Source organism: Rattus norvegicus, chromosome X, assembly GCF_036323735.1.
Source record: "Rattus norvegicus strain BN/NHsdMcwi chromosome X, GRCr8, whole genome shotgun sequence".
Classification (NCBI taxonomy): Eukaryota; Metazoa; Chordata; class Mammalia; order Rodentia; family Muridae; genus Rattus; species Rattus norvegicus.
Window position 1 is genome coordinate 96460860 of NC_086039.1, and position 72089 is coordinate 96532948.

Consider the following 72089-nt stretch of genomic DNA (forward strand, 5'->3'; position numbering starts at 1 on the left):
ACAGATTAGTAAGTAAAATTATCTTCAATAAATTAGGCATTCTGAATCTTTGTCTCTTCATCTGTAGTGTGAGGTTATGATAAATTTATCTATGGAATATTCCCAAAAACTTTCTCCTGGAAAGCTAAAATGATATTGGTAGTGATTATTTTCCAAAAGAAAGACCTAAAACTATATTCTTATATACCCAATATTAATTTATCCCAAAATTACATGTGCTATGCAAGTTATAAAAGAGAATTCAAAAATTTTGTTGGTAAGTTAGCAACTTATAGGCCTTCATTTAGTGCTCTATAGAAGCAATCCCAAACTGAAGGTATTAAGGTGTCCTATTTGAGAAGGTGATAAAATGAGAGACAGGTCCTTACCCTCAGGAAGCAGTGTGGAGAACATCTTTTGTGCTAGATAGTTTTATGTCAACTTTTCATTGGAAAGGAGAGAATCTCAACTAAGAAAATATTTTGGGCTGTATGCAAGCCTAAGGGACATATTTTTGTCCCAACCTACTCTGGGTGGTGCTATCCTAGGCTGGTGGACCTATCAGATTTGATTCTCTTAGAAAGCAGACTGAACAAGCAATAATAGGCAAGCTAATAAGCAGCACCCCTCTATGGCCTCTGCATCAGCTCCTTCCTTTAGGTCCCTGCCCTGTCTGAGTTTCTGTTCTGACTTCTTTTGGTGATAAACCGGGATGTGGAAGCATACACTTTATAAATTATTTCTTCCCCAAGTTGCTTTGGTCATGGATTTTTATCACAGCAATAGAAACCCTATGACACCTGTAAAGCCCAACTACAATTCCACAGCAGGGAAGAGTACAAAAAAGAAATGACCAAAAAAATGTCTGATCATTTCTAATATCTTCTGTTTGTAATTAAGAGACACTGCCACTATATATTATGTAATCAAATGATATATATATATATATATATATATATATATATATATATATATATATATTCTCTACATAACCCCTGCTGTTCTGGAACTCACAATATAGTTCAAGTTTGCCTCTAACTCACAGAGATCTGCCTGCCTCTACCTCCCATGTGCTGGAATTAAATGAATGTGCTTTTGATTTCCATAAACATGTTCTCTGTATGTATTGTTAGTTGAAAAAATTAGCATATTTTACATGTAGTTGTCCATTTCATGCTATAAAAAGCAAAGGTTTATTAAAAATAGATTCTGTGTGGATTCATTCACTTAAGAATTAAAGAGATGATCATTGGTGGCATTGTTATTTAGGGGTAAAGTTTCCTTTAAAATTGTGTATATGTATATGGTGTTGAGGGGTCATCCATGACAGTGTACTTATGAAAGGTAGAGCACAGGTTTCAGGAGCTGATTCTCTCCTTCCATCCTTTTTGGGTCCTGAGTATCAGACTCAGGTCATAATCCTCAACCCTCTGGGTTATTCCTGTAAACCAGAGTCACAAGTTTCTAAAATGACTTAAAATGCTTTTAGCTCTTAGGTACAATTTATCTTTCTCAGTACTGATTAACAAGCAGTGCTCAGAGCAAATAAAACATGTTTTACATTTAGAGTTTGGTATGAGAAAAAGTGTTAATTGTTGGATAAATATGCCAGTGTAAATTGCTCATATTATTTAGTCAGACAGGATGGTATATGCTTGTGCACCTAGCAGTCAGGAGGTTGAGTTATAGGATTGTAAATGTGAAGGCCTGCCCAGGGAACATAGTGATATCCTGTGTCAATTCTTTTTTTAGTTAATATCACTTGAAATATTCAAGCAAATTCAATTTAGAAGTTTAACAAAAACAAAGAGTGGCCTAAGGAAACTCTTTTCTACTCCAAACATTCAACTCATATGAGCTATTGTGAGCCGAAGTTCTTTTTGTTTTGTTTTTAATAAAATATCAAGTTTTCCCAGGACAATATCCCACAGGAGAAGAATATTTATTTCTAAAGGAGATGATTTACAATATATATATATATATATATATATATATATATATATATATATATATATATGCTGTAATTCTAGGACAGCTGTCTCTCTGAAATTAAAGAAAAGAAAAGAAAGAAAAAAGAAAAAGCCAAGCAAGTGGATGCCATCTGTATAGGCCCATTCCTAATGGTATGAACAAGTTGGATCTGGGGCTGAATGACAAATATGAATTTTGAACAAATCTAAACCTGTCATTGTTTTCATCTTTGATGCTCAAGAAATCATTGAAAACATTTGATAACCGTGTCATTGTGCACCTTGAGAGGTAGTTTGATTTCAGGGAGTACAATTACCTGGGAAACACAGAACCATTTGCCTTGCAGAAGCTATTTAGATTCTGAAACCTCTTCATCACTGCCCTGAAACTTCAACTTCCATCATCTCCTGACATGAGCTGGCTGTATTAGGCTTGAAGCTGTGCTGAAAGCTGCATCACTACCATCACTGCAGGCTGATTTTATGAACAAGCCATGCAGACAACATTAGTCTGATGGGCTGTGGCAAATACAAGAACTTTGGACAAGGTTAAATTCTAGAGGGAATAGGGTATGGGAAGAAATGATTTAGCAACAGGAAGGAATCATTTAGGTAGCCAAGCAGAGGGTCTGAACAGGTATTTAGCTCTTTAGGGACACAGTCAGCTATGTATCAAGGTCAAGGAAATGCATGAGATCAATTAGAGTAGATATTTACAGGCACTTAATATTTGATGATGCTGATATTTAAAGAGAAAGGACAAGGAATTCATCTTCCCATATGCCATTAATTTATAAATATTCTGCATTTTAAACAAAAGCTTCCCACTGAACTGATGTCCTTTTATCATCTTTCATTTTTGAAATGTACTTCTTGTTTGGTTTGTTTTCAATAATTGAACTATATTAAAGCATATCATTTAAAATGCTTCTTCGTTTAACCCCAAAGTAATTAAATCAGCAATAGGCATGTATTATGAATAACTGTATCAATCAATGTCAGATTTCAAATGTTGGAAAATTGTACAGTAATATCCAAGATAATGATTTTAGAAATAAAGAAAAGGCATCATGATTCTTAATGTGTATTATGACATTTATGAAATGCTAAGGTGAAAAATCTGAAATAAAGAAAAGAAAAATGAGCTATTAAAGGCATGCATGTCAATTTCATGAAGTGGTTTACGATTAGCACTTTACTCAGAATGAGCTAATTTTATGATTATTTTATAATCTTCAAACCAATAGACCAGTCTCTACTTCAAAAACGTTCAGGTGACATTTTTCTAATTTAACATTTCTTTTTGTGTAATGTTTACCTATCTGGAAAATACTATTTGTAACAATTATGTTTCATCTGTTCTTTGCCTCACTTGCTGGTAATAACCTCAAAAGATTTCTTGCCTTTAATGGCTCACTTGCTTCTTCGAAGCTTTTTGTTATCAAGATTTTAAATTGTTCCCTGGGATACATAGGAATAATTATAGCAGTACCCTCAATATCTGTATTCAATGGCAGTAATTTCATTTCAGGTTTTTAAAGAAACAAAAACGGCAGTCAACTTATTAAAAGTTCACTGGCTATGACTCTATGAAAAGGGACTTTCTTCTGGGGTCATTTTATTCTTTAATAGGAGCCCAGTGGAGACATTCTTAATTTTCAAATGCATAAATTGTCTTCCAACTTTGCAAATATTTCTACAACTGAATAGGTTTTCTATGTCAAATTTGTTTTATCTTTCAATGCTTTCTCTAAAACGTTATCTATCTTGTCTAATGTGTGTGTGTGTGTGTGTGTGTGTGTGTGTGTGTGCATGCTGTGATGATGCTACTACCCTCAGTTATATATTGTCTTAAAATATATAAGATATATTCTATCCCCAAGTTCCTTTGTTCATATCTTTTCTAATATACTGAGACTATGGTTGATGTTACTATAATTATCATTTCATCGTACTGTCTTTTCTTCTATTTCTACATTCACCATGAATCATTTATCCAAAAAAAAAAACATTTTTGTTAAGCATTGTGGGCTATGTAAAAGAATTGTAATGTATATTATTGCTTTAAGAAAGGAGAAAGATAATCAAGTACAAACATGCATGGTAGATATAGTAGGGGTTAGAAGAGCAATTTTATTTTTTCAGTATTTTTGGGTTTTCATATATGTACATAGTGAAATATGATCGTGTCTATGCTCCCAGTCATCACTGTAAATCTTTCTATGTATCTCCAACACATCCCTTCTCAATTCAGTGTCTTTTTTGGTTTTTGATAACTGACTAAGTCCACTTAGGGTTGCCTATATGTGCATCCTTTGGAACATAGAAAACCTACCTGTAGCCACATACTCAAAAAAAAAAAAGAATGAATTCTCCCTTTCCCAGAAATTATTCACTATTAATAGTGCCTTGAGTAACAAGTATAATCTAGACAGAACTCCCCAACTACAGCAGAATTTTGACAGGACTGAACTCGCACAGGTTTTGTGCAGGTGACTACAGTTGCTGTGATTTCATGGTTGCAATAGAAAGGTCATGTTGTGGAGAAGTCAACACTGCAGCCCATCATACTGTTCTTACAGTCTTTCTTCTTTTTACCACAATGTTGCCTGAGCCTTTGTGGTAGTGGTGTTAGCATTCTGTCTCTTACTTTAAGCACTTTGGCCAAATATATCTCTCCAGTGATGTTTCCCAATGCAAACAAACATACAAAATATATATTAAAAAATAAGCAAATAAACAAAAAAAAACCAAAACCCCAAAACTTCTCTGATCAAAGTTGAGCAGCTCTAGTATATGGTATTCACTATATTTATAAGCATAAATATTTACAGGACAATATGAAAACATGACTACTTAGCAAACCAACAACAGCAAGATCTACTACACTAAGGCCTATCACCTCCTGTCCTGGACACAGGCTAAAGGTATCTAGGAAATGGAAAGAGAACCTTATTGAGAAAATACTTCCATCAGATTAATCTGTAGGCAAGCCTAGGGGGGCATTTTCTGGATGAATGATTGATGTAAAAGGGTCCAGTACACTGTGAGTGTTGCTACCTCTTGGCAGGTGGTCTTGCACTGTACAGAAAACAGGCTGAGCAATCCATGGGGAGCAAGCCAGTAAGCTGCGTTCCTCTGTGATCTATGGTTCAGTTTCTGACTTCCTTTCAGGTTGTACTGTAACCTGTGATTCAAATAAGCCCTTTTCTTCCCAAATTCCTATGCATAAGTGTTTTAATGCAGCAATAGAAAACAAACCAAGATACCTCCAGAATCCTTCACCTCCTGATTTCTCCCACACTCCCATGTGCCTCCTTGTTTAAGCCTTTGCACCTCTAGTTTGCAATAACACTACTTTGAATTTATCTATAATCTACTACACCTTATCGCTTAACTTAGCCCTGCCAATGGTCCCTTTCTAGTTCCCTGGCTTCCATTTTATTCAAAATTTATCATATTAAACAAAAGAGTTGCAGCTAGCATCCATATATAAGAGAGTGCATACAGAGTTTGTCTTTCTGATATTGAGTTTCTTCAATTTTCCCCAATATCCATACATTTCCCCCAATTCCATACATTTATCTGTAAATTTCATGATGTAATTTTTTGTTAGAACTGAGCAATATTCCCTTCTGTCTATGTACCACATATTTCTTAGCCATTCATCTGATGATGGGCATCTAGTTTGATTTCACTTCTTAGGGATTTCTCGTAGCACAGGAATTAAGACCAACAATCAGCATATTATATCCCATTTACAGCAAAGGAAACTATAAAGCAAATTGGTACACAGGCCAAAGAATGACAAAAAAAAAATTCCTACGCCAATGTAACTACTAACTATATCCTAAATACTTATCCTGATTGAGTGAAGTGTTCCCTGTTAATCAAAGAGGCTTTTTTCAACAGATGGAAACTATTACAGAGATCCACAATTGGTCAAACTGCAGAGAACAAGCAACTACGCAGCCATTGTTTAGTCCCACAGATGCATCTACAATGCAACCTCTACACCCAAGGCTCAAGGAACATCACAGAAGAGGGGCTAGAAAGACAATAAAAGCTAGAGAACTAGGACACCTGCTGAGAGCTATTGCCTTCTAAACATGAAAGGGACGCTGAAACCAAGAAAGAACATGGAAACTGCTTCAGGTAAGTAGATACTCTGATGAGGAACAGAAAAAATAAACTTGAAAATAAACTTGGATCTGTCTTTTCTGGATCAGAAATCCTACAGTGAAAATTTGGATATAGTATTTCTTGGCTTGAGCTACACTGACAGTGACAATATGGTAGAGAGATTGAGGATCAAGGAGCAAGATCATCAATAGGGCTTTTGTCTACCCAAAGCAGCATGTGTTTTTATGTATTATATACCTGGAGGAATATTGTGAAGAATTAAAATTCTAGCTAGCTTTTAGATTTTAATATTTTAAAACACAAAATGTTTTTAAGTGAGAAATTTTATTATACCTTCTGTTCACATCAAAACTGAGATGTTACCCACTGACAATAATGGCAGAACTGTTTAGGACCAGAGTTTCTTTTTGTAATTTTATTTTTCTTTGATATTTTATGGACTTACATTTCAAATATTATCCCCTTTTCCCCTGGTCCCATACCCCTCCCCCTCCTCCTGTTTCTGTGAGAATGCTCCCACTCCCATCCACCCACTCCCAACTCAACGCTATGAGTTTCTTATTGGGCATGAGGCCGGGTTCACAATATAGAATTAATTCATCTCTGATACTGTGAACATAATCAAAAGCCTACACCTCTGGATGACATGGTCTTTGTACTGTAATTTTTCAAAGGCATGGTATTAAACTACCTTTTAAATATTTGCAATAGTAGCAATATATTAGCATTTTTACCAATAAACCAACCCCTCTGGCTTTCCACCGTGGATAGATAAGGTATTCATAAGGTTCCACCCAACTCTGAGGACCTATACACAGTTAATGGCTGCTGAAGGAGGGCAAATCATATTCCTCATTGGTGTAGCCACTGGAAGATTGCCCTTGCTCAAGTAAATAACCCCACAGATGCTCATGCAAGTAACCCTAATTATATACAGTAGGACACACACACACACACACACACACACACACACACACACACACACACACACACGACATGCAAGTAGAAACAGACCTTTTGCTACCGAGAGGTTCAGTGGGAGAAGAAGAATATGAGAGAAGCTGACAAAGTATATTGTTATAACACATTAAAATGAAAAAGAATAAATTAAAAGTTAAAGTGCTAGCACACAAATGTTTGATCTACTTAATAGGGATGTATCATAGATGAACCAAAACTGTTCCTGAGCCAGTCATCAATTCAACTCTTCTTTTTTTCTATTCTATTCTGTTTCCAAAACTTAGATCCCCTCTTCTTTTTCTTTCTCATGTCTTCAACATTCCAAACTTCAGTTAGTTATTCTCTTTCTAAATGTTGCTATTTCTTACAGGTTCAGATTTTGTCAAAGTAGAAGACTTTCACTACTCATTTCTGGTTTGCATTATTTGGGGAGGGAATCTGTACTGGAAAATAACTGGGATGCTTGGAAGGGAAAATAACGGATGTGGACAGAGGGTTACTAACTTGACTGCAATTCTATGATTTTGTTTTGATTTGTAATGATAGTGCTAGGAATGGAAGCTAGGTATTTCACATGCTAAGCAAATGCTTAGTCACTTCAGAACATCCCCAGTAATTGTCTGAGAGAGTGGTTGGTGTGTGTGTGTGTGTGTGTGTGTGTGTGTGTGTGTGTGTGTGTGTGTGTGTGTGTGAAGTATGTAACTTCTGCAACTTAGAACCTTGCTACAAAAGTATTCTATGACTGAACAATTTCCCTAAACTTTTGATTCTACAATGACAATTGGTTTTACTATATGATTCTATTTCTCTATTTTTCTTTTATTGAAAACAGATTTTTTTCATACAATGTATTCTGAACCAGTTTCTCCTTCTACAACTCCTCTGAGAAAATTCCCATTTCTTTTCCCATATGAACCCAAACACTTTCTGTCCCTCCTTAGAAAGTAAACAAACTTCTAAAGAATAATAAATAAAATAAAATAAAACAAAACAAAAGGAAGCAAACTGGAATAGGACAAAACAAGCATAAGAAAAAAGAAAAAGCACAAAAACACATACAGATGTGGAGACATACATGCTCATACACATAAGAATCCCATAAATGACAAAACTGGAAGCCTTGATGTATATACAAAAGAACGATAACGTCAGAAAAATATATCATGACAAGACATTATTTGACAAAAAAAACTCCAAAGACACATTGCATTCATTTTTATTTTGGCCATTTATTGCTAAGGATGGAGCCTGTCCTTAATTGTAGTTTATCCTCAGAGAGAGTCATTTGAAGAAAATGAATTTTTCATTTGAAAGAATTTGTCCATTGGAGATAGCTTCTGACTTAGGAATGGGGTCTTGTGTCCACTTCTCCTCTCAGGTTCTTTTCTTGATATCTAATTTATTAAATTCTTTATATGTTTTAGATATTAACCTCTATCAGATATGTAGTTGGCAAAACTTTGCCCATTCTGTAAGTTGCCACTTTATCCAAATGATGGTGTTCTTTGCTCTGTAGAGGCTTTTCAGTGTCTTGAAGTCCCATTTAGTAGTTGTTGTTCTTAGCGCTTTTGCTAATGTGTTCTATTCAGAAAGACTGTTCTTGTGCCAATTAGTTCAAGACTACTCCTTATTGTCTCTTGGATCAGGTTCATTGTATCTGTTGAATTTTTTGGTGGATTGAAAGTTGTTTTGTGGTAAGTATTGATCTCTTTGTGTTCTTCTACTTGCAAACATCTGGATTGAAGAGCACCACTTTTTAAACATACTGTCTCTTCTCCAGTGTCTATTTCTGGCTTCTGTATCAAAACTCATGTTGTTCATAGGTGTGTAGACGCATCTTTGTTTCTTCAATTTCACTTTATTGATCAATATGTCAGTTTTCATGTCAATCCATGCTGTTTTTATTACTATAGCTGTGTAGTATAATTTAAGATGAGGAATCATGATATCTCCAACAGTTCTGTAATTTTTCAGGATTATTTTCGCTATCCTGTGTTATTTTGTGTGTGTGTGTGTGTGTGTGTGTGTGTGTGTGTGTGTGTGTGTGCGCATGCACGCTTCAATAAGAAGCTTAATATTGCCCTTTTAAGTTTTATGAATGAATATGTTGACATTTTGGTTTTTTGCTTTTTGTTTTTGTATTTTTTAATTTTTTATTATATATTTCTTTACTTACATTTCAAAGGTTATTCCCCTTCCTGGTTTCCTGTCCATAAGCCCTCATTCCCTCACCTCCCCCTCCCCCATACGGGTATTCCCCATGTACATTCCCCTTATTGCCCTCCCCCATATTTCCCTGCACTGGGGGTCCAACCCTGGCAAGACCAAGGAATTTCCCTTACACTGGTGCCCCAACAAAGCTATTCTCTGTTACATATGCAGTTGGAGCCCTGGGTCTGTCCATGTATAGTCTTTCGGTAGTGGCTTAGTCCCTGGAAGCTCTGGTTGGTTGGCATTGTTGTTTTCATGGGGTTGCAAGCTCCTTCAACTCTTCAATACTTCCTCTAATTCCCCCCAAGGGAATCCTACCCTCAGTTCAGTGGTTTGCTGCTAGCATTGACTTCTGTATTATACATGCTCTGGATGTGCCTCTCAGGAGAGATCTATATCCAGTCCATTTCCACATGCATTTTTTAGCTTCATCAATCTTATCTAGTTTTGGTGGCTGTATATATGTTGGCCACATGTGTGTCAGGCTCTGAATGGCCATTCCTTCAGTCGCTGCTCTAAACTTTGCTTCCATATCCCCTCCTATGAATATTTTTCACCCTTTTAAGGAGTGGAAGCATCTGCATTATGGTCATCCTTCTTCTTGAGCTTCCTTTGGTCTTTAGATTGCATCTCCGGTAATTTGAGCATTTTGGCTAATATCCACTTACCAAAGAGTATGAGGTGCAATGTGTGCTTTGAGCTTTAGTAAGGTTCCTTTTATGAATGTAGGTGCCCTTGCATTTGGAGCATAGATATTTAGGATTGAGAGTTCATCTTGGTGGATTTTTCCTTTGATGAATATAAAGTGTCCTTCCTTATCTTTTTTAGTGACTCTTGGTTGAAAGTCAATTTGATATTAGAATGGCAACTCCTGCTTGTTTCTTCGGGCCATTTACTTGGAAAATTGTTTTCTAGCCATTTACTCTGAGGTAGTATCTGGCTTTGTCTCTCAGGTGTGTTTCCTGCATGCAGCAAAATGCTGGGTCCTCTTTACATATCCAGTCTGTTAGTCTATGTCTTTTTATTGGGGAATTGAGTCCGTTGATGTTGAGAGGTATTAAGGAATAGTGACTGTCATTTCCTGTTATTTTCTTTTTTTCTTTTTTTGTTAGATGTGGAATTATGTTTGTTTGTCTCTCTTTTGGTTTCATTGCAAGGAAGTTATATTCTTGCTTTCTGTACGGTGTAGTTTCTCTCCTTGTGTTTGAGTTTTCCATCTATTATCCTTTGTAGGGCTAGATTTGTAGAAAGATATTGCGTAAATTTGGTTTTGTCATGGGATATCTTGGTTTCTCCATCTATGTTAATTGAAAGTTTTGCTGGATACAGTAACTTAGGCTGGCATTTGCATTCTCTTAGGGTCTGTATGACATCTGTCCAGGATCTTCTGGCTTTCATTGTGTCTGGTGAGAAGTCTGGTGTAATTCTCATAGGTCTGCCATTATATGTCACTTGACCTTTTTCCCTTAATGCTTTTAATATTCTTTCTTTGTTTTGTGCATTTGGTATTTTAACTATTATGTGACAGGAGGAATTTCTCTTCTGGTCAATCTATTTGGAGTTCTGTAGGCTTCTTGTATGTTTATGAGCATCTCTCTTTCTTTAGGTTAGAGAAGCTTTCTTTTATAATTTTCTTAAAGATATTTACTGGCCTCTTAAGTTGGGAGTCTTCACTTTCTTCTATACCTATTATCCTTAGGTTTGATCTTCTATTTGTATCCTGGATTTTCTGTATGTTTTGGGCTAGGAGCTTTTTGCATTTTACATTATCTTTGACAGTTGTATCGATGTTTTCTATGTTATCTTCTGCCCCTGAGATTCTCTCTTCTATCTCTTGTATTCTGTTGCTGATGCTTGTGTCTATGGCTCCTTGTCTCTTCCTTAGGTTTTCTATATCCAGGGTTGTCTCCCTTTGTGCTTTCTTTATTGTTTATATTTCCATTTTCAAATCCTTCACCTGTTTGGTTGTGTTTTCCTGTAATTCTTTCAGTGATTTTTGTGTTTCCTCTCTAAGAGCTTCTACTTGTTTACTTGTGCTTTCCTGAATTTCTCTAAGGGAGTTTTTCATGTCTTTCTTAAATTCTTCCATCATTATCAAAAATGGGATTTCAAATCTAAATCTTGCTTTTCTGGTGTGTTTGGATATTCTGTATTTTCTTTGGTGTGAGTACTGGGCTCTGATGATGCCAAGTAGTCTTGGTTTCTGTTGGTTAGGTTCCTGTGCTTGCCGCTAGTCATTGGGTTGTCTCTGGTGTTTGCTTGTCATGCTCTTTCTTGGAGTGACTTATTCCTACTGTAGGCCTCTGTGTCAGCACTCCTATAGAACTGTTTTCCTGATTTCTTTCAGCCTTTCCTAAGAACAGGTGCTCTGCTCTCAGCTGTGGCAGTGCTCCTGGACACAGTCTTCCAGCTCTAGGTGTGGGCAGGAATCAATGGGTCCTGCCCCTGATTGCTCTTGTAGGTCCTTTCACCAAGGGGGCACAGTTGGCATTATGCAATTCCCTCTTGGGACTGGACTGTGGGCAGAGGGTAATCTCTGACTTCTCAGGAATATCCACACTTCTGAGGTTCCAGCTCTCTTCTTCACAGGATTTGGGTGCAGGGAGCTGTTTAGTGGGATTAGTTCAGTCCTGGGTGCAGACAGAACCACCATGTTGACATTTCGATGGAGCTTGTATTGAATTTGCAGATTGCTTGTTGTATGATGGACGTTTTTGGTATTGTGATCCTTCTAATCCAGGAGCATAAAAAATCTTGCTGTCTTCTGAGATCTTCTTCAGTTTCTTTCTTCAAAACTTGCAGTTTTTGTCATAAAATCTTTCACTTGCTTATACCTAGTTATTTTATATTATTTACAGCTATTGTGAAGGGTGTTCTTTATGTGATTTCTATCTTAGTCCATTTGTATATATGTAGACTACTAATTCTTTAAGTTAATTTTCTATCCAGCCACTTTACCAAAGGTGTTTTTCTGCTATTAAAGTTCCCTGGAAGAATTTTTGAGATAGTTTATGTATGATATTGTATCTTCTGCAAATAAAGATACTTTCACTTCTTTTTTCCCAGTTTGTATCTATTTGTTCTTCTTCACTTGTCTTATTGTTCTAGGTAAGTCATCAAGTAGTATGTTGAATAAGTATGGAGAGAATTGACATTGTCTTGTTTCTGATTTTAGTGAAATTGCTTTAATTTCCTCTCCATTTAAGTTGATGTTGGATATGGGCTTGCTGTAAATTTCCTTTATCATTTTGAGGTATGTCCCTTGTATCCTTAATTTCTCCAGGATTTTATCATGAAGAGTGTTGGATTTTATCAAAGTTCTGTTCAGAATCTAGTGAGGTGATCATGTGTTTTTCTTTTAATTCAGTTTGTTTATTTGGTGGATTAAACTTACTGATTTTCATGTATTGAACCATCCCTGAATTTCCGAGATGGAGCCTACTTGATTATGGTGGATAATTTCTCTGATGTGTTCTGAGATTCAGTTTGTATATATTTTATTGATATTATTTGCATTTATCTTCATAAGGAAAATTGTTCTTTAGTTTTCTTTTTTTGTTGGATGTGATGATTTAAATGAGATGGGCCTCCATAAGCTTATATATTTGTATGTTTGGTCTCCAGCTGATGAGCTGCTGGGAAAGGATTAGAAAGTATGGCCCTGTTGGAAGAGGTGAAGCTCTGTTGGAAGGGATGTGTCTTGAGGAGCAAGATTTGAGGTTTCAAAGCCCCACACCAGGCCAGTATCTCAGTTTCTGTGTGACTTGCCTACAGATCAGGATGTATGTTTCAGCTTCTGGTCCAGTGTTATGCATGCTCTCAGCCATTATGATAATAAACAAACCCTCCAAAACTGTAAGCAAGCACCCAATTGAATGTTTTCCTTTATAAGAGTTGCCTTGGTCATGGAAAAAGTATAGACTCATATGTAGAGGAGGACAGCATTGTCTAGTTTCAATGGGAGGAGATTCCCTTGGTTCTGTGACAGCTCATTTCCCCAGTGTAGGAGATGCCAGGGCATTGAGGTGGGAGTGGATGGGTAGGAGTGGGAGCATCCTCAAAGAAACAGGGGGAAGGGGAAGGAGGTATGGGAGATGGGGAGAAGGGGATAACATTTGAAATATAAATACATAAAATATCCAAAAAAATCTAAAAAAGAATATTTTTCTTATATCACAAGTAGTTGTAAATATAAATGACAGATGAGAGCAAAACCTGCAATAACCACTTGAAGCATTAGTAGCAAAGACAAAGCATGGTTAAATCTTTGGATCATAGGGTTGAAAAAATGTGAAGTGGGAACTTTATTTAGGTTCTTACATTATAAAGAAGAAAATTAATCTTAGAGAGTGTGATACTTTAAAGTTATATAGCTAATAAATGATGACATGCTGGGTAATATTTTGTCAGGTTGATATGAGCTAGGGTCATTTGAGAAAATACCTCCATCAGATTGGTTGGTGGGAAGACTTGTGGCTCATTTTCTTGATTAATAATTGATGCTGGATAGCTCAAGCCAGTGATTGCCCTGACCAGGTATTTCTAGGTTGTATAAGGAAGCATGCTGCACAAGCCATGAAAGAAGTATTCCGCCATGGTGTCTGGTTCAGTTCTTGACTCAAGGTTCCCACCTTGAGTTCCTTCCCTGACCTCCCTTCATGTGGACTGTAACCTGAAAATCAAATCTTCTCAAATGGTTTTGATCCTGGTATTTATCACAGCAATAAAACACAAACTAAGACAAACTGAAACATTAAATTATGTCTTCAGGGCTTTCATTTCAGTGTGCCACTCTGCTTATACAAATCAGTAAATCTTGATAAACAATGAATACAAAGTAAGTATGGGATTCAGGTTATACATTCACAAAGGTAGTTTGTCTTGGAGAAGAAAACAAAGCTTCAAAGGGAGATTTTTCTGCTGAGCCTCTGACTCCTCCTGTGAGATTTCAAAGGTTAATATATAGGAAAAGGGGGCTGTTATCAGAAATAACATGCAATCGAGTGTCTAATGGCAGCAGCATGTTGACTAATGAAAAGAATAGGTCCAGGAACTAAATAGGAGTACAGAAGAATTTGTTGTGCCCTTCAAAGCTACTAGACACAGCTTGAGCTTGAAACAGCCATTTTTAAAATAATGCTTTGTGTTACATTCAATAAAACAGGAACAAAAAGACAGTGTGCAATCACCTTCCTCATGGTATATATCTAAAAAGTTTGACAGGACTTAAAAGTTTGTTAAAGAATTGTAAATTTGCCTTCCAAAACCACAAAATCTTAGCTATATTAGCTACATGTTAGCTAAGTTTTGTAGTGTGATGGGAAAACTGCTTATAGAAACAACTTAAAGGATAAAAGACTGATTTCAGCTCATAGTTATAAAGGATTAAGCCCATGCTCACATGTTTGGGAGAATATCATGTCAGAACAGTCATGTTGCAGAGTGGGCTCTTCAGTAATATAATATCTATACTATTCTTTGAAAATTCCATACAAGGTAGTTTGATCATATTTACCCACTACTCCTCCCCATAACTGCATCTAGAGCCACAAAACACCCTCCTGTCAAAAAACCAGGCCCTTCATGTATAGTCTCCAGGAAGCAGAGGAAGGGAAGAAACTGAGAACTAGGTCTAATTTTCAAAGGCATGATCTACTGGCCTTCTTAATTTTTTTATTAACGAATAATTTCCATCAGCATCAAAATTGTCATTAATGTAGAAAACAGCTTTCAAAAGACCATTTGTTTAGTCCCACAGGAAGAATATAATCCATTAAAACACTGGGAGATAAGTAGTTATATCCACGTCTTTGTGTGAACATGAACCAAAAACACTAATTCTCTACTCTGAGTAACACAATATAAAGGAAATGCGCGGTATAAAATATAGAAAACAGTGATAGAAATAAAGATCATTGGATATGTAACTTCTTATAAAAAAACAGTAATATTCGTGACAGTTTACGTCTCTTCTATTCAGTTGCAGTGTGCACTTACTTTTAACCATCTCTAGAAAATAAAAGTTAATCAATTAAACTGTGAAAATGGTTGGTTAAAAATAAAATGTATATTTACATAAATATTCTACTGAGATTATTATAATTCTAGGGCTTATTTGTATAAAGGTCACAGTAAAACAAAAAGATTTGAAGGCAACATTATAGTTTTGTTGATAAGATACCCTGTTATCAATCCTGGTGAACTGTCTAGGATCTAGGTTCAATCTCTAGGATTCTATAGTGGAAAAAGCAATCAACTCCTCCAAGTTGTCTGGTGACATCTAATCCTACAATTGATATGAAAAATGAATGAATAAAAGTTAGTTTTATTAAATAATATACAATGTTGTGAAATGATTCTTTTTTTTAATTTATTTATTTTTTAACTTGAGTATTTCTTATTTACATTTCGAGTGTTATTCCCTTTCCCGGTTTACTGACCAACATCCCCCTAATCCCTCCCCCTCCCCTACTTTATGGGTGTTCCCCTCCCCATCCTCCCCCCATTGCCGCACTCCCCGCAAGAATCACGTTCAGTCTTAGCAGGACCCAGGGCTTCTCCGTACACTGATGACCTTACTAAGATATTCAATGCTACCTATGAGGTCAGAATCCAGTGTCAGTCCATGTATAGCCTTTAGGTAGTGGCTTAGTCCCTGGAAGCGCTGGTTGCTTGGCATTGTTGCTCATATGGGGTCTTGAGCCCCTTCAAGCTCTTCCAGTTCTTTCTCTGATTCCTGCAACGGGGGTCCTGTTCTCAGATCAGTGGTGTGCTGCTGGCATTCACCTCTGTATTTGTTATATTCTTGCTGTGTCTCTCAGGAGAGATCTACATACGGCTCCTGTCTGTCTGCACGTCTTTGCTTCATCCATCTTGTCTAATTGGATGACTGTATATGTATGGGCCACATGTGGGGCAGGCTCTGAATGGGTGTCCCTTCTGTCTCTGTTTTAATCTTTGCCTCGATTGCCTGCCAAGGGTATTCCTGTTCCCCTTTTAGAGAAGGAGTGAAACATTCACATTTTGATCATCCGTCTTGAGTTTCATTTGTTCTAGGCATCTAGGGTAATTCAAGCATTTGGGCTAATAGCCACTTATCAATGAGTGCATACCATGTGTGTTTCCCTGTGATTGGGTTACCTCACTCAGGATGATATTTTCCAGTTCCAACCATTTGCCTACGAATTTCATAAAGTCATTGTTTTTGATAGCTGAGTAGTATTCCATTGTGTAGATGTACCACATTTTCTGTATCCATTCCTCTGTTGAAGGGCATCTGGGTTCTTTCCAGTTTCTGGCTTATAAATAAGGCTGCTATGAACATAGTGGAGCATGTGACTTTTTTATATGTTGGGGCATCTTTTGGGTATATGCCCCAGAGAGGTATAGCTGGATCCTCAGGCAGTTCAATGTCCAATTTTCTGAGGAACCTCCAGACTGATTTCCAGAATGGTTGTACCAGTCTGCATTCCCACCAACAATGGAGGAGTGTTCCTCTTTCTCCGCATCCTTGCCAGCATCTGCTGTCACCTGAGTTTTTGATATTCGCGATTCTCACTGGTGTGAGGTGAAATCTCAGGGTTGTTTTGATTTGCATTTCCCTTATGACTAAAGATGTTGAACATTTCTTTACGTGTTTCTCAGCCATTCGGCATTCCTCAGCTGTGAATTCTTTGTTTAGCTCTGAACCCCAATTTTTAATAGGGTTATTTGTCTCCCTGCGGTCTAACTTCTTGAGTTCTTTGTATATTTTGGATATAAGGCCTCTATCTGTTGTAGGATTGGTAAAGATCTTTTCCCAATCTGTTGGTTGCCATTTTGTCCTAACGACAGTGTCCTTTGCCTTACAGAAGCTTTGCAGTTTCATGAGATCCCATTTGTTGATTCTTGATCTTAGAGCATAAGCCATTGGTGTTTTGTTCAGGAATTTTTTTCCAGTGCCCATGTGTTCGAGATGCTGCCCTAGTTTTTCTTCTATTAGTTTGAGTGTATCTGGTTTGATGTGGAGGTCCTTGATCCACTTGGACTTAAGCTTTGTACAGGGTGATAAGCATGGACTGATCTGCATTCTTCTACATGTTGACCTCCAGTTGAACCAGCACCATTTGCTGAAAATGCTATCTTTTTTCCATTGGATGGTTTTGGCTCCTTTGTCAAAAATCAAGTGACCATAGGTGTGTGGGTTCATTTCTGGGTCTTCAATTCTATTCCCCTGGTATATCTGTCTGTCTCTGTACCAATACCATGCAGTTTTTATCACTATTGCTCTGTAATACTGCTTGAGTTCAGGGATAGTGATTCCCCCTGAAGTCCTTTTATTGTTGAGGATAGTTTTAGCTATCCTGGGTTTTTTGTTATTCCAGATGAATTTGCAAATTGTTCTGTCTAACTCTTTGAAGAATTGGATTGGTATTTTGATGGGGATTGCATTGAATCTGTAGATCGCTTTTGGTAAAATGGCCATTTTTACTATATTAATCCTGCCAATCCATGAGCATGGGAGATCTTTCCATCTTCTGAGGTCTTGTTCAATTTCTTTCTTCAGTGTCTTGAAGTTCTTATTGTACAAATCTTTTACTTGCTTGGTTAAAGTCACACCGAGGTACTTTATATTATTTGGGTCTATTGTGAAGGGTGTCCTTTCCCTAATTTCTTTCTCGGCTTGTTTCTCTTTTGTGTAGAGGAAGGCTACTGATTTATTTGAGTTAATTTTATACCAAGCCACTTTGCTGAAGTTTTTTTTCAGGTTTAGTAGTTCTCTGGTGGAACTTTTGGTATCACATAAATATACTATAATATCATCTGCAAATAGTGATATTTTGACTTCTTCTTTTCTGATCTGTATTCCCTTGACGTCCTTTTCTTGTCTGATTGCTCTGGCTAGAACATCAAGAACTATATTGAATAAGTAGGGAGAGAGTGGGCAACCTGAATAAGTAGGGAGTGAGTGGGCAACCTTGTCTAGTCCCTGATTTTAGTGGGATTGCTTCAAGTTTCTCTGCATTTAGTTTGATGTTAGCAACTGGTTTGATGTATATGGCTTTTACTATGTTTTGGTATGGGCCTTGAATTCCTATTCTTTCCAGGACTTTTATCATGAAGGGGTGTTGAATTTTGTCAAATGCTTTCTCAGCATCTAATGAAATGATCATGTGGTTTTGTTCTTTCAGTTTGTTTATATAATGGATCATGTTGATGGTTTTCCGTACATTAAATCATCCCTGCATGCCTGCGATGAGGCCTACTTGATCATGGTGGATGATTGTTTTGATGTGCTCTTGGATTCGGTTTGCCAGAATTTTATTGAGTATTTTTGCATCAATATTCATAAGGGAAATTGGTCTGAAGTTCTCTTTCTTTGTTGGGTCTTTGTGTGGTTTAGGTGTAAGAGTAATTGTGGCTTCATAGAAGGAGTTCCGTAGTGCTCCATCTGTTTCAATTTTGTGGAATAGTTTGGATAATATTGGTATGAGGTCTTCTTGAAGGTCTGATAGAATTCTGCACTAAACCTGTCTGGACCTGGGCTCTTTTTGGTTGGGAGACCTTTAATTACTGCTTCTATTTCCTTTGGAGTTATGGGGTTGTTTAACTGGTTCATCTGTTCCTGATTTAACTTCAGTACCTGGTATCTGTCTAGGAAATTGTCCATTTCCTACAGATTTTCAAGTTTTGTTGAATATAGGCTTTTATAAGTAAGATCTGATGATTTTTTGAATTTCCTCTGAATCTGTAGTTATGTCTCCCTTTTCATTTCTGATTTTGTTAATTCGGACATACTCTCTGTGTCCTCTCGTTAGTCTGGCTAAGGGTTTATCTATCTTGTTGATTTTCTCAAAGAACCAACTTTTGGTTCTGTTGATTCTTTCTATGGTCCTTTTTGTTTCTACTTGGTTGATTTCAGCTCTGAGTATGATTATTTCCTGCCTTCTACTCCTCCTGGGTGTATTTGCTTCTTTTTGTTCTAGAGCTTTTAGGTGTGCTGTCAAGCTGCTGACATATGCTCTTTCCTGTTTCTTTCTGCAGGCATTCAGAGCTATGAGTTTTCCTCTTAGCACAGCTTTCATTCTGTCCCATAAGTTTGGGTATGTTGTACCTTCATTTTCATTAAATTCTAAAAAGTCTTTAATTTCTTTCTTTCTTTCTTCCTTGACCAGGTTATCGTTGAGTAGATCATTGTTCGACTTCCACGTATATGTGGCCATTCTTCCCTTATTGTTATTGAAGACCAGGTTGAGGCCGTGATGGTCTGATAGCACGCATTGGATTATTTCTATCTTTCTGTACATGTTGAGGCCTGTTTTTTGACCAATTATATGGTCAATTTTGAAGAAAGTACCATGAGGAGCTGAGAAGAAGGTATATCCTTTTGCTTTAGGATAGAATGTTCTATAAATATCTGTTAAGACCATTTGGCTCATGACTTCTCTTAGTCTGTCTAAGTCTCTGTTTAATTTCTGTTTCCATGATCTGTCCATTGATGAGAGTAGGGTGTTGAAATCTCCTACTATTATTGTGTGAGGTGCAATGTGTGTTTTGAGCTTTAGTAAGGTTTCTTTTACGTATGTAGGTGCCCTTGTATTTGGGGCATAGATATTTAGGATTGAGAGTTCATCTTGGTGGAATTTTCCTTTGATGAATATGAAGTATCCTTCCATAACTTTTTTGATGACTTTTAGTTCAAAATTGATTTTATTTGATATTAGAATGGCTTCTCCAGCTTTCTTCTTCTGACCATTTGCTTGAAATGTTATTTTCCAGCCTTTGACTCTGAGGTAGTGTCTGTCTTTGTCTCTGAGGTGTGTTTCCTGTAGCAGCAGAATGCAGGGTCCTCATTGCATAGCCAGTTTGTTAATCTATGTCTTTTTATTGGGGAGTTGATGCCATTGATGTTGACAGATATTAAGGAATAGTGATTATTGCTTCCTGTTATATTCATATTTGGATATGAGGTTATGTTTGTGTGCTTTTCTTCTCTTTGTTTTGTTGCCAAGACGATTAGTTTCTTCCTTCTTCTAGTGTGTAGCTTGCCTCCTTATGTTGGGCTTTACCATTTATTATCCTTTGTAGTGCTAGATTTGTAGAAAAATATTGTGTAAATTTGGTATTGTCATGGAATATCTTGGTTTCTCCATCTATGTTTATTGAGAGTTTTGCAGGATATAGTAACCTTGGCTGGCATTTGTGTTCTCTTAGGGTCTGTATGACATCTGTCCAGGATCTTCTGGCCTTCATAATTTCTGGCGAAAAGTCTGGTGTAATTCTGATAGGTCTGCCTTCATATGTTACTTGACCTTTTCCTTTACTGCTTTTAATATTCTTTCTTTATTTTGTACTTTTGGTGTTTTGACTATAATGTAACGGGAGGTGTTTCTTTTCTGGTCCAATCTATTTGGAGTTCTGTAGGCTTCTTGTATGCTTATGGGTATCTCTTTCTTTAGGGTAGGGAAGTTTTCTTCTATGATTTTTTTTCCTTTTTTATTTTTCTTCTATGATTTTGTTGAAGATATTTACTGGTCCTTTGAGCTGGGAGTCTTCACTCTCTTCTATACCTATTATCCTTAGTTTTGATCTTCTCATTGAGTTCTGGATTTCCTGTATGTTTTGGACCAGTAGCTTTTTCCACTTTACATTATCTTTGACAGTTGAGTCGATGATTTCTATGGAATCTTCTGCTCCAGAGATTCTCTCTTCCATCTCCTGTATTCTGTTGGTGAAGCTTGTATCTACGGCTCCTTGTCTTTTCTTTTGGTTTTCTATATCCAGGGTTGTTTCCCTGTGTTCTTTCTTGATTGCTTCTATCTCGATTTTTAATTCCTTCAACTGTTTGATTGTGTTTTCCTGGAATTCTTTCAGGGATTTTTTGATTCCTCTCTGTAGACTTCTACTTGTTTATTTATGTTTTCCTGTCTTTCTCTAAGGGAGTTCTTCACGTCTTTCTTGAAGTCGTCTAGCATCATGATCAAATATGATTTTGAAAGTAGATCTTGCTTTTCTGGTGTGTTTGGATATTCAGTGTTTGCTTTGGTGGGAGAATTGGGCTCCGATGATGCCATGTAGTCTTGGTTTCTGTTGCTTGGATTCCTGCGTTTGCCTCTCGCCATCAGATTATATCTAGTTTTACTTTGTTCTTCTATTTCTGACAGTGGCTAGACTGTCCTATAAGCCTGTGTGTCAGGGGTGCTGTAGACCTGTTTTCCTGTTTTCTTTCAGCCAGTTATAGGGACAGAGTATTCTACTTTCGGGTGTGTAGTTTTTCCTATCTACAGGTCTTCATCTGTTCCTGTGGGCCTGTGTTCTGAGTCCACTAGGCAGGTCGCTTGAAGTAGGAAGGTTTGTCTTACCTGTGGTCCCGAGGCTCAAGTTTGCTCGTTGGGTGCTGCCTATGAGCTCTCCGCGGCGGCAGCAACCAGGAAGATCTGCGCCACCCTTTCCGGGAGCTTCCATGCACCCTAGTTCCAGATGGCCTTTGGTGTTTTCCTCTGGAGTCAGAGATGTGTGCAGAGTGTAGTCTCTTCTGGTTTCCCAGGCGTGTCTGCCTGTCTGAAGGTTTAGCTCTCCCTCCCATGGGATTTGGGTGCAGAGAACTGTTTATCTGGTCAGTCCCTTCAGGTTCTGGTTGTGTCTCAGACGCAGTGGACCTGCTGCTCCTGGGCTCTCCTCTATGGCAACCCAGAGGCCATATACGGTTTCCTCTTGGGCCAGGGATGTGGGCAGGGGTGGGCAGTGTTGGTGGCCTCTTCTGCTCTGCAGTCTCAGGAGTGCCCCCCTGTCCAGGCGGTGAGGTCTCCCTCCCACGGGGTTTGGGAGCAGCAAGCTTCTGTGGGCAGGGATCCGCGGGTTTAGGACTCCCACTAAAAACCGGATGTCTTTCTTTTTTTTTTTTTTCAGTTTTTATTGAATGCTTTCTTTATCTACATTTCAAATATTATCCTCCTTCCTGGTTTCCTCTCTGAAAACCTCCTACTCCATATTCCCAACCCCTGCCTCCATGGCAGTGCTCCCCCACCCACCCATTCTCTCCTGCCTCCCTACCCTGGCATTCCCCTACACTGGGGCATCGAGTTTTCAAAGACCCAACAAATAAAGAGAACTTCAGACCAATTTCCCTTATAAATATTGATGCTAAAATACTCAATAAAGTTCCCGCAAATCAATCCAAGAACACAAAACAATCAAAACAATCATCTATCATGATCAAGTAGGCTTCATCCCAGATATGCAGGGATGGTTCAATACAGCAAAATTCATTCATGTAATCCACTATATACACACACTTGAAGAAAAAAAATACATGATCATCTCATAAGATGCTGGGAAAGCATTTGGCAAAATACTTTTTCTTTTTTTTTTTATTTCTTTTATTTTTTTTTATTAACTTCAGTATTTCTTATATACATTTCGAGTGTTATTCCCTTTCCCGGTTTCCGGGCAAACATCCCCCTCCCCCCTCCCCTTCCTTATGGGTGTTCCCCTCCCAACCCTCCCACCATTGCTGCCCTCCCAAGCTGGGGATTTAGCTCAGCGGTAGAGCGCTTGCCTAGGAAGCACAAGGCCCTGGGTTCGGTCCCCAGCTCCGAAAAAAATAAAAAAAAAAAGATTCCATGCTGTAAAATACTTTTTCTAATGCGACACCATGTGCTTAATTTTCCACCGGCTTTGAAAAGACTGCCACCAGATCAATCTACTAATTGTTCAACAGGAAACTGTGAGGTGTATTGATAATCAAACCACACCATATTAATTGTGTATAATTATTAAAATTCCTACTAAGGAATATTAAGATGATTAATCTGAAAAATACACAAGCCTAATAAACCGAGAATGATACTTTGGACCCATAAGACAGAAAAGAAATGAATTTCAGAAGTTGTTAATTGACTTCTACATGAACAGTATGCTTCATGAATGTGCAAATTTGGGGAGAGAGAGAGAGAGAGAGAGAGAGAGAGAGAGAGAGAGAGAGAGAGAGAAACAAGAATGCACAATTAAAGAAATAAAATGTAATTTAAAAACGCATAATGCCTACTGAAATGTTGCAACGCCCACCTCATCCAGCAAGGAAGACGCAACACCGTTGGATTCTTCTCAACAGCCTTTATTGCAGGAACACCTCATTCTTGATACGGGGACCCCGAGCAACAAAGGCACCAGCCTTATATACAAAACAGGCTATTGCTATATACTTGTCCTCTAGGGATTGGTGGAGCATGAAATACCTCATTAGCATGAATATCACTCCACCCTGAACTGCCTGAGAAATGTCAGGACATGTGCTTTGTGGGTGTTAACCACAAACGACCACCAGATGTCAGCGCCATCTTTTATCTACATGTGCTGCTCCCTACAAAATGTGCTTTATTGAATACACATTACTCAACATATTATAATCTTACTTTTATGTCAAAGAGTATGTAACTCCAAAAGAAGGGAATAAAGGAGAAAAAGAAAGAAGGAAGGAAAAAGGGAGGGAGGGAAGAAGGAAGGAAAGAAGGAAGGAAGGAAGGAAGGAAGGAAGGAAGGAAGGAAGGAAGGAGGGAAACTTTGAACATAAGTCTTTATCCAGGTGGAAACACTTGGTGCTCCAATTATTTCAAGTTAATTGTTACCACAGAACATGAGTACCAGTAAGTTATTTCAGGCAACTAAAAGAGAAAAAGAATAAAACATAGAAGTAACCTTAAAGTTTTCTTTCAATTCTTTAAAATAAAACTAAAAGTTGGGCTGGAATTCTAATACAGCACTCGCCTAACATGCAAAAGGCCCTGACTTTGGTCCTCTGCACTGCAAAAATGATTGTTTTAATAAAATAGAATAAAATCATCATCCTGTAAAAGTAAGTCCAGAATTATATACATTCTCTTTCCAGAAAAAAATTATATCATCTACTGAGAAATTTTCAAGGATGTTTTTCATTACCATCAAATATGCTTTTAGTATTAATGTTTGCTTTTGCCTTACATTTTATCTGCATGTTTTACTTGTGTCAACACAAGGTATGTTACTATGTTGACACATAGTAGGAGTTCATTCAATATTCACTAAATTTTGTTGTATTAGGTCATTTTTTCCTTTATACATGTTTTAAACATTTGATTGTTGCTTAACTGAAAAGAGTTACATAAGGAGACTAACAGCAATGTGAAAACATACTTTCGAAGTCACTGCACAAACAATGCTAAAATTAGATATAGCACTGTGGAAAAATGCCATTTCTTTTCCTCCTGTGGAAAAACCAGGACTCTGAACTTATGAGATTTTGACAGGCTCAACATGGATCAGAATGATTAGGAAAGGAGGACAGGATGGGTAAGGAGAAGAAAGAGGAGAAATGAAAGAACGTGGAGAAGAAAGACTAGAGGAGGATGGACACCAAGTCATATTATACACTTGTAGATTCAAATATCACTCTATCATTAATTTCCAAGACAATAGTGAATAAGGCTAGCAAAAATATATAATAAAAGATGCTCTCAGCAATAGAATGCTACATTTATGTGAGATTATAACCACCTGATACTATTTGCATAAGTGGCTTGAGTTATAGAGGCAGTAGAGCTTAGTTAGAAGTCTTTGAAGTTAGACTGCACATTCCAATATCTGTCTTAGTAAATGTGACTCTTGCAGGGTTAGTATGTCATTAGAGGCAATATCAATAAATAGCAGCTACCAGTAAGTACAGCCTCTCTGTTTCTAAACCCATGGTACTTATGATCAACTTAGTCCTTAAAAGCAATTTTATGCCTAAAACTAATGTTCACACCATAGACACTGTGAACCTATATAAAATTCTATTAGCATATTGTAAAACTAAACATAACTTGGGGAAAATTGTAATCTTTTAAAAATTGAGCCTTTCCATTTGGGAATGCAGCATATCTTTCCATTTATGTAATTAATCTTCTGTATTTAAAAACTACTATGGTCATTGTTATGCCTTGGGGAAACAATTTGTCCCAAATCTATTACAGTAAAATGAGTAAATTCTGTTGAACAATTTATTATCAACCCTGAAAAAAAGTCTATACTTAAAAATAATACCTTTCATTGTTCTCTACAGTATCTCCCAAAGATAACTGATGGTTAAATAACAATCAGTAGAGAAATAGATAAAAAGTGAACTGCCAGCCATAATTCTGAATATTATAGATGAAAGCAGTATAATAAAAGCAGATCTATATATTTTGACATGAAGCAACAACCAGGACATATCATTAAGCAAACAATCACATGGTGTAATATACACACTCTTATGTTAAATACACAAGAGCACATGGTTCTGAAATACATATGTGTACACAAATTCAACAAAATTATGTACAAAGAAATATGATAAATCTGTCCCCTTTTCATCACTCTAATGAAGTACTTGAGACTGGGTACTAAATAAAGACATTTAACTACCTTATAATTTGTCAGTGCTACAACAAATGTATGAAGAAGTAAGAAAAAACACTGAGATACAATAGCTGAATTCCAAGAGAAATGAATCCTTTACCCTTCCAAAATCTACCCATAATTAAGTAGATCTTATACAAATATATTATGTATATATAATATATTATATATATTAAATATATATGAATGAAGTGTTTTTAATTGAAATATTTTATTTACACTTCCTGGTTTTCTGTCCATAACTCCTTTATCCCATCCCCCCTTCTTCTATGAGGGTGTCCCCCCACCCATACACCGACCCCTTCCCTCCCCCTACTCCCACATTCCCCTACACTGGGGGTTCTAGCCTTGACAGGACCAAGGGCTTCTCTCATTGGTGCCCAGAAAGGCCATCCTCTGCTACATATGCAGCTGAAGCCATGAGTCCATAGGTACTCTTTGAATGGTGGTTTAGTCCCTTGGAGCTCTGGTTGGTTGGCATTGTTGTCCTTATGGGGCTGTAACCCCTTCAGGCCCTTCAGTACTTTCTCCAACTCCTCCAATGGCAACCTCGTTCTCAGTTCAATGGTTTGCTGCTAGCATCTGCCTCTGGATTTGTTGTGCTCTGGCAGAGCCTCTCAGGGGACAGCTATATCAGGCTCCTGAGAGAGGCAGTTTTAATAAAATAAAAAAATTCATATATACCATAGTAATTGTTTCTGAAGTCAAGAGTTTCTATCTTGCCTCTGCCACTTGTCAGCTTTATAATTTTGAACTCTGGAGATAGAGAGATGGCTCACTTCTTAAAAACACTTGCTGCTCTTGCAGAAGATCTGGGTTCACATCCCAGGACATTTAAACAGGACACATGGTGATTCACAACTGCCTGTAATTCTAGTTCCAGGAAACACACACAAACAATTTAAAAATAAAAATAAGATAAAAGATCTTTGATTCCAAACATACTGGATACTTCATTGTTCCTTGTTATCTGTAAACTGTGAATTGAGTTGTAAAAAATTAAATGAATGATACTTATTTAAAAATTAAAACCATAGATGGTAGAAAGTAATTTGTCTTTAATATTATTTTATGAGTTCAATTAAACAAATGTTAAGTACTCACAATTTTTTTAAGTGTTTCAGCAGCCATGAGTCAGACAGAGATGACTATGAGTCAGTCTTTGCCATTGATCAAGTCCACTCAGTGTATAAGAAGTAGGCACTTGTGTCCATTAAGTAAATACAGTAGGGTAAACATCATGATAGGAAGATCAGCAGATGTTGTGAGCACACAAGGAAGCAAACTGAATCCAGTCTTGGAAAAAGAAGTATGGATGAAGAGTGGACACATTTAATATGGAAATTTACAATAACAACCTGTCCTCCACTCTCTCTTTTCAAAAACAGAAGCCCTTACTTCGTGCCAAATCTAAAAGTGACACATCAGAGTTATGATTCCACAACTCATTCTGATTACAACTCACACTTGGCAACAAACAGTTACCATTATAAGACATGACAAAGTTGTTCCACAAGACAAGTTGGGAAATAGCTACAAATCTCAAAAGGAGTTGAGTTTATTCCTCAGAGTGCCAACTTTTCCTAACATAGTTTCCACATTTGGTGAATATTTTATGGTAAGGTTCCAACAATTTCACAACAAATATTGAAATCCCTGGCCTAGAACTTGAGACACTATGAAGCTAAAATAAACATGAGTTAGCACTGCATTTCGGTTTTTAAATGAATATATGACAATAACTTGTATAAGTAGGACATAGTAAGAAATAAGAACATTACACTCCAATCATGGGTTCATATCTTACAATACTAAATTGAATATTTAAAGAGAAAGACATAGAATATTTAAAAATAAAGACATATAAAATATGATGTATTTTTTTGTTTTTTTTTTCTCCATCTTAATTAACTTGAGTATTTCTTATTTAGATTTTGATTGTTATTCCCCTTCCCGGTTTCCAGGCCAACATCACCCTAACCCCTCCCCCTCCCCTTCTATATGAATGTTCCTCTTCCCATCCTCCCCCATTACCACACTCCACCCTCCCCAGAACAACCACGTTCACTGGGGATTCACTCTTGGCAGGACCAAGGGCTTCTCCTTCCACTGGTGCTCTTACTAGGCTATTCATTGCTACCTATGAGATTGGAGCCCAGGGTCAGTCCATGTATAGTCTTTGGGTAGTGGCTTAGTCCCCGGAAGCTCTGGTTGGATGGCATTGTTGTTCATGTGGAGACTCGAGCCCCTTCAAGCTCTTCCAGTCCTTTCTCTGATTCCTTCAACTGGAGGCCCATTCTCAGTCAGTGGTTTGCTGCTGGCATTCGCCTACGTATTTGTTGTATTCTGGTTGTGTCTCTCAGGAGAGATCTACATCCAGTTCCTGTTGGCCTGCACTTCTTTGCTTCATCCATCTTATCTAATTAGGTGGCTGTATATGTATAGGCCACATGTGGGGCAGGCTCTGAATGGGTGTTCTTTCTGCCTCTGTTCTAAACTTTGCCTCCCTATTCCCTCCCAAGGGTATTCTTGTACCCCTTTTAAAGAACGAGTGAAGCATTCACATTTTGGTCATCCTTCTTGAGTTTCATGTGTTCTGTGCATCTAGGGTAATTCAAGCATTTGGGCTAATATCCACTTAAAAATGAGGGCATACCAGGTGTGTTTTTCTGTGATTGGGTTACCTCACTCAGGATGATATTTTCCAGTTCAATCCATTTGCCTATGAATTTCATAAAGTCATTGTTTTTCATAGCTGAGTAATATTCCATTGTGTAGATGTACCACATTTTCTGTATCCATTTCTCTGTTGAAGGGCATCTGGGCTCTTTCCAGCTTCTGGCTATTATAAATAGGGCTGCTATGAACACAGTGGAGCACGTGTCTTTTTTATACGTTGGGGCATCTTGTGGGTATATGCCCAAGAGAGGTCTAGCTAGGTCCTCAGGTAGTTCAATGTCTAATTTTCTGAGGAACCTCCAGACTGATTTCCAGAATGGTTGTACCAGTCTGCAATCCCACCAACAATGGAGGAGTGTTCCTCTTTCTCTGCATCCTCACCAGCATCTGCTGTCACCTGAGTTTTTGATCTTAGCCATTCTCACTGGTGTGAGGTGAAATCTCAGGGTTGTTTTGATTTGCATTTCCCTTATGACTAAAGATGTTGAACATTTCTTTAGGTGTTTCTCAGCCATTCGGCATTCCTCAGCTGTGAATTCTTTGTTTAGCTCTGAACCCCATTTTTTAATAGGGTTATTCGTCTCCCTGCAGTCTAACTTCTTGAGTTTTTTGTATATTTTGGATATAAGACCTCTATCTGTTGTAGGATTGGTAAAGATCTTTTCCGAATCTGTTGGTTGTCGTTTTGTCCTAAAAAAAATTTTCCTTTGCCTTACAGATGTTTTGCAGTTTTATGAGATCCGATTTGTCGATTCTTGATCTTAGAGCATAAGCCATTGGTGTTTTGTTCAGGTGTAAGACTCTCAGAGAGAATCTTCCCTCAGGAGGGAGATCCTCAAGCCCCAATGACCAGTCCGAGTCCACAGGCTGCAATGTGCAAGAGGATTTTTATTGATCAGGAAGCTCAGGTATCTGTGGGCGTCCCAGTCAATTCGGAAGACTAGACTGGCGTGCCTAACAGATCCAGGGTAGGCTTTTTATAGTATTTTGGGGAGCAGAAGCAGGCTTACAGAAGCAGATGCATGGTTACAGGGATGTGATTGGTGGAATAAATGAAACATACGTGTACATTACCTATTTTGGCTATAATCATAACAATGAGTTAGCAAAAAGCACATGGTGGTCGGGTCTCTCAGGGGGTCAGGGACTGTTTCTTTTTCCCTGCCAGGTGGCCCATGGAGCAATGCCCATATTTTAGTCTAGTTTCTGTATTTTGTTTTCTTTTCTGGGCTATTTTGTCTAAATGCTGGGTCAGCTTGTCCCACAAAGCTTGGGACTCATATGAACTTCTTGAACTTTCTCATAAGGCTTATTTTAGTTCCAGGCCTGTGTATTAAAATTCATCTGTCATTTCTATGTTTGAGGGCCTAGGGCTAGGCTTGTATAATCCCTTTTCTGGAAGGGGTCTTTCACAGGAAATTGTCTCTAGTGCCCATGTGTTCCAGATGCTTCCCCACTTTTTCTTCCATTAGTTTGAGTGTATCTGGTTTGATGTGGAGGTCCTTGATCCACTTGGACTTAAGCTTTGTACAGGGTGATAAGCATGGACTGATCTGCATTCTTCTACATGGTTACCTCCAGTTGAACCAGCACCATTTGCTGAAAATGCTATCTTTTTTCCATTGGATGGTTTTGGCTCCTTTGTCAAAAATCAAGTGACCATAGATGTGTGGGTTCATTTCTGGGTCTTCAATTCTATTCCCCTTGTCTATCTGTCTGTCTCTGTACCAATACCATGCAGTTTTTATCACTATTGCTCAGTAATACGGCTTGAGATCAGGGATAGTGATTCCCCCTGAAGTCCTTTTATTGTTGAGGATAGTTTTAGCTATCCTGGGTTTTTGTTATTCCAGAGGAATTTGCAAATTGTTCTGTCTGCCTCTCTGAAGAACTGGATTGGTATTTTGATGGGGATTGCATTGAATCTGTAGATCGCTTGGTAAAATGGCCATTTTTACTATATTAATCCTGCCAATCCATGAGCATGGGAGATCTTTCCATCTTCTGAGGTCTTCTTCAATTTCTTTCTTCAGAGGCTTGAAGTTCTTATCATACAGATCTTTTACTTGCTTGGTTAAAGTCACCAAGAGGTATTTCATATTATTTGGGACTATTATGAATGGTGTTGTTTCCCTAATTTCTTTCTCTGCTTGATTCTCTTTTGTGTAGAGGAAGGCTACTGATTTGTTTGAGTTAATTTTATACCCAGCCACTTTACTGAAGGTGTTTTTTTCAGGTTTAGTAGTTCTCTGGTGGAACTTTTGGGATCACTTAAATATACTATCATATCATCTTCAAATAGTGATACTTTGACTTCTTCCTTTCCGTTCTGTATCCCTTTGATCTCCTTTTGTTGTCTGATTGCTCTGGCTAGAACATCAAGAACTATATTGAATAAGTAGGGAGAGAGTGGGCAACCTGAATAAGTAGGGAGTGAGTGGGCAACCTTGTCTAGTCCCTGATTTTAGTGGGATTGCTTCAAGTTTCTCTCCATTTAGTTTGATGTTAGCAACTGGTTTGCTGTATATGGCTTTTACTATGTTTTGGTATGGGCCTTGAATTCCTATTCTTTCCAGGACTTTTATCATGAAGGGGTGTTGAATTTTGTCAAATGCTTTCTCAGCATCTAATGAATTGATCATGTGGTTTTGTTCTTTCAGTTTGTTTATATAATGGATCATGTTAATGGTTTTCCGTATATTAAACCATCCCTGCATGCCTGGGATGAGGCCTACTTGATCATGGTGGATGATTGTTTTGATGTGCTCTTGGATTCCGATTGCCAGAATTTTATTGAGTATTTTTGCGTCGATATTCATAAGGGAAATTGGTCTGAAGTTCTCTTTCTTTGTTGTGTCTTTGTGTGGTTTAGGTATAAGAGTAATTGTGGCTTCATAGAAGGAATTCAGTAGTGCTCCATCTGCTTCAATTTTGTGGAATAGTTTGGATAGTATTGGTATGAGGTCTTCTATGAAGGTTGGATAGAATACTGCACTAAACCTGTCTGGACCTGGGCTCTTTTTGGTTGGGTGACCTTTAATGACTGCTTCTATTTCTTTAGGAGTTATGGGGTTGTTTAAATGGTTTATCTATTCCTGATTTAACTTTAGTACTTGGTATCTGTGTAGGAAATTGTCCATTTCCTGCAGATTTTCAAGTTTTGTTGAATATAGGCTTTTGTAGTAGGATCTGATGATTTTTTTATTTTCCTCTGATTCTATAGTTCTATCTCCCTTTTCATTTCTGATTTTGTTAATTTGTACACACTCTCTGTGTCCTCTCGTTAATCTGGCTAAGGGTTTATCTATCTTGTTGATATTCTCAAAGAACCAACTTTTGGTTCTGTTGATTCTTTGTATGATCCTTTTTGTTTCTAGTTGGTTGATTTCAGTTCTGGGTTTGATTATTCCTGCCTTTACTCCTTCTGGGTGTATTTGCTTCTTTTTGTTCTAGAGCTTTTGGGTGTGCTGTCAAGCTGCTGATATATACTCTCTCCTGTTTCTTTCTGCAGGCACTCAGAGCTATTTTTTCCTCTTAGCATAGCTTTCATTGTGTCCCATAAGTTTGGGTATGCTGTACCTTCATTTTCATTAAATTCTAAGAAGTCTTTAATTTCTTTCTTTATTTCTTCCTTGACCAGGTTATCATTGAGTAGAGCATTGTTCAACTTCCATATATATGTGGGCATTCTTCCCTTATTGTTATTGAAGACCAGCTTAACCCCGTGGTGGTCTGATAGGACGCATGGGATTATTTCTATCTTTCTGTATCTGTTGAGGCCTGTTTTATGACAATTTATATGATCAATTTTGGAGAAAGTACCATGAGGTGGTAAGAAGAATATACATCCTTTTGTTTTAGGGTAGAATGTTCTATAAATATCTGATAAGTCCATTTGGTTCATGACTTCTCTTAATCTGTCTATGTCTCTGTTTAATTTCTCTTTCCATGATCTGTCCATTGATGAGAGTGGGGTGTTGAAATCTCCTACTATTATTCTGTGAGGTGCAGTATGTGCTTTGAGCTTTAGTAAGGTTTCTTTTATGTATGTAGGTGCCCTTGTATTTGGAGCATAGATATTTAGGATTGAGAGTTCATCTTGGTGGATTTTTCCTTTGATGAATATGAAGTGTCCTTCCTTATCTTTTTTGATGACTTTTAGTTGAAAAAAGATTTTATTCGATATTAGAATGGCTACTCCAAGTTGTTTCTTCAGACCATTTGCTTGGAAAGTTGTTTTTCCAGCCTTTCATGCTGATGTACTGTTTAAAAGACTACCATGTATGATTGAAATAGGTCTTTAAAATGAGGGTCTTGTGCTGGCTCATTGTAGGTCATCTTGACCCAAGCTATAGTCATTTTGCAGGAGGGAACATCAGTTGAGAAAATGCTCCCACAAGATTTGCCTGTGGGCATCCCTGTGATACATTTTCTTGGTTGATGATGGCTGTGGGAGGGCCTAACACCCTGGGGCTATTACCACACTTGGACTGGTATCCCTGGATGGTATAAGAAATCAGGCTGATCAAGCTATGAGAAGCAAGCCAGTGAGCAGCACTCTGTGACCTCTGCATCATTTCCTGCCTCCCAGTTCCTACCTTGACTTTATTGTATGACGAACCACAGCTTGTAAACTGTAGTTTGAAATAAACCCTTTTCTCCCAGACACTTTTGGTCATTTTGGTTTTTTTTTTCACCCTTCAAGGTTTATTTGGTGTTTTCCTTAGCCTGACACTTGAGTGGTTGATTCTGTCATCCATATGTAGCTTTTACATTTCACACAATCTCGCAATGCACCCTGCAGACACATATAATACAGAAAATATCCTGCAGAACACTTATGCACAAGATATGCATGATGGATTTACACACTGGAGCCAGATTAAAACTAACTGGGAACTCATGGCCTAGGCATGTTTGGTGAGGATGCGCAGTGCAACAATGCAGCAGGCTCACAGGTTAATCAAAGCCTGAACACAGTTGGCAATGTCTTGGAGACAGTGGAACTCTTACACTAACCAGGTTACCACTACACAAGTACCACTTAGCAGTAGGGTAGAGCTGTGGGAACTGAGATTTCCCCCAGACCACCTCAACACAACTGGACTAACCACAGCTCAGATGAGAAGTGTATGTTCTCCATAGAAACCATGCTGCAGTCTGGAGAGTGAAGTGCTAGGACACTGGGAAGACTTTAGAACTGCAGCTCCTTCTGGATTCTCCAGAGGGTATCTGCACTCTTTTTCAGGCCAGTCTCCTCCTCAGGAGTCAGTGTCACCTTCACAACATCTGAGACTCCATTTTGTCCCAAGATACATGGGACACTGAGAAAGACACTATCATTGATTTCATAGAGACCCCTAATCATGGTGGAAATGGGATGCACCCACCTAAGGTTCTTCATTATGCTCTCAGCCACGTCTGCCATGGAGAGGCCAATGGCCCAGGATGTGTACCCTTCAGCTTGATCACCTCGTATGCACTGTCAACCACCTGCTTGTGAACATCCTTCCACTGCTCATGTCTGCATCTGTGCCCAGTTCTAGGTTCAGAGAGAGACACTGGCAACGCTCACACCACTCCATACAGGCACACTGGATTCACCATGCTCTCCCACGACCCACCTGTGACAGCTCAGTGGGTGAACTCCCAGCCTTTCTCCCATCAGATAACAGAACCGAGCTGAATCCAAATTGCAACCACTTCCAATAACTCTGCTTTTGGGGAAGCCACTGATCTTCCAAGCCACATAGTTCAAGATATCCCCTGGATTTGAGACTATGAGCAGCTTGCACTGTGGACTGTACTTCACAATGTTCGGAATGATGAATTTGAAGATGTTCACGTTTCACTGGACCAAATTGAACCAGCTCTCTCCCTCTTGCTTACAGGCCCCCGCTGTGATAATGATCCACTTAGAGTTTGCAGTCACACCATAGTCTTTGCTGGAGACAATTTTTGGTGTCTTAAGGAAAAGGCTGCTGTGCTGGAGATCCATCATCTCTCCCTTTAGCTTGTCTTCCATGACATAAACAAGGGCAAGCTCATCGGCCAAGTCCTTCATTGAGATACTGATGGCACAAGTCATGCCAACAGCACCAACCCCAACAACTATAATCTTGTTCTGGGGGACCTGTTCTTCCTTAAGAAGACTCACAATCAGCTGGTCCTTGAGGGCTGTCATCTTTGACTTTGAATCTTTTGGGACTGATAGTGGACAATGAGGGACGACTGGCAAGCAGCAGCAGTGTGGCATGGGCTCGGCGACAGTGGCTCCAGCACCGGTCATGGTGTTTTATCATAGCATTCAAAACCCTAAGACAGACACTTTGCAAATAAATTCAGTTAATACTACATACTCCAAGACAAATAAAAAGAAGAAATTTCCTGCTCATAAGGGTACATCGTCTACTGAGAAAACCAAAATCCTCCCAAAAAATATGGAATGATATCAAGTCTTTGTTTATATAAAATGAACTTAAAATATCCTGAAGAAGTGGCAATTTAGATTCTTAGCAAGGATTACATATTCTTTTTTTTGTATATATATATTTATATTTATATAAAAAGACCAATAATAGCAGTGTGTTATGCATCAACAGCAGCAACAGCTTTTCCAGGTTCTGCAGTCATCTGAACAAAACTGTAGAGACATCCAGCACACTCCATTAAAAAAAAAAAGTAAAAAAACAAAACCCGAGAAAACAGCACAGTTCTGTTACTCTTGTGGTACCTGGCACCATTTTTTTTAATTAGCTTCTCAATCATCATCTGGAAAGAAAACATTCTGAGCAACATCATTAAAAACAGCTCTGATAAAGCACGGTCACTACTACGTATCATAAAGCAGGTACAAGCTATTTTACATCCACAGAGGTATGATACAGTACTGTCCTACATCTATAATACTAGAGGATACAATTTAAAAGGCATTATTTGAGACTTGATTCTACTTTTCCAGCAGAGGGCCCAAAGGATGGTGTGACACAGCTTTGTAAAGAAACATACTCTAGACAGGATTTCCTTTCACTAGTGGCACACTTCTAAGGATTCATTCTCTCCATGAATGTCAGCTAAAACCGTTATTAAAAAAATGAAATATCCCTAGAACAAAACCGTATAACCACCGGATCCACATGAAGATGACCTAGTGGAGACAAGCTGGACCTCACCTTACCAACAAGCTATCAAATCTGTTATGTTAAAACAGTGAGACCTCCAAGGAAGGAGATGCCAAGTAGTGCTTCAAAGCTTCGGACCACAATCAAACACAGCATCCTTTTCAACAGAAGCAGAAGCTCATCTGAATATGCTCATGGATGCTGACATCAACATTTAATCATCTCCTCACTCATCCAGGAAGAGGGGGAGATCAGTTACTACTGTACTTTATTGTGTTCAACCAAATCACCATGTTACAAAAATAGCAAGCTGCCATAATAAAAAATAAGGCTCCTCTATCCAGCACCAGATAGCATCGTTTTACTTTCAAGCCTAGAAATTGCACACTTGTATATAAACCAATCGAAGATGAGGATTGAGAGTTCATCTTGGTGGATTTTTCCTTTGATGAATATGAAGTGTCCTTCCTTATCTTCTTTGATGACTTTTAATTGAAAATTGATTTTATTTGATATTAGAATGGCTACTCCAGCTTGCTTCTTCTGACCATTTGCTTGGAAAATTGTTTTCCAGCCTTTCACTCTGAGGTAGTGTCTGTCTTTGTCTCTGAGGTGTGTTTCCTGTAGGCAGCAGAATGCAGGGTCCTCATTGCGTATCCAGTTTATTAATCTATGTCTTTTTATTGGGGAGTTGAGGCCATTGATGTTGAGAGATATTAAGGAATAGTGATTATTGCTTCCTGTTATATTCATATTTGGATTTGAGGTTATGTTTGTGTGCTTTCATTCTCTTTGTTTTGTTGCCAAGACGATTAGTTTCTTGCTTCTTCTAGGGTATAGCTTGCCTCCTTATGTTGGGCTTTACCCTTTATTATCCTTTGTAGTGCTGGATTTGTAGAAAGATATTGTGTAAATTTGGTTTTGTCATGGAATATCTTGGTTTCTCCATCTATGTTAATTGAGAGTTTTGCAGTATACAGTAACCTGGGCTGGCATTTGTGTTCTCTTAGGGTCTGTATGACATCTGTCCAGGATCTTCTGGCCTTCATAGTTTCTGGCGAAAAGTCTGGTGTGATTCTGATAGGTCTGCCTTTATATGTTACTTGACCTTTTTCCCTTCCTGCTTTTAATATTCTTTCTTTATTTTGTGCGTTTGGTGTTTTGACAATTATGTGACGGGAGGTGTTTCTTTTCTGGTCCAATCTATTTGGAGTTCTGTAGGCTTCTTGTATGCCTATGGGTATCTCTTTTTTTAGGTTAGGGAAGTTTTCTTCTATGATTTTGTTGAAGATATTTACTGGTCCTTTGAGCTGGGAGTCTTCACTCTCTTCTATACCTATTATCCTTAGGTTTGATCTTCTCATTGAGTCCTGGATTTCCTGTATGTTTTGGACCAGTAGCTTTTTCCGCTTTACATTATCTTTGACAGTTGAGTCAATGATTTCTATGGAATCTTCTGCTCCCGAGATTCTCTCTTCCATCTCTTGTATTCTGTTGGTGAAGCTTGTATCTACAGCTCCTTGTCTTTTCTTTTGATTTTCTATGTCCAGGGTTGTTTCCATGTGTTCTTTCTTGATTGCTTCTATTTCCATTTTTAATTCCTTCAACTGTTTGATTGTGTTTTCCTGGAATTCTTTCAGGAATTTTTGCGATTCCTCTCTGTAGGCTTCTACTTGTTCTCTAAGGGAGTTCTTTATGTCTTTCTTGAAGTCCTCCAGCATCATGATCAAATATGATTTTGAAACTAGATCTTGCTTTTCTGGTATGTTTGCATATTCCGTGTTTGCTTTGGTGGGAGAATTGGGCTCCGATGATGCCATGTAGTCTTGGTTTCTGTTGCTTGGGTTCCTGCGCTTGCCTCTCGCCATCAGATTATCTCTAGTGTTACTTTGTTCTGCTATTTCTGACCGTGGCTAGACTGTCCTATAAGCCTGTGTGTCAGGAGTGCTGTAGACCTGTTTTCCTGTTTTCTTTCAGCCAGTTATGGGGACAGAGTGTTCTGCTTTCGGGCGTGTAGTTTTTCCTCTCTACAGGTCTTCAGCTGTTCCTGTGGGCCTGTGTCTTGAGTTCACCAGGCAGGTTTCTTGCAGGGGAAAAGTTGGTCCTACCTGTGGTTCCAAGGCTCAAGTTTGCTCGTGGGGTACTGCCTAAGTCCTCTCCGCGGCGGCAGCAACCGGGAAGATCTGTGCCGCTCTTTCCGGGAGCCTCCGTGCACCAGGGTTCCAGATGACGTTTGGTGTTTTCCTCTGGCGTCTGGATGTGCACAGAGTGCAGTCTCTTCTGGTTTCCCAGGCTTGTCTGCCTCTCTGAAGGTTTAGCTCTCCCTCCCACGGGATTTGGGTGCAGAGAATTGTTTATCCGGTCTGTTTCCTTCAGGTTCCGGCGGTGTCTCAGGTGCAGGGATCCTGCCGCCCCTGGACCCTCCCCTACGGGAACCCAGAGGCCCCATACAGTTGCCTCTTGGGCCAGGGATGTGGGCAGGGGTGGGCAGTGTTGGTGGGCTCCTCCGCTCTGCAGCCTCAGGAGTGCCCACCTGATCAGGCGGTGAGGTCTCTCTCCCACGCGGTTTGGGAGCAGAGAGCTGCTGCGGGCCGGGATCCGCGGGTGTGGCGGATTACATATTCTTTATGAAAATCTGGGGATAGCTTTTTATTACATAGAAGATAAATCTATTTGTCTTACTATTTCAATGGTAATCCAGTGGTCCAGCTGGAAAGACTTAAGTAGTATGCCTTTGCATTCAGTTTCCCATTTTTGATACTTTTCTACACAAATTCTAACCATGAGTATCCACATTAGTCACATGTCTTTCATGAAACCCTTAGCTATCATCAGCAAATGTACTCTCCCTCTACCAAATATTCTCACCACTTATCAAGATGCTTGCCATAAATGAAGAACATTACAAATAAATAGCAGGAAAGAAACACATAAAAACCTTACATATTTAGAAGTTCTTTCCGTTGCCAGGCTTGACTCTATCTTAATTGAATGGGTGTGTGTATCTCAGAGAACCAAGTGTTGATCATAAAAGGGGATAACAAATTTCAAAAACTAGAGCAGGCATAATCCAGACAGCACTTCCTGGAGAGAGAAAGGCTTATGCTCTTAGCTAAATACTTGCATCCCTTGAGGATAGACATTCTCCCCATGAAAAGCATGCAAGAGCTTCTATCCAATAAAATTTGCATATTTCTTGTCCCACTGGTACCAGCCCTTCCTAGCCTCTGAAAGCACCATTTGGAGGGAGAAGCCCTACACTTTAAATATTACACCTACATTTTTTATAGCATAGTTTCCATACTATAAAGAACATTCCTTTGAGCATATAGGTCCATGACTTCAACAAATATAACTGAATTTGTAACCATAATCACAGCTGATATATGCAATATATGACTTAACCCCTTATGCAGATTTGTCAAACAAGAGAACATAAAGACATGCTGGTAGAAATTATTTTTTAAATAATATCATTGTGTTAACTTAAGTAGAATTAATTTATACTTATTGATAAATTCATGAAAATACTAGATACTATTCTCTCAGATCTATATCATATCTAGATAATGCATGTGATCAGATTTATAAAAAAGTGTATCAAAATGAGATACAATGCTTAAAGTATAGTTTATAGGTCTCAACTACAGTTTGGCTGCAAGTGCTATATGAAAGTAGTATCCAACAGAAGAGAAGTTGATTTGGTAAGTCATTTTCAAGACAGGTGCTACTCAAAGGCATGATTCTTAAACCAGTGCCCACATGGGGACACTTTGGTACTGTAATGAAAACAGTTAGAGACTTTTTATTATCTAAGAGAAAACAATTAGAACTTTATTATCATTTTATATTAATTGAGTTCAATACTAGAAATTAGGAGTTTGTTTTGTTTATCTTTGTTTCATTTCTCTAGTAATTTATTTTTATGATGTATAGAAAAATTTTTGCTCTCTGAAATATTTGGTTAGGACAAACCTGTATGTTTGCACAGATTAAGGAGCACTCTTTGAATGCATTCCTATACCACCTACTGCTTATACTTACTAATATTGGCCACTCTGTGATGTCTTAATTACTTACTGCATTAAATCAAGGGCCTGTGAGCTTTTTATATAAAACGTCAGATTCTAAATATTTTAGGAACTTTTGGCCTGTTAACAAATATTGAGCTCTGCCATATTAAGACGAAAGTTTCCTTAGATAATATGTAAATAAGTGAAATTGATTTTATTTCAATAAAATTGTATTTGCCATCACTAGAGGTAGGTAGGATTTGCTCAATGGTCCATAGTTCACTCTGCATGATATTATTATTTAGTTTTGTCAATTACATTGGAAATTCTTCAAGAACAAACTAAGGGACTTACCTTTGTTATTGTTATTATTCATTCCAAGGAGTGACTACAAATTTCAGAAGACATTTTGAAATAAATGAAAAAATGAATAGCTATTAAACTGGAATAATAGATTAATGAATACTACAGATAGTGAAGACAATCAAGTAAAGACATTAATAGAAGGATTGTAGTCTATTTGGCTACTATAACAAAATACCTTAACCTGAATGATCTATATAAAATAAAAGTTTATTTCTTAATACATAACATGACCAACGAACCCCATTTACACTATACCAGTACTCTACCATTTTCTCAGCACGAATTTTATATGCTGTGTCTACTATGTACTAAATTCCTCTATATAGAGCCACATATGTATTTTCTGTTCAGTTAAACTAAAATAGATAGATAGATAGATAGATAGATAGATAGATAGATAGATAGATGCATGCGTACATACATACATACATACATACATACATACATACATACATAGTCTGATAACAGACTCCTTTTTAGTTCATAAGCTGTGCCTTCAGTTTATGTCTTCACATGAGAGAGGGGGTAAGTTTATGCCTCTCTTTAGATTATTTTTGTTTGTTTATAAATAGTGAATTTTGAAGCTTAAAATGACCTTGAGCTTACTGTGTAGCCAAGGATAAGCTCCAACTCCTGATCCTAAGCCATTCTGCCCAGTTTATGTAATGCTGGGTATTGCACCCAGGGATTTACACATGCTAGGCAAGCACTCTGCCAGCTAAGCACAAGCCCTCTCTTGCCTTTTTTATAAGAACTCTAATCTTATTCAAGAGGGTTCTGTTCTTTTGACCAACTCACCTCCCCAAAGCCCTGTACCATCCCACTGCTTATTTCGCTTGAATAAATTGTTGATGGGAGGGAGAAAAATGCAAACATTTATAACACAGCAACAAGTGACAATAAATCAACCAAAAGTAAAAAGACTGGGAATAATGTTCAACACAGCAACTGACTAAATATCTTCCTGTCATTATGAATACATTCATGGTCAATACTTTTTCTACTTCCACTGAATTTTGAAAAGTGGAAATATGTTGACATTCTCCAAGAAAGGAGTTCGATGCTACATAAAGACAAAATTCTGATTTAGACTGGGTTACCAAAGGAATTTATTCAATAAAGATTCTCCCAAAATAATGTTAATACAAGTTGTTTTGCACTCTTTAGCTAAGGTTTTATTTTTATTTGTTTGCTAATGTATATGTATTTACATATGCACATGTGTGTCTTCACATGTCAGGTCTGTCAGGTCTCCTAGAACTGGACTTATAGGCAGTGTAAGATACTCAACATGGGTCCTCTGCAAGAGCAATAAAAGGCTTTTAAGCACTGAGTCATTTCTCCAACTGTGGTTTGACTTCTTAGAAAAGAGAAATTGAGGTGGCTGTCCAAGAGATATCTAATATAATTTCTCAATATTGCTTTTATTTTCAAGCATATGAATTCAACAAGTGACTTTTTTTCACCCAGAGATAGGCTCCTTTCCTCTATTAAAGAAATTTGTAAAAAATAAACATAATATTTTGCTTAAATAATTGCTACTTCATATTTTATGGCCATGAAAATTGCATTGTCTAAAATAAAGATTTTAAGAACAGTATTCACTGTGGTAGGCGACTAAAATTTCATCCAAATTTGATGACTTTAGCCTTAGGTCATATACATATCCATTAATACTTAAACAGTTAGAGGAAAGTGAACAGGTTATAAATATTGTAGAAGTGGCATAAGAAGAATGTTAAATAAGTGAATTGCCAGTCTTCATTACAACAACAAACTTGTCATGTAAAGCCACATTCATTCAATTAGTCAAGAGTACTAACTATATGCCAAGAATTGTCAGTGATATGAAGCAAATAGAACTTCTGCCTTCCAATTGCTTATATACCAGAGTGTAATACATAGTTAGTGAAATAGCACAAGTTAGTGAATAGGCTATATTCACACTTTGTGAAACTTATCAAATGTACCTTACCAAACATACAAAAAATAGTGTTACTTTATTTGCACATTTTATTGGTGCTATATTTCTCCAGAGGTGAGGAATAATTGCCTTTGCCAAAGACAAAAAATATCATATCTTAAGGATAATACAATGCTAACTAAGTTAATGTGATAGTCTTATAATCGTGTAATCCCCCTTCCCAAAGTGGGTTCTAAAGAGATGGTTCAGCAGTTATGAGTTCTTTCAGAAGACCAAGGTTCACTTCCTGCCACCCACATGCTGGCTGACAACTATCTTTAACTCCAGTTTCAATGGATCCAGCACCTTCTACTGCCCTCCTTGAATAACTGGCAACCATACAAGCACAAACACACATACACATAAAATAATAATACGGTTCCCGTGGGGGAGGGCCCAGGAGCTGCAGGAACCCTGCGCCTGAGACACTGCCAGAACTTGAAAGGACAGACCTGATAAACAGTTCTCTGCAACCAAATCCCATGGGAGGGAGAGCTAAACCTACAGAGAGGCAGACACGCCTGGGAAACCAGAAGACACTGCACTCTGCAAACATCTCTGATGCCAGAGGAAAACACCAAACGCCATCTGGAACCCTGGTGCACGGAAGCTCCCAGAAAGGGCAGCGCAGATCTTCCTGGTTGCTGCCGCCCCAGAGATCTCATAGGCAGCACCCTAGGAGCAAACTTGAACCTCAGGACCACAGGTAAAACCAACTTTTCTGCTGCAAGAGACCTGCCTGGTGAACTCAGGACACACAGAGGCAAAATTCCTCTAGGACCGGGCACTTCCTGTGTTTACCTGGAGTCCCAAACCCGCGGATCCCGGCCCGCAGCAGCTCTCTGCTACCAGACCCCAAGGGAGAGAGACCTCACCACCTGGTCAGGTGGGCACTCCTGAGGCTGCAGAGCAGAAGAGACCACCAACACTGCCCACCCCTTCCTACATCCCTGGCCCAAGAGGAAACTGTATACGGCCTCTGGGTTACCGTAGAGGAGGGCCCAGGAGTGGCAGGAGCCCTGTGCCTGAGACACCGCCAGAACTTGAAAGGACAGACCTGATAAACAGTTCTCTGCACCAAAATCCCATGGGAGGGAGAGCTAAAACTTCAGAGAGGCAGACACGCCTGGGAAACCAGAAGAGACAGCACTCTGCACACATCTCTGATGCCAGAGGAAAACACCCCATGAGCAAAGGTAAGCCTCGGGACCACAGGTAAGACCAACTTCTGCTGCAAGTGAGCTTCCTGGTGAACTCCAGACACAGGTCCACAAAAACAGCTGAAGACCTGTAGATAGGAAAAACTACATGCCTGAAAATAGAACACCCTGTCCCGATAACTGGCTGAAAGAAAACAGGAAAACAGGTCTAAAGCACTCCTGACACACAGGCTTATAGGACAGTCTAGCCACTGTCAGAAATAGAAGAACAAAGTAACACTAGAGATAATCTGATGGCGAGAGGCAAGCGCAGGAACCCAAGCAACAGAAACCAAGACTACATGGCATCATCGGAGCCCAATTCTCCCACTAAAGCAAACACGGAATATCCAAACACACCAGAAAAGCAAGATCTAGTTTCAAAATCATATTTGATCATGATGCTGGAGGACTTCAAGAAAGACATGAATAACTCCCTTAGAGAACAAGTAGAAGCCTACAGAGAGGTATCAAAAAAATCCCTGAAAGAATTCCAGGAAAACACAATCAAACAGTTGAAGGAATTAAAAATGGAAATAGAAGCAATCAAGAAAGAACACATGAAACAACCCTGGATATAGAAAACCAAAAGAAGAGACAAGAAGCTGTAGATACGAGCTTCACTAACAGAATACAAGAGATAGAAGAGAGAATATCAGGAGCAGAAGATTCCATCGAAATCATTGACTCAACTGTCAAAGATAATGTAAAGCAGAAAAAGCTACTGGTCCAAAACATACAGGAAATCCAGGACTCAATGAGAAGATCAAAACTAAGGATAATAGGTATAGAAGAGAGTGAAGACTCCCAGCTCAAAGGACCAGTAAATATCTTCAACAAAATCATAGAAGAAAACTTCCCTAACCTAAAGAAAGAGATACCCATAAGAATACAAGGAGGCTACAGAACTCCAAATAGATTGGACCAGAAAAGAAACACCTCCTGTCACATAATAGTCAAAACACCAAACGCACAAAATAAAGAAAGAATATTAAAAGCAGTTAGGGGAAAAGGTCAAGTAACATATAAAGGCAGACCTATCAGAATCACACCAGACTTTTCGACAGAAACTATGAAAGCCAGAAGATCCTGGACAGATGTCATACAGACCCTAAGAGAACACAACTGCCAGCCCAGGTTACTGTATCCTGCAAAACTCTCAATTAACATTGATGGAGAAACCAAGATATTCCATGACAAAACCAAATTTACACAATATCTTTCTACAAATCCAGCACTACAAAGGATAATAAATGGTAAAGCCCAACATAAGGAGGCAAGCCATACCCTAGAAGGAACAAGAAACTAATCATCTTGGCAACAAAACAAAGAGAAGAAAAGCACACAAACATAACCTCACATCCAAATATGAATATAACAGGAAGCAATAATCACTATTCCTTAATATCTCTCAACATCAATGGCCTCAACTCCCTAATAAAAAGACATAGATTAACAAACTGGATACGCAATGAGGACCCTGCATTCTGCTGCCTACAGGAAACACACCTCAGAGACAAAGACAGACACTACCTCAGAGTCAAAGGTTGGAAAACAACTTTCCAAGCAAATGGTCAGAAGAAGTAAGCTGGAGTAGCCATCCTAATATCAAATAAAATCAATTTTCAACTAAAAGTCATCAAAAAAGATAAGGAAGGACACTTCATATTCATCAAAGGAAAAATCCACCAAGATTAACTCTCAATCCTAAATATCTATGCCCCAAATACAAGGGCATCTACATACGTAAAAGAAACCTTACTAAAGCTCAAAACACACATTGCACCTCACACAATAATAGTAGGAGACTTCAACACACCACTCTCATCAATGGACATATCATAGAAACAGAAATTAAACAGAGACCTAGACAGACTAAGAGAAGTCATGAGCCAAATGGACTTAACATATTTATAGAACATTCTACACCAAAGCAAAAGGATATACCTTCTTCTCAGCTCCTCATGGTACTTTCTCCAAAACTGACCATATAATTGGTCAAAAAACGGGCCTCAACAGGTACAGAAAGTTAGAAATAATCCCATGCCTGCTATCGGACCACCATGGCCTAAAACTTGTCTTCAATAACAATCAAGGAAGAATGCCCACATATACGTGGAAATTGAACAATGCTCTACTCAATGATAACCTAGTCAAGGAAGAAATAAAGAAAGAAATTAAAGACTTTTTAGAATTTAATGAAAATGAAGGTACAACATACCCAAACTTATGGGACACAATGAAAGCTGTGCTAAGAGGAAAACTCATAGCGCTGAGTGCCTGCAGAAAGAAACAGGAAAGAGCATATGTCAGCAGCTTGACAGCACACCTAAAAGCTCTAGAACAAAAAGGAGCAAATACACCCAGGAGGAGTAGAAGGCAGGAAATAATCGTACTCAGAGCTGAAATCAACCAAGTAGAAACAAAAAGGACCATAGAAAGAATCAACAGAACCAAAAGCTGGTTCTTTGAGAAAATCAACAAGATAGATAAACCCTTAGCCAGACTAACGAGAGGACACAGAGAGTGTGTACAAATTAACAAAATCAGAAATGAAAAGGGAGACATAACTACAGATTCAGAGGAAATTCAAAAAATCATCAGATCTTACTATAAATGCCTATATTCAACAAAACTTGAAAATCTGCAGGAAATGGACAATTTCCTAGACAGATACCAGGTACCAAAGTTAAATCAGGAACAGATAAACCAGTTAAACAACCCCATATCTCCTAAGGAAATAGAAGCAATCATTAAAGGTCTCCCAACCAAAAAGAGCCCAGGTCCAGAAGGGTTTAGTGCAGAATTCTATCAAACCTTCATAGAAGACCTCATACCAATATTATCCAAACTTTTCTACAAAATTGAAACAGATGGAGCACTACTGAATTCCTTCTATGAATCCACAATTACTCTTATACCTAAACCACACAAAGACACAACAAAGAAAGAGAACTTCAGACCAATTTCCCTTATGAATATCGATGCAAAAATACTCAATAAAATTCTGGCAAACCGAATCCAAGAGCACATCAAAACAATCATCCACCATGATCAAGTAGGCTTCATCCCAGGCATGCAGGGATGGTTTAATATACGGAAAGCCATCAACGTGATCCATTATATAAACAAACTGAAAGAACAAAACCACATGATCATTTCATTACATGCTGAGAAAGCATTTGACAAAATTCAACACCCCTTCATGATAAAAATCCTGGAAAGAATAGGAATTCAAGGCCCATACCTAAACATAGTAAAAGCCATATACAGCAAACCAGTTGCTAACATTAAAGTAAATGGAAAGAAACTTGAAGCAATCCCACTAAAATCAGGGACTAGACAAGGCTGCCCACTCACTCCCTACTTATTCAATATAGTTCTTGAAGTTCTAGCCAGAGCAATCAGACAACAAAAGGACGTCAAGGGGATACAGATCGGAAAAGAAGAAGTCAAAATATCACTATTTGCAGATGATGATAGTTTATTTATGTGATCCCAAAAGTTCCACCAAAGAACTACTAAAGCTGATAAACAACTTCAGCAAAGTGGCTGGGTATAAAATTAACTCAAATAAATCAGTATCCTTCCTCTACACAAAAGAGAAACAAGCCGAGAAAGAAATTAGGGAAAGGACACCCTTCATAATAGACCCAAATAATATAAAGTACCTCGGTGTGACTAACCAAGCAAGTAAAAGATTTGTACAATAAGAACTTCAAGACTCTGAAGAAAGAAATTGAAGAAGACCTCAGAAGATGGAAAGATCTCCCATGCTCATGGATTGGCAGGATTAATATAGTAAAAATGGCCATTTTACCAAAAGTGATCTACAGATTCAATGCAATCCCCATCAAAATACCAATCCATTCCTTCAGAGAGGGGGACAGAACAATTTGCAAATTCATCTGGAATAACAAAAAACCCAGGATAGCTAAAAATATCCTCAACAATAAAAGGACTTCAGGGGGAAGCACTATCCCTGTATTACAGAGCAATAGTGATAAAAACTGCATGGTATTGGTACAGAGACAGACAGATAGACCAATGGAACAGAATTGAAGACCCAGAAATGAACCCACACACCTATGGGCACTTGATTTTTGACAAATGAGCCAAAACCATCCAATGGAAAAAAGACAGCATTTTCAGCAAATGGTGCTGGTTCAACTGGAGGTCAACATGTAGAAGAATGCAGATTGATCCATGCTTATCACCCTGTACAAAGCTTAAGTCCAAGTGGATCAAGGACCTCCACATCAAACCTGATACACTCAAACTAATAGAAGAAAAACTAGGGAAGCATCTGGAACACATGGGCACTGGAAAAAAATTTCCTGAACAAAACACCAATGGCTTATGCTCTAAGATCAAGAATCGACAAATGGGATCTCATGAAACTGCAAAGCTTCTGTAAGGCAAAGGACACTGTGGTTAGGACAAAACAGCAACCAACAGATTGGGAAAAGATCTTTACCAATCCTACAACAGATAGAGGCCTTATATCCAAAATATACAAAGAACTCAAGAAGTTAGACCGCAGGGAGACAAACAACCCTATTAAAAAATGGGGTTCAGAGCTAAACAAAGAATTCACAGCTGAGGAATGCCGAATGGCTGAGAAACACGTAAAGAAATGTTCAACATCTTTAGTCATAAGGGAAACGCAAATCAAAACAACCCTGAGATTTCACCTCACACCAGTGAGAATGGCTAAGATCAAAAACTCAGGTGACACCAGATGCTGGCAAGGATGCGGAGAAAGAGGAACACTCCTCCATTGTTGGTGGGATTGCAGACTGGTACAACCATTCTGGAAATCAGTCTGGAGGTTCCTCAGAAAATTGGACATTGAACTGCCTGAGGATCCAGCTATACCTCTCTTGGGCATATACCCAAAGGATGCCCCAACATATAAAAAAATCACATGCTCCACTATGTTCATCGCAGCCTTATTTATAATAGCCAGAAGCTGGAAAGAACCCAGATGCCCTTCAACAGAGGAATGGATACAGAAAATGTGGTACATCTACACAATGGAATATTACTCAGCTATCAAAACAATGACTTTATGAAATTCGTAGGCAAATGGTTGGAACTGGAAAATATTTTCCTGAGTGAGCTAACCCAATCACAGAAAGACATACATGGTATGCACTCACTGATAAGTGGCTATTAGCCCAAATGCTTGAATTACCCTAGAAGCCTAGAACAAATGAAACTCAAGACGGATGATCAAAATGTGAATGCTTCACTCCTTCTTTAAAATGGTGAACAAGAATACTCTTGGCAGGGAATAGAGAGGCAAAGATTAAAACAGAGACTGAAGGAACACCCATTCAGAGCCTGCCCCACATGTGGCCCATACATATACAATCATCCAATTAGACAAGATGGATGAAGCAAAGAAGTTCAGGCCAACAGGAACTGGATGTAGATCTCTCCTGAGAGACAGAATACAGCAAATACAGAGGCGAATGCCAGCAGCAAACCACTGAACTGAGAACAGGACCCCCGTTGAAGGAATCAGAGAAAGAACTGGAAGAGCTTGAAGGGGCTCGAGACCCCATATGTACAACAATGCCAAGCAACCAGAGCTTCCAGGGCCTAAGCCACTACCTAAAGACTGTACATGGACTGACCCTGGACTCTGACCTCATAGGTAGCAATGAATATCCTAGTAAGAGCACCAGTGGAAGGGGAAGCCCTGGGTCCTGCTAAGACTGAACCCCCAGGAACTAGATTGTTGGGGGGAGGGCAACAAGGGGGGAAGGATAGGGAGGGGAACACCCATAAAAAAGGGGACGGGGGAGGGAGATGTTTGTCTGGAAACTGGGAAAGGGAATAACACTCGAAATGTATATAAGAAATACTCAAGTTAATAAAAAAAACACAAAAAAATAAAATAAAATAATAATACAGAAATGTTTTTGAAAAATGAAAGTTTCAGGCTTAAGAAATTCACTCCAACTTATTGTGATATACACTCAATGCATAATCAGTTCTCGAGGATTTAAAAATCCATTTTAGATTCATGAATGCCATGCAGGTCATAGCAAAATCATTGGCAGTTGAATATTTACAAATCTAAAGTGAGTCACGTTGTGAAAGAACTCAGCTTTCTTAATTAAATCAATTGCATATTGATTCATATATTGAAGATGAAATGTTAAGTGTATGATAAGGTCATCCTTTTTGTGTGCTTAATGCCTTTATTAGCCATAAAAATCACCATTAAGCAGAACCTTTTAAAGGCCAACCTAATATGACAATTTTGATGTTTTGAAACCATGTGTTGCATTGTTCTCAGCTTACACAGGTAGTATTTCATTCAGCTGCGTATAAAATGGTGAAGCTAATACAGCATACATTTGCACAGATGGGATCTTAACTTGTGTCAACTAAGGTTTTCTGTCTAAACTGAGGTCTGTGAACACGAGGCATGAGAAACCAAGTACAATAATGCCCATCTTACACAGACAGAGGTTTTTATTTTTCTCTTTGTTTCTATGTTCCTGTAGTATATTACTGGATGCTCATAATGATTAGGCTAAACATATACTTGAAGTAGAAGAAACATTATTTGTAAGCAAGGGCTGGCATGGTAGATTAGAGGAACCACTTGCACTTCAGATAGACTGAGACAGATTTGCCCCAGAATAGTAAAATTTGAAGCTGATTAGAGCCACTTGATGAAAGGCCTCCTGGTATCATCCACTGAGGCAATTTAGATAGAGGGATGCTATAATCAAAAGTTCATATTTGGATTAAAAGAATAATAGATGTTGATGTATTTGATGATATAGAACTGGATATATAAATTAGCACAAGACAAAAAAATTAAGACAGCATTAAATAGGAGAGAAGGAAAGAGGAGAAAGGATGACAAAAGAGAGGGAGGGACAGAAGTCAAAGAAAGAGAGAAAGCAAAGAAACAAAACAGGAACCAAAAGGAAAACATCAAAGAATGTGTAAGTTAACTTGGGTGTTGGATATTTGAGAGACTGAGAGAAGAAATTGTTTGTACTTGAAAGTTTGATGCCAGTGATGACTTCTTGAATGAGGCTGGGTGTATGGTGGTAGAGATATGAGCAGTCAGCTGGGGATGGCACTGTGCAGCTCAAGATAAAAGGTATGGTCAGGATAGATTTGAGGGTTATCTGCATAGAAGTAATAGCTTTCAGGAATGAGTAAAGGGACTAAGAACCTGAACATGGTTTCAAAGGAAAATTGAAATTCCAGATAAGGATAAAGTTTCTAGAGCATTTAGTAATTTTGACACATGTTACAATGTCACAAAGAAAGTTACTACCTTAGGCCTCCCTTTCTAAAAGGCTTCAATTAATTATATTTTAAATAATATTCTCTTACACAGATTCATATGATCCTTCTCATATGTACTATTTAAGTTCAATAGGTCAAATAGCATCTCTTTTATAAGAAATCCATGGTATTCCAAGCACCTGGGTCATGTAGTGAAATGCTGAATCCCAGCCAAACATAAAGATTTTGCCCTACTCTAATTTATGCCCCAGCATGACATGCATTTTCTAGGTGTAAGGGCCAGGGCACTAATTGTTCAAGTGTTTGCCAGTGGCCACACTGCCAACTAGAATAAGGAAAACTGTTAACAATTCAAGTATGCTGATTCCATATTTTGCAGAATATTTTATTATGAACTTTCCAGGATTCCATTTATTTTTCAAAGCAAATCAAAGGATGCTTTCAATATTGGATTTCAGTATACAAATATAGTTATGTAGTTACTGAAATATATTATTCATATGTATGTGACAAAAGGAATAATTTTTAAACATTGTATAGCTAATTATTTTCATTTCTCATCAAGATATCTTAATGTACGCTTAAAATCAGTTTCCATATGAAAGCCTCTGGTTTTGTCTCTCTTATTTGAATAAAAATATGCTCATTAGAAAAATATGACAAAGCTCCTAGCATTATGGCCTTCAATTTTCTCTTAACATGACATACGATACTTTAAAAACAGCGTCAAAGTTTTCATGAGAACATATAAGGGAAACAATGTACCAAAGATAAACTTTATGTCTGAAAATATGAGGTATGATTTCTCATACTGTATAAAACATATTTATAAGAACTAAAGTGTAAAATCATGGCATGCAAAGTCACATTAAAGAAGCAGAATAGCTCTCTGGCAAGAAAAAGTAATAGATCATATTAGCATATCTCACAATGAATAAGTCCTTGAGTAAGAGGGTTTAGTCAGGCAGGAATGTTTATAAAAGGAAGAATGGCAAAGGCCTCAGTAAGACACCCTAGTCCTGTCCAGGGAACAGAGTGTCAATACCATAGGGAGTGTTATTCTCATCAAAAATACTCATCCAGAAACAGACACATTCATCTTTCAGGGCCATTAGTCGTTCCACAGTAATTCCATCATACTTCCACACTGCTTACTTTTCGAGCTACCATTCTGTTTGGTAGGGATTCTAATGAAGAAGAAGTATTTTATTATATTATATTATATTTATTCACTTTACATCCTGATCACTGCACCCACTCATGGTCACCCCTTCCCACAATTTCTCCCTCCTCCCTTCTCCCCCTCTTCTCTGAGAAGGTAGAGGTATGCCCTGGGACAGCAAATGTTTGCAAGCCTAGGCACATCCTCTCACACATTCAAAAAGGCAGCTCAGCTAGGAAAACATATCTCCTGTACTGCAACTGCTTTGAGATAGCCCCAGCTCCAATTGTTCAGGACCCAAATGAAGACTGATCTGCACATCTGTAATATATGTTCAGGGGGCCTAGGTCCAGCCGGTGTACGCTCTTCGGTTGGTGGTTCAGTATCTCAGAGCCTCCAAGGATCCAGGTTAGTTGATTCTGTTGATCTTCCTGTAGAGTTAAGAGGAAACATCTTAATTATAGCCACATGGATATTCTATCCATGGCAAAATTTGCCCATTAATTCTAAATCAAAATAATTGAAATCATTTTTACAAAGTGACTCTCCAGAGGTGTGTAGATCAGTATTCTAAGGCAACCTTGTTAAATCCCCAATACCGATCTTGGAAAATAGCTTTTATTTATGCAAGAAGAAGAGATGTGCAAGGTCAATGTGTAATCAATTTATGTTCTTCCCAAAAAATCTTAACTCATTGTTATTATAATTTGCCTCACTGAATAAAGATGTATTTCTATGATTATTATAGCCAGTACTAACCTAAACCTAGAAAAACAAATACCACACATTCTCTCTTATTTGAAGATACTAGCTTCAAATCTTGAGATTTGCATCTATAATCAGAAATAACCAAGATACCATAAATGTAGAAAGGGATCATGTGGGAGGGAATATATGGGACTCTAGAGAGAGTAGGACATAGCTACTATGGAGTGGAGAAGAAGAAAATGGGATAATTTGGGAGGGAGAAGAGAGAGTAATACAGATGAGGAAGGAGAAAGGATTGATCAATAACACTAAGTATGTTTGGAAAAGCCATAAGGGAATATATCAGCATATTCCATCTTATACCTGTCATAATGGTTAAGGCCAAAAACACAAGTAACAGTTCATGGTAGCAAGAATGTGGAGGAAGAAGATCACACATCCATTGCCATTGGGAGTGCAAACTTGTACAGCAACTTTGGGGCTCATTAGGGAAGTTTCTCAAAAATCCGGGAGTCAATCTACCTCAAGACTCAGCTATATCCACTCTAGGACCTATAGCCAATAGATGCCTACTGAAAGGACACTTGCTCAACTATGTTTGTAGCAGCTTTATTTGTAACAACCAGAAACGGGAAACAACCTAGATATCCCTCAACCAAAGAAAGAATACGGAAAACATAGTATATTTACATAATGAAATATTACTTAGCTGTTAAAAAATAACATCGTCACTGCTCCCAAACCCCGTGGGAGAGAGAGCTCACAACCGAGACAGGTGGGCACTCCTGAGACTGTAGAGCGGAAGAGACCACCAACAGTGCCCACCCCTGCCCACATCCCTGGCCCAAGAGGAAACTGTATATGGCCTCTGGGTTCCCTTGGATAAGGGCACAGGAGCAGCAAATCCGCTGCGTCTGAGACACCGCCGGAACCTGAAGGGACAGACCAGATAAACAGTTCTCTGCACCCAAATCCCATGGGAGGGGGAGCTAAAACTTAAGAGAGGCAGACACGCCTGGGAAACCAGAAGAGACTACACTCTGCACACATCTCTGACGCCAGAGGAAAACACCAAACGCCATCTGGAACCCTGGTGCACGTAAGCTCCCGGAAAGGGCAGCGCAGATGTTCCCAGTTGCTGCCGCCGCGGAGAGCTCATAAGCAACACCCCACGAGCAAACTTGAGCCTCGGGACCACAGGTAAGACAAACCTTCCTGCTCCAAGTGACCTGCCTGGTGAACCCAAGAAACAGGCCCATAGGAACAGCTGAAGACCTGTAGATAGGAAAAACTACACGCCCGAAAGCAGAAAACTCTGTCCCCATAACTGGCAGAAAGAAAACAGGAAAACAGGTCTACAGCACCCCTGACACACAGGCTTATAGGACAGTCTAGCCACTGTCAGAAATAGAAGAACAAAGTAACACTAGAGATAATCTGATGGCGAGAAGCAAGCGCAGGAACCCAAGCAACAGAAACCAAGACTACATGGCATCATCGGAGCCCAATTCTCCCACCAAAGCCAACACTGAATATCCAAACACACCAGAAAAGCAAGATCTAGTTTCAAAATCATATTTGATCATGATGCTGGAGGACTTCAAGAAAGACATGAAGAACTCCCTTAGAGAAACACAGCAAAATATAAATAAGTAGAAGTCTACAGAGAGGAATCACAAAAATCCCTGAAAGAATTCCAGGAAAACACAATCAAACAGTTGAAGGAATTAAAAATGGAAATAGAAGCAATCAAGAAAGAACACATGGAAACAACCCTGGACATAGAAAACTAAAAGAAGAGACAAGGAGCTGTAGACACAAGCCTCACCAGCAGAATACAAGAGATGGAAGAGAGAATCTCAGGAGCAGAAGATTACATAGAAATCATTGACTCAACTGTCAAAGATAATGTAAAGCGGAAAAAGCTACTGGTCCAAAACATACAGGAAATCCAGGACTCAATGAGAAGATCAAAACTAAGGATAATAGGTATAGAAGAGAGTGAAGACTCCCACCTCAAAGGACCAGAAAATATCTTCAACAAAATCATAGAAGAAAACTTCCCTAACCTAAAAAAAAAAGAGATACCCATAGGCATACAAGAAGCCTATAGAACTCCAAATAGATTGGACCAGAAAAGAAACACCTCCCGACACATAATAGTCAAAACACCAAATGCTCAAAATAAATAAAGAATATTAAAAGCAGTAAGGGAAAAAAGTCAAGTAACATATGAAGGCAGACCTATTAGAATCACACCAGACTTTTCGCCAGAGACTATGAAAGCCAGAAGATCCTGGCCAGATGTCATACAAACCCTAAGAGAACACAAATGCCAGCCCAGGTTACTGTATCCTGCAAAACTCTCAATTAACATAGATGGAGAAGCCAACATATTCCATGACAAAACCAAATTTACACAATATCTTTCTACAAACCCAGCACTACAAAGGATAATAAATGGTAAAGCCTAACATAAGGAGGCAAGCTACACCCTAGAAAAAAACAAGAAACTAATCATCTTGGCAACAAAACAAAAAGAAGAAAAGCACACAAACATACCCTCATATTCAAGTATGAATATAACAGGAAGTAATAATCACTATTCCTTAATATCTCTCAACATCAATGGTCTCAACTCCTCAATAAAAAGACAAAGATTAACAAACTGGATATGCAATGAGGACCCCGCATTCTGCTGCCTACAGGAAACACACCTCAGAGACAAAGACAGACACTACCTCAGAGTCAAAGGCTGGAAAACAACTTTCCAAGCAAATGGTCGGAAGAAGCAAGCTGGAGTAGCCATTCTAATATCAAATAAAATCAATTTTCAACTAAAAGTCATTAAAAAAGATAAGGAAGGACATTTCATATTCATCAAAGAAAAAATCCACCAAGATGAACTCTCAATCCTAAATATCTATGCCCCAAATACAAGGGCACCTACATACGTAAAAGAAACCTTACTAAAGCTCAAAACACACATTGCACCTCACACAATAATAGTGGGAGATTTCAACACACCACTCTCATCAATGGACAGATCATGGAAACAGAAATTAAACAGAGATGTAGACAGACTAAGAGAAGTCATGAACCTAATGGACTTAACAGATATTTATAGAACATTCTATCCTAAAGCAAAAGGATATACCTTCTTCTCAGCTCCTCATGGTACTTTCTCCAAAATTGACCATATAATTGGTCAGAAATGGACCTCAACAGGTACAGAAAGATAGAAATAATCCCATGTGTGCTATCAGACCACCAAGGCCTAAACCTGGTCTTCAATAACAATAAGGGAAGAATGGCCACATATACGTGGAAGTTGAACAATGCTCTACTCAATGATAACCTAGTCAAGGAAGAAATAAAGAAAGACATTAAAGACTTTTTAGAATTTAATGAAAATGAAGGTACAACATACCCAAACTTATGGGACACAATGAAAGCCGTGCTAAGAGGAAAACTCATAGTGCTGAGTGCCTGCAGAATGAAACAGGAAAGAGCATATGTCAGCAGCTTGACAGCACACCTAAAAGCTCTAGAGCAAAAACAAGCAAATACACCCAGGAGGAGTAGAAGGCAGGAAATAATCAAACTCAGAGCTGACATCAACCAAGTAGAAACAAAAAGGACCATAGAAAGAATCAACAGAACCAAAAGTTGGTTCTTTGAGAAAATCAACAAGATAGATAAACCCTTAGCCAGACTAACGAGAGGACACAGAGAGTGTGTACAAATTAACAAAATCAGAAATGAAAAGGGAGACATGACCACAGATTCAGAGGAAATTCAAAAAATCATCAGGTCTTATTATAAAAGCCTATATTCAACAAAACTTGAAAATCTGTAGGAAATGGGCAATTTCCTAGACAGATAACAGGTACCAAAGTTAAATCAGGAACAGATAAACCAGTTAAACAACCCCATAACTCCTAAGGTAATAGAAGCAGTCATTAAAGGTCTCCCAACCAAAAAGTACCCAGGTCCAGACGGGTTTAGTGGAGAATTCTAACAGACCTTCATAGAAGACCTCATACCAATACTATCCAAACTATTCCACAAAATTGAAACAGATGGAGCACTACTGAATTCCTTCTATGAAGCCACAATTACTCTTATACCTAAACCACAGAAAGACCCAACAAAGAAAGAGAACTTCAGACCAATTTCCCTTATGAATATCGATGCAAAAATACTCAATAAAATTCTGGCAAACTGAATCCAAGAGCTCATCAAACAATCATCCACCATGATCAAGTAGGCTTCATCCCAGGCATGCAGGGATGGTTTAATATACGGAAAACCATCAATGTGATTCATTATATAAACAAACTGAAAGAACAAAACTACATGCCAGCACAAACCACTGAACTGAGAATAGGACCCCTGTTGAAGGAATCAGAGAAAGAACTGGAAGAGCTTTAAGGGGCTCGAGACCCCTTAAGAACAACAGTGCCAAGCAACCAGAGCTTCCAGGGACTAAGCCACTACCTAAAGACTATACATGGACTGACCCTGGACTCTGACCTCATAGGCAGCAATGAATATCCTAGTAAGATCACCAGTGGAAGGGGAAGCCCTTGGTCCTGCTAAGACTGAACCCCCAGTGAACGTGATTGTTGGGGGGAGGGCGGCAATGGGGGGAGGATGGGGAGGGGAACACCCATAAAGAAGGGGAGGGGAAGGGACTAGGGGGATGTTTGCCTGGAAACCGGGAAAGGGAATAACATTCGAAATGTAAATAAGAAATACTCAAGTTAATAATAAAAAAAAAAAATAGCCAAAGATCAAAAAGTAAAAAAAAAAAAAAAATCATTGAATTCGCAGGCAAATAAATGGAACTAGAAAAATATCGTCCTGAATGAGCTAACCCAGAAAAACAAACCTATGTATACATTTAAATGTGGATAGTAGCTTTAAAAAAAAGAAGCAAAGGATAACTGTATTATAATGCATAGACCTGCAGAGGCTAAGGAACAAGAAAAGGTCAAAGTGTAGGGTATGGATCTCATTTGAGAAGAGAAATACAATTGATTTCACACCTGAACTAGGGGTGCTTACGGATGGGAACAGGAGGGATCAAGTGGGACAAGTGGAGAGAGAGAATACTGGGAGAGATGACTGGAATTTTGGGGGATTTGGGGGGAGGGGGATTCGATAGAATCTATATAAGCAACCCTAACTAGCAAAGACTCCTAGTTATAGGGGCTAAGGCTGTACTGACCATCTTCAATAACCAGGCAAGGTTTCCAGTTCAAGGTTTGGGACAGCAACCCAGCCACAAATTCTTCAACCTACAATTTGCCCTTGCTGCAAGATGTGCTTGGGTAAAGGTGATGCAGAACTTGTGGGCATGGTCAACCAATGCCTGGTCCAACTTGAGACCCATGCTAGGGTCTTTGCCCATGCCTCACAAAGTATGGCAGTCAAGAAACCAGAGGCAGAGAATACATAGGCAAATAAATAGGCGAATGCCAGCAGTGAACCACGGAACTGAGAACGGGACCCCCGTTGAAGGATTCAGAGAAAGGACTGAAAGAGCTGAAGGGGCTTGAGACCCCATATGAAAAACAATGCCAACCAACCAGAGCTTCCAGGGACTAAGCCACTACCCAAAGACTATACATGGACTGACCCTGGGCTCCAACCTCATAGGTAGCAATGAATAGCCTAGTAAGAGCACCAGTGGAAGGGGAAGCCCTTGGTCCTACCAAGACTGAACCCCCAGTGAACGGGATTGTTAGGTGGACAGAGGTAATAGGGGGAGGATGGGGAGGGGAACACCCATATTGAAGGGGAAGGGGAAGGGGAAGGGGAAGGGTTAGGGGGATGTTGACCTGGAAACCGGGAAAAGGAATAACAATTGAAATGTAAATAAGAAATACCCAATTTAAGAAAGATGGAGGGAAAAAAAAGAAAAAAGAAACCAGAAGCAGTATATCCCAGAGACCTACAAGAGAACCAAACATAACTTGCAGAAAAGCATGAATGAAATTGCTTCAAATGATACTCTGCTATACTGGTAGATTGGAGCCTAGCATAACTTTCATCAGAAAGGCTTCATCCAGCACCTGATAGGAGCAGATGCAGAGACCCATAGCCAAACTTTAGATGGAACTAGAGGAATCTTTCAGAAGAAGGGGAAGAAGTATTGTAGAAGCCATAAGAGTCAAGGATACTACAAGAACATGGCCTACAAAATAACAAACCTGGACCCATAGTGGCTCACAGAGACTGAACTGACAACCAGGGAACCTATATGGGAATGACCTAGGTACTCTACATATGCTATTACTGTGTAGCTTGGTGTTCCTGTGGGGCCCCTAACAGTGGGAGACAGTGCTGTATCTGACTCAGAGACTGGCCTACTTTGGGGACTATTTTCTATCTTCCGGGTTGTCTACTGGATTGTTTCAACCAGCCTTAATACAAGGTGATGTGTGTAGCCTTATTGCAACTTGAAATGCCATGTTTGGTTGATATTCCTTAGAGACCTGTCCTTTTCTGAAGGGAAATAGGGGAAAAGTGGATCCAGGGAAGTGGGGACATGAGCAGGGAGGGATAGGAAGAAGATGAGGGAGGAGAAACTGTAGTAAAGATGTTATTTAAGAAGCCATAAGGAAATATATTATGAAATAAACTTACATATTTTAATGATGTTATTTCACATGAGCTAACAATGCTTCCCACCCCAAAAAATCATAGATGACCTAACCCACAAAAACAATGGGAAAAAAAGAGAAAAACAAACAAACAAAAATCAATGCCACCCAAAGAAAACCTCTTTTCTAATTGTTGGTCAAGGGGAAACAGTGATTCTCAATCTGTGGGATCACGACCCCTTTTGAGGACCAAAAAATCCTTTCATCTGAGTGGACTAAGACCATCAGAAAACAGATATTTATATTACAATTTATAACAGTAGAAAAATTGCAATTATGAAGCAGCAATGAAAATAATATTGTGGTTGAGGGTCACCACAACATATGTATTAACTGTTTAAAACTTCATGAACTGTATTAAAAGGTCATAGCAATTAGAAGGTTAAGAACCATTTTCAGGAAGATCCAAGGAGTACCAAAACAATATAGGCTACTGTCATTGTTTTGATTTTCACTACCAGAATTTCAAGATAAAGCCCTATTACTGAAGATACCAAACACTTCAGAAGCAGGTTTGAGAAACTGAGCTAGAACTGACCTGCAAGCCACATCCCTGAGGGGAAGCTCTCATAGCATCTGAAAGTGTTATGCAAGCTGCCAATCAAGAGAAGATAATAATAATCCTTATCTAGCCTATGAAAAACAACCATGACCATACCAGCAAGATATCCCCAGTAGTATGATAGTGGCACTTTTACCTTTGAGGTAACTAACTGCTTTATGATTGTACTTAAAGTCTACTCAGTGGAAATAAATTAATAACTAGTATTATAAACCTAGGCAACTTACCCATGACTAAAGATATCATAGACATCAGGGAAGAACCTGTAATTGCCATTTTCATCAATCAACATAGTTTCAAACTGCATTCTAAATAGTTAACCTTATACTCAGAGATAAGTGTAGTTTTCACTTCTCATAAACAAAGCTATATTTTGTAGGAGGCAGAGCTATTACAGAGATTCATGATGATCAAAATGCAGAAATATATGACGACAGTGTTCTGTATTAGTCTGCTTTTCTATTACTATAATAAAATACTCTGGCCAAAAGCAACTTGGGAGAGGAAAGACTTTATTTAACTTGTAAGATATGTTCTGTCATAAGAGGAAGTCAAGGCAGGATCTCCAGACAAGAGCCTGAAGGCAGAATAAAGCAGAGAAGATAGATAAACGGACACTGCTTCCTCTTTTTGCTTTTGTTGGCTTGCTCAACATACCTTTCTTACATAACCAGGGTCATCTGCTCAAGAATGGCATTGTCCAAGGTCGGTTGGGTTCTTCTACATAAAGTAGCGATCAAAAAGAAATCTCCTAGATGTATCAAGTTGGCAACTACAATTAACTGTCATTAGTACAAAGCCCCAACTGGTGCATCTATAGTGCAAACACTATAACTAAGGCTTGGGAACATTGCAGAAGTGGGAGCACAAAGAGTGAGGAGCTAAAGGACCAGGATGCTTGGCATGAGACAGTAGTGTGTGTGTGTGTGTGTGTGTGTGTGTGTGTGTGTGTGTGTGAGAGAGAGAGAGAGAGAGAGAGAGAGAGAGAGAGAGAGAGAATGAGAGAGAGAGAAGTTGTTCCCATGTAATCTCAAAAATACAGTTGCCTAAACAAGAAATGCATAATGGCATAATGGAAACACCATCCAGCATGCCAACATGAATGAAGGGAGTTCCATCAAACTTGAGGAAGAGCTACAGTCCATAGCTTCTGAGAGGAGGAAAATCAGTCTCCTCCAGGGACCACATCCATGATATATTACTTAATCCTGAATAGTCAACCTAAACACATATACATATGAGCAACACTAAATGGTTTAGGTAGTGTATGGAAAAGAGTGTAAGATTAATAATTAAGGAAGAAGTCAAGAATTTGAGAAGGCTTTGGGAGACTCAGGTGGCATTAAAGATGGAGAGGAAGTCTAAAAAAGGATGTAAACATAGTACTCACGTATGAATTCTCAAATATATTTAAAAATTAAAAATATTTTAACATATTACTTTTTTAAATAAAACCTAGGTTCTGAATGTAGAACTTTGGCTATCATACATCACAGACATACATGTACTAATAATGCAATACCAAGTATACATGGGTAGCACTGCATAAATTATACAAGTATATTTGTGTTCTCCTTTGCTTCTCTTAAAAGGAAGATTAGACACACACACACACACACACACACACACACAAAACACACACACACTTTACTCCATATAGCTATAAACTTCAGGAATGAATATACCATAATTTTTGTTCTCTATTCAATATCTAATGCATGGCTTTTAGGAAATCCTCAAGTATAAGATGAAATAAAATATCAATTAATTTAAAGCATAAATTTCTGTTTAACTGAATTTTCCAGTCACCCTGGAGACTTCAGATAAAATTTAAAAACCCATCACATATAATAAAAACCTTCATATGCTTTAAAGAATTTATTGGGTGCTACCTTTATAGATCTAATTTTATCACTTTTGATTGGCCAATTCTGTGTACTATCTTAAAATATTACTTTGTCTTAAGCTTCAGATACGCAATTTGTTATTAATTCTTCAAAGTTGTAACAGAATTCCACAAACTGATTGATTTAAATAACAATTTGGTTTTGCAGAGATAACTGAGCTATTAAGATCATGTGCTAATTGGACAAGACCTGAGTTCAGTTCCTAGCAGGCACATGGTAGTTCACAGCCTGCTATAACTCCAGTTCCTGGACATCTGACACTCCTTTCTGGCTCCCAAAAGCACTGCATAAACATAGTGCAAAAATACACATGCAGACAAATATTACTTAAAACTTAAAATGAAAATAAATTAGTTTTTTAAAACTCATAATCTTAATCTGTCATGATGATTCTGTAAGGTAAAAACCCCAAACCAGTATATGAGTAATGTAGTTTCATTTTGAGAGTTCTGATGGTCAAGGGAAAAAAAGGTCAACTTTTCTTCCTTATCTTGTAAATGATTGTTAGCTCCTTGTGCTTCTTCTTCTTCTTTTCTCAGTGTATGTCTGTCTCTGTGTCTGAATGAATGTTCTAGAATACTACTCAGTTATTAAGAATGAAGACACCCTGAGTTTTGCAGGAAAATGGATGGAACTAGAAAATATCAAGTTTCCAAGATTTTACATACACCAGTAAAACTACATTGGCGCCCATTCCAATGGACCAATTTTAACAAATTTCAGTTTCAGTGACCTTACTTCCAAATAAGGTGACATTTGGCAATGCTGTGAGTTAAGAATCAATGCAAGCATTATTAGAGGCATAATTCAATCCACAACAACATCTCTATAATTATCTAACAAGTCTCTAGTCATAGTCTGTCCCCTTAATTATTTTTTAAGGTTACAAACACAAAAACATCATTTGAAATTACAAAATTAACATTATTTAACTATCCTAAAATAGTCTTAATATTTAGCCCTGTTATGTGCCAGGGTAAGTGAATCACTTAAATTATCAAAATGTTCAGCTGTCTAAAAACTGCTTGTATATTACCAAAGTAGCCGACTTTGGTTTTTTTTGTTTTTTTTTTTTTTTTTTTTTGGTTTTTTTTTTTTTTGGTTTTTTTTTCTTTTTTTTAAATTTATTATTTTTTTTATTAACTTGAGTATTTCTTATATACATTTCGAGTGTTATTCCCTTTCCCGGTTTCCGGGCAAACATCCCCCTCCCCCTCCCCTTCCTTACGGATGTTCCCCTCCCAACACTCCCCCCATTGCCGCCCTCCCCCCACCAGTCTAGTTCACTGGGGGTTCAGTCTTAGTAGGACCCAGGGCTTCCCCTTCCACTGGTGCTCTTACTAGGATATTCATTGCTACCTATGAGGTCAGAGTCCAGGGTCAGTCCATGTATAGTCTTTAGTTAGTGGCTTAGTCCCTGGAAGCTCTGGTTGCTTGGCATTGTTGTACATATGGGGTCTCGAGCCCCTTCAAGCTCTTCCAGTTCTTTCTCTGATTCCTTCAACGGGGGTTCTATTCTCAGTTCAGTGGTATGCTGCTGGTATTCGCCTCTGCATTTGCTGTATTCTGGCTGTGTCTCTCAGGAGAGATCTACATCCGGCTCCTGTCGGTCTGCACCTCTTTGCTTCATCCATCTTGTCTAATTGGGTGGCTGTATATGTATGGGCCACATGTGGGGCAGGCTCTGAATGGGTGTTCCTTCAGTCTCTGTTTCAATCTTTGCCTCTCTCTTCCCTGCCAAGGGTATTCTTGTTCCCCTTTTAAAGAAGGAGTGAAGCATTCACGTTTTGATCATCTGTCTTGAGTTTCATTTGTTCTAGGCATCTAGGGTAATTCAAGCATTTGGGCTAATAGCCACTCATCAATGAGTGCATACCATGTATGTCTTTCTGTGATTGGGTTAGCTCACTCAGGATGATGTCCTCCAGTTCCAACCATTTGCCCACGAACTTCATAAAGCCGTTGTCCCCGATAGCTGAGTAATATTCCACTGTGCAGACGCACCACATTCTCTGCATCCACTCCCCTGTTGAAGGGCATCCGGGCTCCCCCCAGCCTCTGGCCATCACAAACAAGGCTGCAATGAACACAGTGGAGCACACGTCATTTCCATAAGTTGGGCATTCCCTGGGTACATGCCCAAGAGAGGTACAGCTGGATCCTCAGGCAGCCCAACGTCCAACTCTCCGAGGATCCCCCAGACAGACCTCCAGAATGGTTGCACCAGTTTGCAACCCCACCAACAATGGAGGAGTGTTCCTCCCTCTCCGCATCCCCGCCAGCAACTGCTGTCCCTTGAGTTTTTGATCCTAGCCATTCTCACTGGTGTGAGGTGAAATCTCAGGGTTGTTCTGACTTGCACTTCCCTTATGACTAAAGATGTTGAACATTTCTTTAGGTGTTTCTCAGCCATTCGGCATTCCTCAGCTGTGAATTCTTTGTTTAGCTCTGAGCCCCATTTTTTAATAGGGTTATTTGTTTCCCGGCGGTCTAACTTCTTGAGTTCTTTGTATATTTTGGATATAAGGCCTCTATCTGTTGTAGGATTGGTAAAGATCTTTTCCCAATCTGTTGGTTGCCGTTTTGTCCTAACTACAGTGTCCTTTGCCTTACAGAAGCTTTGCAGTTTTATGAGATCCCATTTGTCGATTCTTGATCTTAGAGCGTAAGCCATTGGTGTTTTGTTCAGGAAATTTTTTTTCCAGTACCCATGTGTTCCCGATGCTTCCCTAGTTTTTCTTCTATTAGTTTGAGTGTGTCTGGTTTGATGTGGAGGTCCTTGATCCACTTGGACTTAAGCTTTGTACAGGGTGATAAGCATGGATCGATCTGCATTCTTCTACATGTTGACCTCCAGTTGAACCAGCACCATTTGCTGAAAATGCTATCTTTTTTCCATTGGATGGTTTTGGCTCCTTTGTCAAAAATCAAGTGACCATAGGTATGTGGGTTCATTTCTGGGTCTTCAATTCTATTCCATTGGTCTATCTGTCTGTCTCTGTACCAATACCATGCAGTTTTTATCACTATTGCTCTGTAATACTGCTTGAGTTCAGGGATAGTGATTCCCCCTGAAGTCCTTTTATTGTTGAGGATAGCTTTAGCTATCCTGGGTTTTTTGTTATTCCAGATGAATTTGCAAACTGTTCTGTCTAACTCTTTGAAGAATTGGATTGGTATTTTGATGGGGATTGCATTGAATCTGTAGATCGCTTTTGGTAAAATGGCCATTTTTACTATATTAATCCTGCCAATCCATGAGCATGGGCGATCTTTCCATCTTCAGAGGTCTTCTTCAATTTCCTTCTTCAGTGTCTTGAAGTTCTTATTGTACAGATCTTTTACTTGCTTGGTTAAAGTCACACCGAGGTACTTTATATTATTTGGGTCTATTATGAAGGGTGTCGTTTCCCTAATTTCTTTCTCGGCTTGTTTCTCTTTTGTATAGAGGAAGGCAACTGATTTATTTGAGTTAATTTTATACCCAGCCACTTTGCTGAAGTTGTTTATCAGCTTTACTAGTTCTCTGGTGGAACTTTTGGGATCACTTAAATATACTATCATATCATCTGCAAATAGTGATATTTTGACTTCTTCTTTTCCGATCTGTATCCCTTTGACCTCCATTTGTTGTCTGATTGCTCTGGCTAGAACTTCAAGAACTATATTGAATAAGTAGGGAGAGAGTGGGCAGCCTTGTCTAGTCCCTGATTTTAGTGGGATTGCTTCAAGTTTCTCTCCATTTAGTTTAATGTTAGCAACTGGTTTGCTGTATATGGCTTTTACTATGTTTAGGTATGGGCTTGAATAACTATTCTTTCCAGGACTTTTATCATGAAGGGGTGTTGAATTTTGTCAAATGCTTTCTCAGCGTCTACTGAAATGATCATGTGGTTTTGTTCTTTCAGTTTGTTTACATAATGGATCACATTCATGGTTTTCCATATATTAAACCATCCCTGCATGCCTGGGATGAAGCCTACTTGATCATGGTGGATGATTGTTTTGATGTGCGCTTGGATTCGGTTTGCCAGAATTTTGTTAAGTATTTTGGCGTCGATATTCATAAGGGAAATTGGTCTGAAGTTCTCTTTCTTTGTTGTGTCTTTGTGTGGTTTAGGTATAAGAGTAATTGTGGCTTCGTAGAAGGTATTCTGTAGTGATCCATCTGTTTCAATTTTGTGGAATAGTTTGGATAATATTGGTATGAGGTCTTCTATGAAGGTTTGATAGAATTCTGCACCAAACCCGTCTGGACCTGGGCTCTTTTTGGTTGGGAGACCTTTAATGACTGCTTCTATTTCCTTAGGAGTTATGGGGTTGTTTAACTGGTTTATCTGTTCCTGATTTAACTTCGGTACCTGGTATCTGTCTAGGAAATTGTCCATTTCCTAAAGATTTTCAAGTTTTGTTGAATATAGATTTTTATAGTAAGATCTGATGATTTTTTGAATTTCCTCTGAATCTGTACTTATGTCTCCCTTTTCATTTCTGATTTTTGTTAATTTGGACGCACTCTCTGTGTCCTCTCGTTAGTCTGGCTAAGGGTTTATCTATCTTGTTGATTTTCTCAAAGAACCAACTTTTGGTTCTGTTGATTCTTTCTATGGTCCTTTTTGTTTCTACTCGGTTGATTTCCGCTCTGAGTTTGATTATTTCCTGCCTTCTACTCCTCCTGGGTGTATTTGCTTCATTTTGTTCTAGAACTTTTAGGTGTGCTCTCAAGCTGCTGACATATGCTCTTTCCTGTTTCTTTCTGTAGGCACTCAGCGCTATGAGTTTTCCTCTTAGCACAGCTTTCATTGTGTCCCATAAGTTTGGGTATGTTGTACCTTCATTTTCATTAAATTCTAAAAAGTTTTTAATTTCTTTCTTTATTTCTTCCTTGACCAGGTTATCATTGAGTAGAGCATTGTTCAATTTCCAAGTATATGTGGGCATTCTTCCTTGATTGTTATTGAAGACCAGTTTTAGGCCGTGGTGGTCTGATAGCACGCATGGGATTATTTCTATCTTTCTGTACCTGTTGAGGCCCGTTTTTGACCAACTATATGGTCAATTTTGGAGAAAGTACCATGAGGAGCTGAGAAGAAGGTATATCCTTTTGCTTTAGGATAGAATGTTCTATAAATATCCGTTAAGTGCATTTGGCTCATAACTTCTCTTAGTCTGTCTACATCTCTGTTTAATTTCTGTTTCCATGATCTGTCCATTGATGAGAGTGGGGTGTTGAAATCTCCCACTATTATTGTGTGAGGTGCAATGTGTGTTTTGAGCTTTAGTAAGGTTTCTTTTACATATGTAGGTGCCCTTGTATTTGGGGCATAGATATTTAGAATTGAGAGTTCATCTTGGTGGATTTTTCCTTTGATGAATATGAAGTGTCCTTCCTTATCTTTTTTGATGACTTTTAGTTGAAAATTGATTTTATTTGATATTAGAATGGCTACTCCAGCTTGCTTCTTCTGACCGTTTGCTTGGAAAATTGTTTTCCAGCCTTTCACTCTGAGGTAGTGTCTGTCTTTGTCTCTGAGGTGTGTTTCCTGTAGGCAGCAGAATGCAGGGTCCTCGTTGCGTATCCAGTTTGTTAATCTATGTCTTTTTATTGGGGAGTTGAGGCCATTGATATTGAGAGATATTAAGGAATAGTGATTATTGCTTCCCGTTATATTCATATTTGGATGTGAGGTTATGTTTGTGTGCTTTCATTCTCTTTGTTTTGTTGCCAAGACGATTAGTTTCTTGCTTCTTCTAGGGTATAGCTTGCCTCCTTATGTTGCGCTTTACCATTTATTATCCTTTGTAGTGCTGGATTTGTAGAAAGATATTGTGTAAATTTGGTTTTGTCATGAAATATCTTGGTTTCTCCATCAATGTTAATTGAGAGTTTTGCTGGATACAGTAACCTGGGCTGGCATTTGTGTTCTCTTAGGGTCTGTATGACATCAGTCCAGGATCTTCTGGCCTTCATAGTTTCTGGCGAGAAGTCTGGTGTGATTCTGATAGGTCTGCCTTTATATGTTACTTGACCTTTTTCCCTTACTGCTTTTAATATTCTTTCTTTATTTTGTGCGTTTGGTGTTTTGACTATTATGTGACGGGAGGTGTTTCTTTTCTGGTCCAATCTATTTGGAGTTCTGTAGGCTTCTTGTATGTCTATGGGTATCTCTTTTTTTAGGTTAGGGAAGTTTTCTTCTATGATTTTTTTGAAGATATTTACTGGTCCTTTGAGCTGGGAGTCTTCACTCTCTTCTATACCTATTATCCTTAGGTTTGATCTTCTCATTGAGTCCTGGATTTCCTGTGTTTTGGACCAGTAGCTTTTTCCACTTTACATTATCTTTGACAGTTGAGTCAATGATTTCTATGGAATCTTCTGCTCCTGAGATTCTCTCTTCCATCTCTTGTATTCTGTTGGTGAGGCTTGTATCTACAGCTCCTTGTCTCTTCTTTTGGTTTTCTATATCCAGGGTTGTTTCCATGTGTTCTTTCTTGATTGCTTCTATTTCCATTTTTAGTTCCTTCAACTGTTTGATTGTGTTTTCCTGGAATTCTTTCAGGGATTTTTGCGATTCTTTCAGGGATTTTTGCGATTCCTCTCTGTAGGCTTCTACTTGTTTATTAATGTTTTCCTGTGTTTCCCTAAGTGTGTTCATGTCTTTCTTGAAGTCCTCCAGCATCATGATCAAATATGATTTTGAAACTAGATCTTGCTTTTCTGGTGTGTTTGCATATTCCATGTTTGTTTTGGTGGGAGAATTGGGCTCCGATGAGGCCATGTAGTCTTGGTTTCTGTTGCTTGTGTTCCTGCGCTTGCCTCTCGCCATCAGATTATCTCTAGTGTTACTTTGTTCTGCTATTTCTGACAGTGGCTAGACTCTCCTATAAGCCTGTGTGTCAGGAGTGCTGTAGACCTGTTTTCCTCTCTTTCAGTCAGTTATGGGGACAGAGTGTTCTGCTTTCGGGAGTGTAGTTTTCCTCTCTATAGGTCTTCAGCTGTTCCTGTGGGCCTGTGTCTTGAGTTCACCAGGCAGCTTTCTTGCAGCAGAAAGGTTGGTCTTACCTGTGGTCCCGAGGCTCAAGTTCGCTCGCGGGGTGCTGCCCACGGGCTCTCTGTGGCGGCAGCAACCAGGAATACCTGCGCCGCCCCTTCCGGGAGCTTCAGTGCACCAGGGTTCCAGATGGCCTTTGGTGTTTTCCTCTGGCGTCCGAGATGTGTATGCAGAGTGCTGTCTCTTCTGGTTTCCCAGGCGTGTCTGCCTCTCAGAGGGTTTAGCTCTCCCTCCCACGGGATTTGGGGGCAGAGAACTGTTTATCCGGTCTGTTTCCTTCAGGTTCCGGCGGTGTCTCAGGCAGGTGTCCTGCCGCTCCTGGGCCCTCCCCAACGGGAGCCCAGAGGCCTTATACAGTTTCCTCTTGGGCCAGGGATGTGGGCAGGGGTGGGCAGTGTTGGTGGTCTCTTCCACTCTGCAGCCTTAGGAGTGCCCACCTGACCAGGCGGTGAGGTCTCTTTCCCACAGGGTCTGGGAGCAGAGAGCTGCTGCGGGCCGGGATCCGCGGATGTGGGACTTCCGGTAAACACAGGATGTGCCCGGTCCTAGAGGAATTCTGCCTCTGTGTCCCGATTTCACCAGGCAGCTTTCTTGCCGCAGACAAGTTGGCCTTACCTGTGGTCCCGAGGCTCAAGTTTGCTCGCGGGGTGCTGCCCACGGGCTCTCTGTGGAGGCAGCAACCAGGAATACCTGCGCCGCCCCTTCCGGGAGCTTCAGTGCACCAGGGTTCCAGATGGCCTTTGGTGTTTTCCTCTGGCGTCCAAGATGTGTATGCAGAGTGCAGTCTCTTCTGGTTTCCCAGGCGTGTCTCAGCTGACTTTGTTTTGAGCTCTTAAAAATTTTTTGTGTATTGAGAGGAGATCAAGAATGATATCAATTAATCTAGTATACGATTTTAGAAGATTTTCAAAGAGCAATAGTGGAGAATATGAAATGTTTCCATTCTAACAAATGGAAACATGATTCCAGGAAAATACAAGGCACTACTTTTTTAAACACATGAAAAGAAGTATTGCAGGTGGGAGGTACACATAATTTAGGGGAATGGGACGAGATTAAAGTATTGGTGGTAAATCTGTATGTTCAACCAAAATGTGTCATAGAGCAGCTGTTCTAATTGTTTGAAGCTTCCCAATATCATATTTGCATACAGATGAATTGATTCAAATATTGATCATCAAAATGGTTGATGTAATTGGATATTTAGAGCTGGCAAAGAATTTCAATGACTGAAACTGAAAGAATTTCATTGAAGCTATGTCCTACTTCCCAGGAGGTCATCTGGCCCAATATAAGTTCACTTTGCTTAGTTTGGGGAAATAAAGGTAAATCTTTCTTTATGAAAGATTGATACTTTTGTAACAATGTTTTATTGATATTATGGATATGCTTATACTAACTTCAATGTCCAAAAATGTCTTGTTTTGTAAAGTTGCATCTTTTTCTGAAACACAAAGTCAGTATATAACTGAGGAATGAGTTAGGGGCCAAGAAGAAGAAAAATCTCCATCCCAATCCCAGCTCTGTCCTGCAGATCTGGGTCAATCTCAGTAAACTAAGGATTGGAAGAAGAGATTATATTCAAGTTTCCATCCAATTAAAAGACTATAGTTCCCATAATGCAATTATTATGTCTTCCTTTCACTCATATGGTATGGTGATTTGAACATGGTATGCTCAGAGTACTATTAGAAGGTGTGGCCTTTTTGGAATAGGTGTGACCTTGTTGGAGGAAGTGTTACTATGGAGGGGGGCTCTAAGAGACCCTCCTTCTGGCTGCCTGTAGGAGAGAGTCTCTCCAGGTTGCATATGAATCAACATTCAGAAATCTAAGCTTCTTTTCTAGCATCATGTTTACCTGTTGAAAGACCCCAGCTTAACAGCAGTAACGCCATTTTGCAAGGCTGTACTTAAGATGACTGGTTCAGGGAAAGGTTAGAACACTGAGTACACAGCGGCTGCCAAGCAGGATGTGTTTGGTTGAAGGCCTGGCAACAGGAGGACTGCCGTTGAGCACCTGACAATGAGAAAAGCCCCGGGAGAGGTCCCACACCCTGGTGGGGGGCCGAGTCAGCCGTTATGTTCCAAGAAGGTAGCTAAGAAACTTGCCCCCGGGCTGAACCCTTGGGGGGCCGAGTCAGCCGTTATGTTTCTGGAAGGTAGCTAGGAAACTTGCCCCCGGGCTAAACCCTTGCCATATTAGAATCCACCAATTATATCCCTGTAACCATGCATCTGCTTCTGTATGCTTGCTTCTGCTCCCCAAAATCCTATAAAAGCCCATCCTTGGTTCCGTGGGGCGCGCCAGTCCCCCGAGTGACTGTAGCGCCCGCAGGTGCCTGTGCCTGTGTATCCCGACAATAAACCAAATCCTCTTGCTGATTGCATCCTGTGGTGTCTCGGTCTGGTCTTTGGAGTTGGAGGGTCTCCATCCCGAGGGAAAGTTCTCCCTGAGAGCTTTTCACTGTATTCTGTCATGCTTCCTGCTATGATAATAATGGTCTAAACCTTGGAAACTGTAAGCCATCCCCAATTAAATGTTTGCCTTTATAAGAGTTGCCTTGGTCATAGGATCTCTTCATAGCAATGGAAACCCTACCTAAGACAGAAGTTGGTATCAAAGACTGGGGGATTACTCTAATAGACCCAACCATGTTTTTGTTTAGAGAAATAAGGATTTGGGACTTTGGATTTGGGAAGCAATGAAATGCTTTAAGTGGGTCTTAATTGACCATCCTGTAGGAATATGAAAGACATTGGTGCTAAGAATGATTTGAACTGTGAAGACCTGGACCAAGATGTTTCAGTGGAAATTTTTCATATGTGACCTAGAGATTGTTCTTGTAATATCTTGGTGAAGACTGTGGCTGCTTTTCCCCCTTGTCTGAAGAGTCTACCTGAGACCAAGATAGATTTTGATTAATCACATTCACAAAGGAAGTCTCAAAAAGCCCAGAAAAGACCTTGTCTTCTGGTTTACTCTCATGAAGAACATATTGATCAAGCATACCAAGCTTAGAGAGAAAAAATACAAAATGTATGGTTCCAAAAATAAAGAGGCACCAGGTAGTGAAATGGAGCTGAATCCTATGTTCAAGGAGATAACCAGGTTAAGATCCCACCAACAAGATCCCACCAAGCTAAGACTATTGTTTATGTTTTTGCAGTTGAACAAGGGACAATTATATCTAGGCATTATCATTACCTGGTTATTGTTTTAATTTGACCTTTAGTCTGAAATGAACTACAATCCAGAAATTGAGAGCATACTTATAATCCAGATCTTGAGGCTGGAAGACACAGGCATTTGCTCCAGATCTTGAGGAATAGTAGCCATGGAAAGCTTAGGCTCAGACATATTGGGACACACCTTTAATCCCAGGAGAAAGCAGCAAACAAATCTCTGAGTTAAAGGTCAGCCTGGTACAGAGCAACTTCTAAGTAAAGAAAAGCTTAGGTTCAGGCGTGGTGATACACACCTTTAACCCCAGAATTTAGGAAACAGGCAGCTCAGATCTCTGAGTTCAAGGTCAGTTTACAGAGCAAGTTTTAGGACAGCTAAGATTAGGTAGTAAAGGATGTAATAGAAAAGGAAGTTATGTTCCAGTGCGAGCAAGCAGCGGTACTTGGCAGCTTTGTCCATGTGGCTCTGTATTTAGAGTCAAGGATAGAAGAAACTACTTCCGGAGACAGTTAATGCTCATTATCTGAAGCTAAGAATTTAGTGGTGATTAAGAAGAGACA

General features: G+C 38.9%; 1 pseudogene; it reads right to left on the reverse strand.

Moving 5' to 3' along the window:
- Nucleotides 1–33531: 33531 nt before the first annotated feature.
- Ldha-ps8 (lactate dehydrogenase A, pseudogene 8) lies at nt 33532–34533 on the reverse strand (annotated as a pseudogene).
- Between the last annotated feature and the right edge of the window lie 37556 nt (nt 34534–72089).